Source organism: Petaurus breviceps, unplaced genomic scaffold, assembly GCF_028583685.1.
Source record: "Petaurus breviceps papuanus isolate PSGF00001 unplaced genomic scaffold, PetGlider_PUasm1.0 90919, whole genome shotgun sequence".
Classification (NCBI taxonomy): Eukaryota; Metazoa; Chordata; class Mammalia; order Diprotodontia; family Petauridae; genus Petaurus; species Petaurus breviceps.
In genome coordinates, this window is record NW_027187378.1 from 8,955,067 (window position 1) to 9,022,071 (window position 67,005).

The 67,005-nt window shown below is 38.7% G+C and overlaps 2 protein-coding genes and 1 long non-coding RNA gene across 3 annotated transcripts in view; 2 read left to right on the forward strand and 1 right to left on the reverse strand.

Annotated features, from left to right (window-relative positions):
• Positions 1–15,876, reverse strand: part of LOC138151762 (uncharacterized) — a 78,887-nt gene extending 63,011 nt beyond the window's left edge. The window contains exons 1-2 of the long non-coding RNA XR_011165909.1: positions 15,707–15,876; positions 11,621–11,695 (exon numbers count right to left, since the gene is read on the reverse strand). This is a non-coding gene — a long non-coding RNA (uncharacterized lncRNA). The remainder of the gene's footprint in view (positions 1–11,620; positions 11,696–15,706) is intronic.
• A 14,121-nt stretch (positions 15,877–29,997) lies between these two features.
• Positions 29,998–42,651, forward strand: SNRPB2 (small nuclear ribonucleoprotein polypeptide B2). Its single transcript, XM_069075453.1, has 7 exons — positions 29,998–30,145; positions 31,838–31,926; positions 32,959–33,131; positions 38,495–38,635; positions 39,737–39,787; positions 41,549–41,637; positions 42,270–42,651. The coding sequence occupies exons 2-7, from the start codon at positions 31,863–31,865 to the stop codon at positions 42,427–42,429; spliced, it is 678 nt and encodes a 225-aa protein (XP_068931554.1). The 5' UTR covers positions 29,998–30,145; positions 31,838–31,862; the 3' UTR covers positions 42,430–42,651.
• An 11,142-nt stretch (positions 42,652–53,793) lies between these two features.
• On the forward strand, positions 53,794–58,724 carry OTOR (otoraplin). Its single transcript, XM_069075361.1, has 4 exons — positions 53,794–53,920; positions 54,278–54,417; positions 56,326–56,436; positions 58,701–58,724. Exons 1-4 carry the CDS (start codon positions 53,794–53,796, stop codon positions 58,722–58,724), a joined length of 402 nt encoding a protein of 133 aa, XP_068931462.1.
• Positions 58,725–67,005: the final 8,281 nt, after the last annotated feature.

A 67,005-nucleotide genomic window follows, 5' to 3' on the forward strand; every position in this document is an offset into this window, starting at 1 on the left:
TTTCCATTCAACATCTCAAGTACAGTTTATTTCTTTCTTTTCTATTTATTCTCCTAATTCTTTTCTTTAGAGCTTTTAAATTTCATTTTAAAAATATTCTACTTCATTTTTTCATATGTATTCTTGTGGTCCTTGTAGAAAAATCAATTTTTTCATCTATTTGTTTGCAGTTATCACAGACTTACTTTTTTTTGGGGGTATCTCTAGATTTCCAATAATTTTTTCTTACTAGTCATTATTTTCTTTGCTTTACTCATCTCTCCAACTTTAGCTTCTGAATTTCTCCTAACTTCAGCTTTGTACTAATACTAGGTTGAATCTATTGTTGAATTATAGAGTGGAGTGGTTGACCCTGCTCGATCATATCCTGTGTTGCCTGGGTTCTTGTGCTGACCTTCAGTTTCTGGTGCTAGAACCCCTTGGATCTTTGAGGTTCTGTCCTGGATCTTCCAGGTTCTTTGTAGTATGGTAGGACAGAGCACTACAGAACTCAGAACCCTTGGCCTGGGCTATCCTAGTATGAGTACTACTGTCTCATTACTTACTAGTTGCCTTCTACTGTCCCACTACCCACCCCCTGGAGTTTCTATGGTTTCTGGCCACCCTAGGACTTTCTCAGGGCACTATTCTGTTCATGCTTCCTGTAGACACAGAACCTTAAAGATTATATTTGTCCCTAGCCCATCTCTGGCTCTATTGGTATACTACTTTTTCCTTATGTTGACTTTGCCAATGGCCTCCTTCTGCCTTCCTCTCAGGTTTCTGACTGATTTTTCCTATAATTCTGATGTGTAAGGAGCCATTTACTATAGTTTCTCATTGGATATCTTAATCGTTATTCAGTTTGGTGTTAATTTCAGGTTTTTGTTAGGATTAGGTATGTGCGAAATACACGGTATCCCTCCTTTTGAGGGAGTCAACTTGGCCACAAATTCTTTATTCTCTCAACGAGTTTTCCCATTTTGGGACTCAGGTATCCTAGGAAACATAATCTTTTGCCTACATCAGTTATACCTATTACATCCTCTTTCTATAGTGTAAGCTCTGAGAGGGTAGAGTCAATGTCTTAATTAATTTTGTGTCCTTCAGAATCCAGCATGCTTTGTAATAGTAGAATAGTTGATTGTTGAATGAATGAATTCTTAATATCTCTGTATTTTTGTGTTTATTGTATTGCTTTCCAACCCTTAGAGCTTAGCTTTGGGGCTGTTGAAAAGATAAGGATGTGTATTCTCTCATCTCCTTGTAATCTTACCTGCTTTTTTGGTTTTACCATTCTCCTCCTTCCCCTCTCTCCTCTCATTTCCTCAAGTTCCTTTCATCTCCTAAAACATGGAGAAACTTCTCTTCCATGGAGAAACACCTTTACTATATTATAGTTTCAGAACATAGTTTAATATTAATGATCATCCAGTGACTTTTCAGGTAACTGTCCCCAAGGTATCTGGCAAGATAAACTAAAGCTCATCATGAACACTTCACATAAACTTGAGGCAGCTAGGTGACACAGTGAACAAAGTTCTGGACTCAGAGTCAAGAAGACCTGAGCTCAAATCTAGCCTCAGACACTTATTAGCTGTGTGATGCTGGCTAAATCATTTAATCTCTGTCTGCTTCAGTTTCCTAATCTGTAAAATGGAGATAAAAATAACACCTATTTCCCAGGGTTGTTGTGAGCATCAAATGAGATAATAATTATAAAGTGTTTTGTAAACCTTAATTGCTATATAAATGCTAGTTATTATTATTGAAGCTGTCCAACAGAAATTGGAGTTATTCCCCTAAAACACATAATTAGTCTGTGTCTCAGAGAACCACAGAAAATAGAAATGGGAAACACTTGTCCCATCACATCTGGCTCACTTCTTCACAGTAAGTTTTAAAAAATTGTTTTGTAGCTGCTCAGGACTTTTTTTTTATCTTATTAGAAAAAAAAGGGGGGGAAATAGGGCTCATGAAAAGCTTCAGTATGTCAAAGAGTTCTGATTTTTATTAGAATGAGCTAAATGTTTCTCCCTCCCCTCTCTCTGCCAGTGAAGATCACAGTCTCGACATGCCTTAGCAGATGGTCTTCATCACTGGCTTCAACCAAAAAAATCATCTTTCCTGGTGGCTACCCTTCTGGTCCCTTTCCAAATTTAGCCAGGCTTGTCCTCAAATGATGGGCACACAGTATGTTGCTGGCCTTTATTAGGAGTTTTTCTAGTTTGGTAGGACCTGCCAAAACTTGCACTCCACTGTCATATCCTTCTTATTGCCATGCTACAGGAAGCATTAGAAGAGGACTTAATTAATGGACGGCAACAACAACAACTATTACTACTACTGCTGCTACATAGCTTACACAGAACTTCATGGTTACGCAGTGTTTTTTCTTGTACATTAATTCATTTGATTTTCACAACAAAGATAAGAAGCAATCAGTACAAACATTATTATTCCCATTTTACAGATGAGGAAAACAAAACTCAGTGAGGTTACCCTGAGTTCACATGGCTAATACCATTAATATCCTTTTTTTTTGCCCTGAATTCTGACTTCAGAGCTTTACAATCTGTCTTTAGCCTGTCTTTTTATACATTTTATATTATTCCCATTCACACATTTCAAGTTCCAGACAAAAGGCTACTTCCCCAAAATCAGAAGCTCATTTCCCACCTCGGTGTTTTTGCATGACTTCTAGAATTTAAGAGATCCTCCTTCATTTTCTCCAAGACTCAGCTCAGGTTCCATTTCCTACATGATGTCTTTTGATTCTGCTAGTTACTAGTGCTCTCTCTTTCCACACATTATCTTGCATTTTCTTACCTATATACATGTCACACTCATCTAGTGCAATTTAGGGTCCTAAACTGTTATTTAAAAAAAAAAAAAACTTTGTCTTTGTATCTCCAGCTCCTTTTAGTGTCTTGTGCACACTAGATCCTTAATAAATAATAAAGTAGCACCCTGCACATCATGAGCCTGTAGGCAGCTATGTGGTACAGTGCACAGATTTGGAGTCAGGAAGATCTAAGTCCAAAGCCTGCCTCAGATACTTGTTAGCTCTCTGCCCCTGGGCAAAACAACTCATTTACCTGACCCTCAGTTCTATCATGACTAAAATGAGAATAATGATAGCACCTACCTCACAGGGTTTTGTGAAGATCAAAGAGATAACATATGTAAAATGCCTTACAGACCTTAAAGGGCTATATAAATGCTAGCTCTTATTAAATGCCTATTTCATGGAACTACTGAACTGAACTGAATGCTGCAAATATAGATGTCTGAAAAGCTCGACAGTACGTAAATTATTCCAGGGCTAGGATATCTCCTTTTGGAAGTACCAGGTGATTGGGGTTTTCATCCCTTTTAATAGATTATCTTGCCATCAATGACATTTTATTCCTCCAATGTTCATTTGCATGAAAATGCATTCAAATTCATGGTTTCATTCCTAGTTACTGTACCTCACTCCCACCCCTGAGAAATCAGTTTCAACAAGTATAAGCAGCCAAGAAATGTCTCAGGCAGCCTTCTTTTGTGTCTGACTATTTCATTAGGGCAGAGCTAGCTGACTGCATGCACTGTTAATCGAGCAGTACAGGCATTGACTTTGGCATCCCTGAGAGCTCCACCGATTTTAGCCTATCTGCCTTTCACACCATTCAGCTTATACCACAGGGCACTGTCCTAGAGGACCCTGCAGCACTCTTCTCCCTCTTTCATTTCCATTTCATTACTACAGTATTTTGCAGCTGAAGATTTCTCATTATGGGTAGCATTTAACTTTTTCTGTGCTTTCTCTCTCCTTTAGATATCATACTTCTTCAAAGCATGCCTCCTACCTTTTTATGACTTCCCCAATGCCCAGGACAAGGGTCTGTGGACAGTGGGTACTTAATAAATAAAGCAGAAGGATCGTCATGGTCTCCATTCTCTTTCCACTTTTCATCAGTCTGGCCATCTGTAACTCCTCTGCTCTTTTATTTTTCTCTCTCTGTTTGAGCAGTCAGCGTGGTGCAGTTTATTGAAATTGACAAGCATCCCATTGAGAGAGAGGGAGAGGGAGATTGCTTTAAATTTTTTATTTTAAAATCCTCTTTGCTGCCAGTAAGAGTAAGTAGGACAAGTGCAGCACATACCATATATGAGATGCTTAGTCTTATATGTGTACCCTAAACAAAGTAGGTGAAGACAGGGCTGGCAGCCAGAAAAGAGTGAAGAGGACAGTTTCTCCTGGCAATTGCCAGTCCTTTAGAGAAGTGCAAGGTACTGAAACCACCGACACAGGTGAGGGAAGTAGCAAGATAATGAAAGCTAGTGAAGGAGGAGAATAGAAGGTGCTTCCATATCCCCTTACTTCTCCCTGGTACCTCAGTACCATTCTCTTATGGGGACTCAGAACTCACATACTGTGTCGCTCACTACACCATCTGGATGATGGAAGTTAGATAATGAGATCTCTTCCCTGAGGAATAGTTCTCTGACTACAAGAAATTATGTCTTTCCAACCTTCTAATGAACTTTTTATAGATTTTTTTTTATAATATATATGCCCACATGAGTTATCTAAATCTGTAGATGCAGGAAGGAGGTAGCATTGACATGGCTAGCTTCTCCATAGAGAAAGAGAGCAAAGGACCATGTGATGTGGGGGATGCAGCAGGCAGGCACCAGGGGCTGGGCACTCTTTTCTCCAGTCTCCAAAAGGGATAACAAGATAGAATTATATCTCTTCCCATTCCCTCTCAAATATTGCTGTTCTAAGATAGAAGTGGTAAACACACAGCCTCTGGACTGCATGCAGCTCACAATATTCCCAAATGCAGCCTGAACCAGATTAAAATGTAATTGGGAAATATTTAACAAAATAAATAAAAATATAATAAAACAGATAATATTACATTTAAAAACTAAGTCAATATGTGGCCTGCAGGAATCCTTATGCACAGTTTAGTGGCCTGTGTTTCTATTTCAGTTTGTTTTCTTTTGTTTTGCTTTTTTGGAGGGGGGAAGGCAGGACAATTGGGGTTAAGTGACTTGCCCAAGGTCACAGGGCCGGTAAGTGTTAAGTGTCTAACGGATTTGAACTCAGGTCCTCCTGACTCCAGGGCCAGTGCTCTAATTCACTGGGCCACCTAGCTGCCCCCCTTCCCTTTTTTTGTTTTGTTTTGTTTTGTTTTGTTTTGTTTTGCTTTCTATTTCAGTTTGGTACCAGTGGTCTAAGGAATGTTGGGTTCTAAATGAAAGCTGCTTTCCTAATCACTCTTAAGAGGAAAGGAAGCCATTAGCTTATACTCCAAGCTTAGCTCCTTCCCATACTGGTTACACAAAAGACCATCACAAATAATAAATATAAAATAAACCCATTTAGCCAAGGAAAACAGCAAACAAAAATCTAAGAAGATACACAGATTAGAACATACCAAAGAAATCACAGGAGAAATGAGTTTTTTAGCTAGGAGCAAGAAAAGGTCTCTCAGTTCAAATCAGGAGAAAACCTCAGCCAGAGGCAGTGCATTTTCATCAGACTTTAGAATTTCAGTGGAGTCTAGGGACATGGTGGGGTCAAGTTTTCATGCATGTCATCTATGGACCTCTTGCTACCAGCTCCCTGGAACATCTTCTGTCCATATGCCTCTCCCAAGAATGTCTCTGTAACCTACCCACTAAGTCCTTTACACAAGTCCTCTATCACACTCAGTATTCTCTCCACACTAAGGAGTCACATCTCCTTTTACATAAAGAGCAGTATTAATGCCCCAGATTTTGGTGAAAGCTGAGTTAACCTACTGAATCATAGAATTTTAGAGCTAGGGGACCCTAACTGTCATCTGGTCCAACCTCCTCATTTTATAGATGAGAAAATTAAGATTCAGGGTAATTAAATGATTTATCCAAAATCTTATAGGTAGTAAAATAGAAGAGGGAAGATTTGAACCAAGTCAGTCAGCAAACATTTATTAATCAATTAAGATGTGCCCCTCACTGTGCTAAGCACTGGAAATAAAAAAATACAGAAAAGAAAGAAAGATAGTCCCTGCCATCAAGGAGGTCATATTCTAATTGGGAAAGAAAACACATAAAGGGAAGCTGAAAGGGGGAGGAGGGAATGAATAGGTTTCTAGCCCAGTGGCATAAGAGAAAAGAATGGAGCGCTCAGTCAGAGGAGCTGTCAGGATCTAGGTGTTCTGACTCCAGATCTAGAACACTCCCTTCTATACCACTCTAGACAGTAGTTTATAATCTAAATCTTTACTTTACAGAGACAGAAAATGGGACCCAGAAAATTTGTTCTATTATCATCAATGTGACTTTGGGCAAGTCACAACCTCTCTGGGCTTCAGTTGTTTCATCAAGCAAATGAAGAATTTGGGTTGGATCACCTCCAAGGTCCCTTCCAACTCTAAAGCTTATGTTCTCCTTAAGTGACTTGAATATTGTCACACAGCTGGTTAATGACTGCATTTTGTTTGTCAGACAAGAAGTTAAATGATTTTATTTTCCTTCAAATTTATCACCCATTAAAGTCCTACTGTGATGCCTCATTACAGTTTGGAGGTGACCCTGGTTTCCAAAGGCTATGCCAGGAGATCATAAACATTGGCAGGTCATCCCAAATTGGAAAGACTTTGAATATAGCCTCTCCCCTCCCCTCCACCCCACTGCTCCCCCATCCCCATTAACTGTGCTTCTATTGCCTAATGACCATCCTAGTTAAGTATGGAGAAGTGTATTGCCAGAAATCTAGACTAGATATCTAGACCAGAAATCATGTCATGGATTTTTGTAGCCCTGCATCATAAATACCATCTATTAAGGTTTGGAGAGGCCATGATCTCTGCTGGTAGAAAGAATACCTATGCTGAAATCATGGGTCTTTTGAATTAAAAATGTGTGTATACATATCAGCTAAAAGCAATGTCCTGAATGTTTACAAGGTGAAGGATGTAAACAAGAACTTATAAGCTATGATGAAAATTTAAAAAAAATTTTTAACTGACAAAACAGTTGATTTATGCAGATGCAGGATCAGAGATTTAGAGTTTGAAGAGGCTTAAAGTCCACTGAACTCAAGTCTTCCAGGCCCAGTGCTCTATCCACTGTGCCATCTAGCTGCTTCTAAATGAGATATTGTATGTACAGTGCTTTGCAAACCTTAGAGGCAGAGAAGGCAGAGATCATAGGATTATGGAGCTAGAAGGTACCTTTCAGGTCATCAGGTGCAGACAATTAGTCAAAGAGAAGTGACTTGCACAGGAGCATATAGTTATCAAATGTCAGATACAGGATTTGAACCCAGGTCTCCCTGACTCCAAGCCCTTAGCTTTCTCCACTATGCTACCTCTCCATGGTGGGATGGGGGAATCAGAGTAATTAAGAAGGCTTCATGGAGGTGGTAGGTACTGAGCTTAGGCATGAAAGCTTTTCAGGATTGTGTAAATTTAGAAGACGGAGAAGGGGATTCAGGCAAGGCAGTGAGAACACAATATGAACAAATGTCTGATAGCTAACAATTAACTACACAGCTGCCAAAAGGAAGAATGCACACAAGGCCATCACCTTTTTCCAAATGTGCTGGAGCTTGCTGCCCATTTCAAAGAGTTAGTGCCTCTCTTTTAACTTCAAATTGTCCTCTTCTATCTTGCTACAGCTATGGTTTCTTCCATTTAAACTAAGACAGGCAAGCGGATATTTTCTGGAATTACTGAAAGGTTTAAAAACATGATTTGTATGGTTTAGTGAACCATTTAGAGTAGAAGAATGAATTCTATTTGAACTATACTCATCATAGATTTGGAAACAAAGAAGGTAACTCTTTTTGCTCTTCCTCAGAACCCAGATAAAAGGGATGTCACCAAAATTATGGATCCTAAAGAAACATAAGATGACAGCATTTCTCTTAGGGGTTTTTCTTCTGGCTAAATCATCATCCTGTATCTCAGGGGTCTCCAGACAGGAAGCTGGCATTTATTTATAAGTAGAGGAGATTTCATGGCCTTTGCTGGCAGGCAGGTCTTCCATGTTCCTTTCTCAGGCAGACTTTTCAATGGAGAGGGTAATAAAGAAAGGGACCTAGGCCTTCTTTGTTCTCTGCAGTCACTTTACTCACTGTCAATGTCCCCATTCCAAGTGAACTCAGGTCTTCAAAGAAAAGAAAAACAACTTCTCCCCAAAAGCTTGGGGATCTTTATTGTAAAAAACTCTTTTAAAGTTTCTAGTGTGTGCTGATCTCTGTGCAAGGCACTGAAAATGTATAATTTTCAATAAAACAGGATCTCTGCCCTTATGTACCTTATAAACTAGTGAGGGCTAAGACACATGCACTAATAGCTAAAATACACAATAATTTATGAAACATGCACTAGAGAGGTGCATCACAATGTATCGTGTGGGTCTGATGAAGGAAATATCATGGCCAAGGGAATGTGCTGGGAGTAGATTCAGGCAATGCCTCACAGAGAAGGGGGCATTTGAGTTAAGTTTTAAACGCTCTGAATGGGTAGGATGGGTAGAAGAGATGGACAGGAATTCAACACGAGGGGGAAGATACTCTATGTGAAAAGAGCAATGTGAACAATGGCAGTATAAAATGAAAGGATTGGGTAGAAGGTTCTTAAAGTTTCTGTGGGCTCCAGTGCTAGATACTTCTGTGCTTTGACTTTCTCCTCAAAGCTACTTGCGCTTACTTCATACATTCTTCTCTGGTTGGACGATATGACTTTTAAGGTCTCTTCCAACTCTAAATCTTTGATTCTATGAACTTCTCTGAGCCTCAGTTTACTCATCTACAAAATCGGAGTAGGAACAGGTTGATCTTCTGGGTCCTTTGTAGCCCTAAAATCCAGTATTCTAAACTTCTTCCAAAGTTTCCACTGAAGTGACAAGGCAAATTATAAGTCACACTGATGTCTTCCATGTGCTCAAAACACAATTTCATTTTGAATTTTGCTCATTCAGCATCTAGGACAAAATTGGATAGCTATGCAATTTAAATCTGAAAGCAGTCTACAATCAGAGGGTACCTTTCCAACAACAATAAGGGACCAGCCATCTTACTTAGTTTCCTACCACCAACTGGAATAAACTTAATGAATCTATTCCAAATGTTTTTGCCAAGGCAAGCTTTGGAAAGCTACAGTGATTGAAGTAACCCACATTCACCTTGAACAAACAGAACAGGAAGTACTAGTCTCATTTACATAATTGCCCTGGATCCCAAGACAGAGATGAATTCAGGGTTGTCCTGTCCAAACAAAATCTGCAATTCAAACTATGGCCTTCTGAATTTTTCCTTTCAAATTCCTTTTGATAAGGAACCAAGTTAAACTCTCCTGTCTCCCGTTGTCAAATCCTGTCTGAAAAAGGCTTTATACAAACCCAGGCATTCTTCTAAACGATTATTCTAACCATCTCAAACTTTTAAGTAGGAGAAGTAATCTTCTCTGTTTTATTGGCTTCAGAAATTTCCTCACTGAAGGAATTTGAAATGTCTGCCTAACATTAATCTTTCTTTCAGCCGGGCCCTAAAATATTTTCCATTTAAAGTAAACACAGAGAAGTCATTTTATTTGCTTTTCAATTGATTATTAGATAAATGCCTCTCAAGGAGAAGATTCCACAAGTTGCTTATAAACTGGTCACTTTCACTTAGTCTCTAAACATTCCCAGGGCACCTCAGGTTGTGTCCCATCATGCCCTTAAAGAAGGCTACAGTCTTATTACTATAGCCTTTGTAAATCTTCCCATTGTACAAATAAAGAATACTCAGAGGTTGTTTCAGTTAAGAGATCAACAAAAGGGCTCATGAAAGATCAGAAAACATATGCCAGTGAACAGTAAGAATATTAGCCTTCCTTCCTCCCTCCTTCTCTAAAGAAAGACCCAAGAACCCAGTAAAAACAGTTGAAATAAAAAAAAATTTTAGGGCAGAGTTCAATCTCAGGCAAATATGGAGCTTCTACTGAAACCAAGAGCTCTCTTCCAGGATTTTTTTTATCTCTAGTAGTATATGCCATGAAAATGAAATCCCAGGATTTCAGGAAGGCATTTGATATAAAGCAACAACATGGCAATGTGGATAAGGTGATAGTACAGTTGAATGGATTCAGAACTCATTCAAGTTCTAAGACAAGGAGTTAATAGATTGATGTTAACTTGAAGTGTCTTACATAGGACAGTGTAGGTGGCCCTGTGATGTTCATTTTTAAAAAATCAGGTATGTAAATGAATAAAAATATGTGAATGACATAAAGCTAGGAGAGATATCTAACCCTGACATCATCATGTTCCAAACAATTCTAACACATTCAGAATGAATAAATTTAATAGATATACACATAAAGTACTTCTCTTGGAATCAAAAAAGTAATCTTTACAAGCACAATCCTGTGTGATGAGGTATGTGACTAAAAATCTGTATATGTGAAAAAGCTCTGATAGTTTCAGTGGACTGCAAGCTCAATTTGTACAATGTAATATAGCAATCAAAAAAGGTAATGTAATCTTAGATCGCAATAGGAAAGACACATAGACTACAACATAGGAAAGAATCACATCACTGTGCCCTGCCTTTGTCAAACCATAACTGGAATACTATGTTCAGTTCTGTGTACCACATTTTAGGAAGGACATTGAATAATTAGTATATGTGCAGAGGAAAACAATTGTGATGATAAAGGAACTGGAGTTCATGTTAAAGCAGAATCAACTGGGGAGGAAAATGAGAATATTTATGTAAAGTGCTGTCTTTTAGTATTTGGATAATTTTATTTGTAGAAAGGGCCAGAAATATGGCAATTCTGAAGACTAGAGAGAAATTAAACAAAAGTGCTTACAAAAGATGGATGGACAAAGTATCTTGTTTCCCAGCAGCTAATTTACATATTATTATAAGAATATTAAATTGATACTTGGGAAATCATGATGAGTAGAATTTTTTATTTTTATTTTATTTTATTTACTACGGTGTAATAGTATATTACCTATTTGTGGTAGGTTTGCTTTAAATGTGAATTTTGGTTTCTCATCCTAAGGTAATAGTGAGTAACTTTACATAAGGAGATTTTGCTTTGATGCAAGAGAGACTGAAGAAGCTAAAGAAGGAAAGGAAGAAAACAGAAGCAGGGAAGAGAGAGAGAAACAGCAGGGATTATCCTTTCCTCCTTGAAGACAGGTGAGCTCAGGAAAGTATAGCTAAGCAAAGATCTCAAAACTGAGACCACCTTCTGCTACTTGAAGGGAGCTGAGCCTAGCCAAGTCCAGCTAAGCTTTTAGAAAAGTAGCTGAACAGCAAAATGAGATTTGATTGAAAGACCTAGAGCATGCATTGTCCCCTTAATCTGCCAGTTAGCAAAAGATAAGCTTTTTATCTGTTTCTGGGGGCTGAATTGTTTAATTGAAAAGCACTGCTAATGTTAAGAAGAGGAGAGGATTTGGGGAGAAAGATAATGAGTTCAATTTTGGACATGTTGAGTTTAAGATGTCTATGGGATATCCATTTGAAATGTCCAAATGGAAGTTGGAGATGTGGAGCTTAGAAATGATAATTAAGTGCATGGGAGCTGATGGTGTTACCAGCAAAACAATATAGAGGAAGAAGAGGGCACAGGATAGAGCTTTGGAATATACTCACAGTTAGTGGGTGCTACCTGGATGAAGCTACAGCAAAGGAGACTGAGAAAGAGTGTCCATACATGGAAGAAGAAAACTAGGAGAGAGCAGTATTTAGGATCAATGAGACTTAAAGTCAAGTCAACACACATTAATTATTGTATTGATTAATAAAAATACAAACAATAGGAAAGTTAGTCCTTGAACTCAAAGAGCTTACATTCTAACAGGGGAGGACAACACATAAGAGCTGAAAAGCAGAGGGTTGGGGAAGAAAGCAGAGAGGGGGAGAATGGTGGGAAAAGTTCAGAGGGTCAAAAGGAGCCTGGAGAAGAATAGAGATGTGGCTGGCTTTGGAATTTTACTTAAAATGAAGGTTCTAGAAGGAACTAATCAATCAGAGGAAGAGGCCATTGGGCCAGAGTGAACTTCAATGGTAGAAAAGTCTACCATGGAGTGGAAAAGAAAGTCAGGAGTGTCAGAAGTGGAGATCAGAGAGGAAAGAAGAGAAGAGATTCATTGACAAGTGTCAGAGGACACAGAGAGATCAAGAAAAATATGGATTATGAAAAGGCCATTAGATTGGCAAGTAAAGAGATCACTGATAATTTTGGGGAAAACTGTTGCAGTTGAATAATGAAATTGCAAACCAAACTTCAGAGTGATAAAATTAAAAAAGGGAGGAAATAAGGTAGAAACACCAATTGTTGACAGCCTTCTCAAGGTGTTTAAAATAGCCATGAAGGGAAGGAGATATAAGAGACTAAAGAGTTAGTAAGACCACATGGATCAAGTGAGAGATGTGGTGGGATGAAGGAGAAATGGGAATGCTTGTACATAGTAGGGGAGCAACCAATAGACAAGGAGAGACTGAAGGTTAGTGACAGTAGAGATTACACGGGGGCATTTTTCTGGAAGAGACAGGATGGAATGGGATAACTTGTAAATGTAGAAAGGTCTGTCTTGGCAAGAAGGGCTAGCTATTCATGTGAGACAGAAATGAAGGAAGACATATTGGAGAAAGGCATCTAAGTCATGTGAAATGAGAAAGAGGGTAGAAGAGGGAATTCTTAGAGAATAACTTCAACTTTTTGAATGCAATATGAGAAAAAGTGCTCAACTGAGGGGATGGGGAACAGGAGCCACAGGAGGTTTGAAGAGGACTAGCTTGAAAAGCTACAGTGAGTAAGATGGTGAATAGATTAAGAAGATAGTAAAAGATTGCCTCACTACATTGAAGGTTCAATTGTGATTTTCTCCAGCTTCATTCATGTACATGTATATAGCAGTACATGAATAGGAGTGAAAGTAGTGGATGCTGGGAGTAATCCAGAGCTGAGACTTGGCACAAGGTAAGATCTTCAACAGGTGGGGCAAGGGATTCAAGAGGACAGTGTGAAGTTGAACTGAATTACCAAGGTCAAGATGGGAAAGGAAGGAGAGGGAAGCCAGTGCAGAGGCCAGAAGCTGGGAATGAACCGAAGGGTTCAGGGAGAACAAAGAAGGCTACAGTGAGGAAAAAGAACAGGGTTAGGGGCTGTAAGGCAGAGTAAGAGGAGAAACTACAACAGATTGTGATCAGATAAGGGAATTTTAGCATTCACAAACATGGAAGTGGTAAATTCTAGGAAATGGCAGGATCAAAGGTGTGAATATCTCTGTGGGTAGTTATGATCACAGAGATCTGACCACTTCTGTGAGGGGGAATATAGAAGGAGGTTGTGGGAAGTGTGCCAGCTGAAGAACTGGGAAGGTAGGGTATTTGAGGTAATATTGATATGTATGTTCAATTATGAGGTTATAAGGGCAGGACTTGAAGAGGAAAGATTGGGATCCATGGAAGGAGAGTATCCTGGAGCTCTACAGATAACCACTCCCAGAACCTGGATTGAATGATAAATATGGGCTGAATGAATCTCAAAGAAGGAAAGATTACTGGGTGCCTAGAGGGCAAAGGGAGACTCTGGAAGTGGATTCCTGTAGACAGGTCCAAAACAGAGCTCATCTTCTTTTCCCCCAAACCCTCCCCTACTCCGAACTTCCCGGTTACTATAGAGGGTACCACTCTTCTCCCCCTCATCACGATTCAGAATTTGGTATAATCCTCAACCCCTTACTTGCACTCACCCCACATATTCAATGTATTGTCAAGTATTATTACTTCTACCCTTTCAGCATTTCTTGCATACTTCCCCTTCTATCTACTCATATAGACATCACCCTGGTATAGGCCATTATGCTTTGACTTTTACAATAGCATTCTGGTTAGTTGGTCTCCCTGTCTCTTGTCTCTCCCTACTGTAACCCCATCCTCCACTCAGCTGCCCAAGTAGTTTTTCTAAAGCACAGGGCTATTCATATCACCCTCCCCCATAGCCTCTGCTCAGTAACACCAGTGGCTCCCTATTACCTCCAGGATAAAATAGAAAATATTCTATTTGGAATTTAAAGTTCTTCACAACCTGGCCCCCTCCTACTTTTTTAGTCAACGTACACAAGAGTCTTCTTTACATACTCTACAATTCAGTTTCTCTGGTCTACTTGTTGGTCCTCACAATAAATGCAAAATAGTTTGAGCCGGGGCTTTGACAACCAGGGGGAATCAGGAAGGACCTCTTGAAGTAAGTAGCATTTGAGTTGTACCTTGAAGGGAGCCAGGAGCTCTATGAAATAGAAGGTTAGGAAGGAAACTACTCCAGGTATGGAATGCCAGTGCAAAGACATGAAGGTCAGAGATGGAATATTTTGTATGGAGAACAGCAGCAGACCAGGTTGTAAATGTAAAGTACATCAAGGAGAGCAATATATAATCAACCTGGAAAGATAGGTTTGAGCCAGATTATGAAGGGTTTTAATGTTAAACAGAGACTAGATTTTATCCTAAAGGCAATGGAGAGCCAATTACTTTTTGTGGAGTAGCATGGCATGCTCAGACTTGTGTTTTAGGAATATCAATTTGGTAGGTATGTGACAGATGGACTGAAGAAGGCAGAGGCTGGTGCAGAAAGACCAGTTATAATGGACCAGAAGAGAGATGAGGAAGGCCTGGACTGGGATGATTATGGTAGGGATATAGAAAAAGAGGACAGATTAGAGAGATGTTAAGGATGTGGAATCAATAGCAGTGGGTAACTGACTGAATATAGTGGAAAGATGAATAAGATTGAAGAGTTATATATGATATTTAGGTTGTGGCAACCTATGGGTGACTAGAGAATTGTGGTATCTCAACAAAATAGGAAAATTAGGAGGAAGGATGGTTTTATGAGGAAAGATTATGATTTCTGCTTTAGAAATGTTGCATTTAAGATGCCATGGCACAATAGGTAGAAAATGTGCAGGAGATAGTTTGAGGTGTGGGATTGGAGTTCAGGAGATATAAAGACTGGATATGCATATCAGGGAGTTATCTGTTAAGAGAAGATAGCTGAATCCATGGGAATTGATGAGATCACCGAGAGTGTACAGAGAGGAAAGAGGAGAAAGCCCATAACAGAGTGCTCAGGTATACTTGAGTAAATGGGGTGAGATATATGTGATTATCCTTCAAAAGGGACTGGAAAAGTTAGGTCTAACAAATAGGGAAAAAAAAAAAAAACATGACAAAGCAGTTATAGAAACCCAGGGAGGAAAGAATATCCAGAAGGATGAAATGGTCAATGGTGTCAAACACTTCAGAGAAGTAAAAAAAGGATGAGGACTAAGAATATACCATTGTATTGAGCAAGTGACTGTTGGTTCACTTAAAGCAGTTTCAGTCAAGTGACATGGATGGAAGTCAGATGCTAAGGAGTTGAAAAGTGAAAGGGAGGTGAAAAATTGGAGGCAAGAAGCATAGCTAGTTTTTTCAAGGAGTTTGACTATTAAAAGGAGAAGAAATATAAGAAAATACTATAAGGAGATTGAAAGGCATTTGAAGATTTTTTTCTAGGACAGGGGAGATTAGGTCATATTTGAGGGCAATAAAGAAAGAACCAGTGGATAAAGAAAGAGTGGACATTAGGGGAGGGGGGAAATGAAGAGGTTAACATATCAGATAAGACAAGGAGGGAAGGGATTCAGGAAACAAATAGAGGGGCTGGCATTGGCAAAGAGAATGGTAACTTACCTTCCAAGGCGAGGAAAGTAGGAGAGGATGGCAGGTGGTGTTGAGTTGATTCAAAGTGTGGAACTGAGAAGAAAGAGCTCAGGATCAATGGCATAATTTTTTTTACAGTGAAGTATGAAGTGAGGTCTTTTGTTAAGGGAGAAAGTATTAGTTTAAGTGGTGAGAGAAAAAGAGAGAGTGAAAGAAGAGAGAAAAAGAGGGTAATGTAGAAAACAGAAGGAAAGGGGGTAGAGAGGAAAGGAAAGGGCTTTGGAACAACTGTTATAATGAATGTTATATAGTTATTTGGGAAAGACAAAAGGATTGGTAAGTAAAAGTGAGGACCCAATTGAGACTGAATAATAAACCTGTAGTGCACCTAGCCAGTATATTTTCTTAATAGCCAGTGTAATTTTCTTAAGCAGTCAGCAGGATAGAAAGGCAGATGGTGGAAGGGAATAATCCAGGGTTGGTGTTTGAAAAGGATAAGTGTTTAGGATAAGGGGACCAAGGAATCCAGGGTAGAAGGCAGTGTAAGGTTGGACTGGCTAACTAAAGGATCAGGGTTTTAAAAGAAGGAAAATGAGACGGGGGTGATAGTCTGGGAAAGGAGGGAAGGGTAGAGTAATTGTGGGTTGCAGTAAGGATAAATTGTTTTAGGGAAGATACCTGACTGTTAGAATTATTGTTAAATTTTCAGTGTGAGAATTTACACCTTGAAAATTGGCAAATGCTACAAATCTGGGTTTGATTTATTGTCTTATTGATCTCTTCCAGACTAAAGTTATGGGGAAAATGTTAATAATGCAAATTAAACTTAAAAGTGTTTCACATATACATTATTTTCCCAGAAAACTGATACCAGTTGAATGTTGATATGGCAGGAAGAACTAGAAGGATAGGAGATTGTGATCAGATAATCAGACTTCAGAGTTATAGATGATAGAAGCAGAATTTTTGTGGGTGATGGTGAGTTAAATCTCTATGTATGACTGAGGTGGCTTGAAGATCATGAGTTGAGGGAACTGATGAACTGGAAACCAAAGACATTTGAGGGGACATCAACACATAAATAGAAGTTCCCAAATATAATAGCAGGTGTTAGAGTGGAAAATTGTGAGAAAAAGGTGGTTGGAATGATAATAATAATAAATACTATTATTATTATAGCTAGCATTTATATAGAGCCTACAGTGTGCTAGATACTTTATAAATATCAACTCATTTGATCTTCACGACAACCCTGGAAGGTAGGCTCTATTACTGTCCCCATTTTACAGTTGAATAAACTGAAACAAACAGAGGTTAAATGACTTGTCCAAGGTCACACAGCAAGTAAATGTACAAGGTTAGATTTGAACACATGTCTTCTTGACTTAAGGTCTAGAGTTCTTTCTACCATCCCACTTAGTTGCTTCTAACTATGAGCAAGTCACAGCCTCTCTGAACCTCAAAGGAGATAACATAGGATGTCCAAAAATCTAAGTGTATTTTTAAGCTATTAAAGCTTAAACATGTACTAAAACTTTGGGTACATAAATATATAATATTTATTATGTATAACATAATATGTATTTATTATGTATAACAAATAGTATTATGTATACCACATATATTATATCATATATACCCTATATGTGTATATTTATAGACATAGAACATATATACACATTTATTGTATATATTATATGATATATGTATTTATTGTATATATTATATGATATATATATATACATATTGTATATATTTGTGTGTATATCTATACACACAGAGACACAGTGTCCCCAAAGTCTTAGTGCATGTTTAAAATTTTAATAACTTAAAACTGCACTAAGATTTTTGGATGTGTGTGCATGTAAATGTATATATAGAAATACATACATATATAGACCGATATGTAGCATTTTGCAAACTTTAAAAAGCTATTTAAATGTTAATTATTGTTATGACCTCTTGTTGAGGATGAGAACTTCTCCCTTTCTGAAATGCTGCAATTCCATGAAATTCTGTAATTTTAGGTATCATGAATCTGAAGAAGGATGATAAGCTATTGCCTGTGAAGGATTGTTCTCTGCTTAAATAGGGTTCCAACACTTTGGAAGTGTAAGAGGTCTTGAACTGTTTTCAATTTCTGTTTGCATCTGTTTTCATATAACAAAAACAATCATCATTTGGTCACTAACACTGAGTCACAAGGCACTCTAAACCTAGGCTTTGAACAATAGGCACACACTACTGTCTGGTCTGACCATATTCTAAGTCTTTCCATTTCAGCTTAGTATGCCAGTCTGTGGTCAGCTAGTGTCCCCTTCAAGAGACCAGGATCACCCCTATCCATGGTGGAGCTTATCATGCCTATTAGATTCCCATCTTGCTTCTAAGTTTCTCTTTTGACAAAGTTTCTCACAGTATTCTTGTGATAGAGAAATATGGACTATTAGATGATGGTGGTTAAATGGATTTGCAATTGGCTAGAATGAACCCAAAGGATAGTTATTAATTAGTCAATATCTGGGGAAGAAAATGTTAACGGAGTGCCTCAAAGAGCTGCCTCGGGCATTTTGATGTTCAATATGAGATTAATTTTTTAGATGAAAGCATAGAAGACTCATCAAATTTGCAGGTGACTCAAAGCTAGAAGGGCTAGGGAACAGAATTAGTGACACAGTCCAAAAAGATTTCAGTAAACTAGAATAATAAATAGGTCAGATCAAATAACACAAAGTATAATAGGGCCAGAGATGTGCTGCTAAATGTTTAACAATCAGTTCTCCAGAGGAGAAAAATGATGTATGACACACTTTTAAGTTTAATTTGCATTATTAATATTTTCTCCATTACTTTCTTAGTCTAGACAATCAAAAAAGTAATAAATCAAGCCCTGGTTAGTAGCATTTGCTAATTGCCAAGGTTTTAAGTGCTCACACTGAAAATTTAACAATTAACTTGACCCAACAAGTTAGAACTGGCCTAAACTGACTCCAGTAATCTCTTGAAAAAGATGTAAAGTTCTGCATGGGTTTAAAAAAAATGTATTTCACAAGTTGTTGTCTGTTCTTGAAGAGGACAAAAATGATGTCACTATGTTGGAATCAAGTTACATTGTGTCTGACTGGAGCTGATCAGACCAAAACAAGCTCAGAATGCTCTACCACAGATCAGGCACAAAGAGGTCACATGAAAGTCTGGGGTGGATTCTCTAAATCTGTGCATCTCACTTTTCTTTTGAGCTATTTCAATTCTGTTTTGCTCATGGAGCACAGCACCTTCTTTGATGAAGACATGCCACAATGGGCAGTCCTGTGCCAGTGTTTCCCATGTTACACCATCAATTCCAAAGTTTTTCAGAGAAACCTCGAGTGTCCTTGTATTGCTTCTTCTGATCACTAGGTGAGCGCTTGCCCTGTGTGAATTCTCTGTAAAATAATCTTTTAGGCAAGCATACGTTGGCATTTGAACAATGCAGCCAGTCCATTGGAGTTGCGCTCGCTGCAGCAGAGTTTGAATGTTTGTCAGTTTAGTTTGAGAAAGGACCTTGGTTTCTGGTATCTTATCCTTCCTGGTGATCTTCAGAATCTTCTTAAGACAATTCAAATGGAAGTGATTCAGTTTCCTGGCATGGCACTGGTAGACTGTCCAGGTTTCACAAGCATACAACAATGAGGTCAGCACAATGGTTCTGTAGACCTTCAGCCTGGTGGGCATTCTGATACTTCTCTCCCACACTTTCCTTTGGAGCTTCCCAAACACTGAGCTAGCTATAGCAATAGGGGCTTCAATCTCATAGTCTAAGCATACATGACTGGCAAGTGTGCTACCAAGGTAAGTGAACTTATCCACAGCATTTAAAACTTCTCCATTTGCTGTAATCAATGGTTCCACATATGGATGGTGTGGTGCTGGCTGGTGGAGCACCTGTATTTTCTTGGTGTTAATTGTTAGGCCAAAATTAGCACAAGCAGCAGAGAATCAATTCATACTTTGTTGCATTTTAGCTTTAGAGGCTGCATTGAGCGCACAATCATCTATGAACAAAGAAAAATCATACACCAACTCCCCCTCCACTTTAGTCTTGGCTTGCAGCCTTTCCAAGTTAAATAATTTGCCATCACTGTGGAAATTGAACTTGATGCTATGTTCTTCCCCACTGAAGGTGTCTGACAACATTGCTGAAAACATCATGCTAAAAAGCATGGGAGTAAGTACTGAGTCTTGTTTCACTCCATTGGTGACTGGGAAAGCGTGAGAGCATTGTCCATTATCTAGAACTCGGGCAAACATGCCATCATGAAATTGATATACAATGCTGATGAACTTCTCTAGGAAATCACATTTTGACATAATTTCCCAAAAGCCCTCATTACTGACAGTATCAAAGGCCTCGGTCAGATTGACAAACATTGTGTACATACTTCTGCTCTGCTCCTGGCATTTCTTCAGGAGTTGTTGGGCAGTAAACACCACATTGAATGCCCCTTAGCCCTTTCTGAAGCCACACTGGCTCTCAGGTAGATGCCCATCTTCAAGGTGAAGGATCAGCCTATAGAGCAAGAATCTTGCCAGTAATGACAGAGAAAGAGAGAGAGAGAGAGAGAGAGAGAGAGAGAGAGAGAGAGAGAGAGAGAGAGAGATCCCTGTGATTGTCACAGGACAATCTATTTCCTTTTACTTTTATAGAGATGGACAGTGGAGGCAACCTTGAACTCCTGGGGGAATAATCTCGTCTTGCCATATAACCTGGAAAATTTCACTCAGCTTTTGTATGAGCAATGGACCCCACCCCCCCCCCCCCCTTATAAATCTCAGCTTGAATAGACTCAGGACCAGGCACATTCAAGGAGCCTGATGGCATTCAAAACCTCTTCTTCAGTTGAGAATTTGACTAGAGATGGATTAATTTCAATCTTAGATAAATGGTCAATGGTTTCAGCATTGATTGATGACAGTATGTTGAGAATACTATGGAAGTGTTTAGCCCATCTCTCCCATGTCCTTACTAATCAATGTGGCTCTATCAGTACTGAGTAGAGGGAGATTCATCACAAGTCTTTGGCCCATAAATAGCCTTCAGTGCTTTGCATTGTTAGTATCAGAGTAAAACTGAATTTCATCTGCCTTCTTACTGAGCCAAGAACCAAGAATCCTGCATCTCTCTAAGCTCTGTTTATACTTTACTTTTTTTTTTTTTATTGTACTTTACTTTTAGTGGATTTAAAAGCTGCTGTGGAGTCCTTGTTTTTTATTTAGCAGTTTCTGAATTTCCCCATCATTTTCGTCAAACCAGTCTTGATGGTTGCAAGTGTTCTGACCCAGATGAGTAAATGTAGTTCTGTACACCAAATCTCTGAAAACTGCCGACTCCTTTTCTGCTCCACTGTTGCCAACCATGTGTTGGCACAGCTTTCCCTCCAAGTTAGCAACAAAATGTTCTTGCTCAGAGAAGCACTCTAATCTGTTGACATGATTTCTTCTGTTTTTCTTTTTTGTTTTTGTTGAATGCAAATATTTAGGTTGGAGAAGATAACTATGATTTGTCTAGCACTTTGTGCTACATATTTCCTTTGTCCCTCTCACATCCTGTTCTGTCTCTTCTCCTTACAATGACATAGTCTATTAAATGCCAATGCTTGCTGCGAGGGTTCATTCATGAAGCTTTAATGAATTTAGGCAAATGGAAGACAGTGGTGGTGATGAGAAGGTCATGACATGTACAAGTCTTCAGTAGTAAGTGACCATTGCTATTCCTCTGAAGGACTCCCTGCTATGTCTGGTAGTCTGTGCCTGTTCTAGCATTAAAGTCACCTAGAATTATAAGCTTGTCCTCTTTTGGCACATTAATGATAAGGGTCTCCAGATCTCCATAAAAATTTTCTTTGGCTTCATCAGTGTTTGTCATAGTGGGAGTATAGGCACTGATAATGGTGGTGTGGCACTTTCCTGCAAGTGGCAATCTCATTGTCATGAGCCTGTTATTCACTCCTTTTGGTAGATATATAAGTTTGTTGACTAGATTAGTTTTGACTACAAAATCTATACCAGCTTCACAGTGCTTCTTTTTACTTTGGCCTCTCAAGAAAAAGATGTATTGACCTGTGACTTTGGTAAGCTGGCCTTCATTTGCCAGCCTTGTTTTACTCAGGGATGCTATTGGGATGTGAGAGCTGTTGAGTTCTCTAGAAACAAGAGCTATTTGTCTTTCAGGTATACTAGATGTTGTGTTGTCCTTAAGTGTGAGCACATTCCATGTACTAGTGGTGAGTTGAATCATCTTTGTAGAAGTTTTTGTGCATTTTTTTTGTGTATTTCAACCTCAAGGTGAGATCCCCATATACTGCAGTAAACAGGCCAAGGTTGGGTAAGCAGACAATTTTTAGGGCACCTTCTCTAGCCCCTTCCTCACACCAGGAGGTGAGAAGTGTGGTCCTTAAAAGGCCTCTTGGATACCCAGGGGACTTCTATTGAGTAGACAACTCTATGGCTTGTATTGCCTATGTGCAGGGTTGTGACTATAACTTCCAGTGTATCCACACCTGCTGCATCACTTGCCTTTTGCTATAATACTCTGAGAGAGGCAAAAATGGCAAATTGGGTATGGGTGATGTCTTTTGTTTCATGCATAAATAGAATTAAAGTGAGGCAGAATTGCATGAAGTCATCAATCTTACTCTCTCTTCCAGAGTTGTAACAGTCCAGTGTCAGGACAGAGTCAAGGCAACTGGTGATGGCTCATGATACAATGGATGACCTTGGTGTCTTCAATGTCTGACCAAGCTCTAAGCACTCCACAGTACCTGCTTCAGCTGCCTTCATGGCTGTTGGAACAAATTGCTCTCATCCACCCTTTCCTCCAGGGGAAGTCTTCGCATACTTGGGATTGACAGCCTTCTAACTCACCAGCAAGTTTGAGACTTCCCAGTTATCCCCAACCTGGTTTAGCCAGTCTGCCAAAACAGTTTACCAGGTTGTGGTTGCTGCACATGCTACACCTTCCTGGAGCTATAGGTGAGAGTTACATGGATCAAGTAGGCAACAAAGGTAGAAAGAAACCTTGAAAAGGGTTCAGCAGCCCTCACACCAGAGGCACTAATCTTCCTTGAAGGCACCCTACACCCCAATTTCACAAGTACAGCATGAAAGAGAAATAGCGAGGGCCACTTCTTGGGAATGATGTAAAGTGAATTCTTGCTTGAGAATACGTTAGAATATGTAGCTTTTGAGAGTCTTTCTAACTCTTAGATTTCATGTGATTTTGTGGGCTTCCATAGGATCATAGGGTCATAGATTTAGCATAGACAGAAACTTATGGTTCATTTTACTCCTCTCATTTTACATATGGGGAAACTGAGGGCCAATGTCACATAGGCAATACAACCAAAAGTTGTATTTTAACCAACATCTTCTGATTCAGTACCTTTTCTCCTATACTGTACTGTTAAGGTCTGGCCAACTATATAATTTTTTAGATTATCCAGCTTTTGAGGTCTTTTGCCCTGTGCCCTTCAAATTCCATTTTTGGCAATATTCTTACCTTTTAAATTTTACTAATCTGATCACCCACATCTAAACTTATTTACAATCTATTTATTTTAGGAACATTTAATTTTTTGGAGATTATTTAGAATAGTACAATGCTCAAAACATAAAAAGCAATCCATTAGGGAGTCAGAGTATTGACCTTTATAACAATGATCAGATACCATAATAGGTCATCAGAAAAATCACTTTGTTATTTGCCAATTCACATCAGCCCCAGGGCTCAAGGTCTGTAAGAACCTGTAGTGAGTTCACCCAGGAAGAGCAAAGACTGCTCTAGCCATCAATTTTCTCTATGATATTTTGCCTCCCTAGATCCTCTCGAGAGATTAGCATCTTATTTTTCTGAGTCTCCTGAGGGGATGGTATTTCTATGATGTTACTTTGGTGGATTTCAGTAGCAGACAAGCAATACAATACAGAACACTTAATCTAAACCACATGACAGTATTGAACAATCCCAATTTCAGTTCTTTTCACACCTTTCGCACTGCTTTAGATAAGCAATCAGTTTCCCCAAACCAGACAATATTGCTGCCTACCTTAATGGAACACATAGATTATTCCAGTCTGTCTTAGACTATAGCTTTCCGGAAGAGGTGTATCCTCCTGGTGTATGTGAAGGTTGGGCCAGGATTGTATATATATTTCATGCATCAGAGGCAAAATCTGTTTTTACTTTTTTTTTTTTTCTCCTAAGCATTGAACCACAAAGAGAGAAACAGATAGATTTTAGTGAAATGGATGGGAACAATTGCCGCATTTTTGCTTTCAAAGTTTTTTCTAGGTTGTATTGAGTCTTTAACCAATGTAATTCCAAGAATTCATGAAAAGATAAAACTTTGTTTTACATGGTGATTTGGTGCCCAACAATCATGCTTTGATTTGTTTAATGTTTGTTGTAAAAAATAATTTCACTGTACATAAATTTCTTATTGTAATCGCTACTTGGGGGGAAGGAGGCATAAACAAACTGCATGTTGTACATTTTGCTGCTTTATGTTATATAAATAAACCAAAATATTTATCCACCTCTGCTTTATGATGCATTCCCCTTTTAAACATTACCCTTCCTCCAAACTACCACAGCGAGATATTGGAAATATTTAATAAGGCCAATAAAGCAAGTGCAGATAAGCCAGAAAATGTATGTGGATCCGGGAGTCACAAAGATCTTTATCAGTTCTCCTCCTTATAATTCAAGTTCCATAGCAGAGTTTCATTCCCAACCGTTTGTAGTAATATTTCTGTCACTCCTAAAAGAAGCAAGCTTTATCATGATCAACTATATGAAGCTTGGCTAGAATATAATAATGCTGCCTCTGGGTTTGGCCCAATAAAAAAACAAACAAACAACCTGTCAAAGGAAGGTAAATCATAACTTCTTAACTGAAATCAAAGAAACTAAGATTTGGAAAAGACTTCGGAGGTCACTCATAAGACTATGAACAAGATTCTTCTCCTATAACTCATCCAGCAAATGGTTATTCACCATTTCCCTCAGGGTAGGGGTAAGGATAGCTTTTATAGGATAAATTTGGTTAATACTATTTAGAAAATGCTAGCAACTGCAACCAGAACAATACTTACTCTAAACCTATTTCCCCTCTTGGGTCACTGCCTTGTCATGGCAGAGGGGCTTGCACAACTCAATGAAACTATGAGCTATACCATGCAGGGTTACCTAAGATGAACAGGTCATAGTGGAGGGTTAAGACAAAAGATGAACCAAGGGAGAAGGAAATGGCAAACCACTCCAAGTATCTTTGCCAAGAAAACCCCATTGACAATAGTGGAGGACAGAAAGGCATGGCATGCTCTGGTCCACAGGTTCATGAAGAGTCAGATGCAACTAAATGATTAAGTAACCACAAAACTCATTTACTGTGCTACTGTTTTGGGTGGCCTTGGGATCCCTTTCATTTTTCAAGGTGGAATTGACATATGAAATGCAACCTGTGAAAGCAAGATTAGGTGATGGACAAGGGCCCAATATGGGCCTAGATCTATTTATTACTTGTTATATAGTAAAACCACCAATGCAACCCTCACTGGAGGAGATTCTTTAAGTAGGAGAAATACTTGAAATAAGTATAGTGTATCATTTTTTTCTGCTTATATGTTGAGTTAATAGATTCCTTTGCAGAAGATTAGAACTGTGTAGCATTGGACCTAGGCATAGGGACTAGCCCTGTGATTTTACTGATATATGCTACTGCAATCATCTAGACCAGTGGAATATGACAGCATCCCAAGCTGACTAAAGATGACCTTTTAGAATTAAACTGGCACACAGTAGGTGTTCAGTTCATCCTACTTACTGACTCACTTTTTTTCCCCACCAGATAGGAACTAAATTGGATATAGTAGGTGTTAAGTTCATTCTACTTACTGACTCACTTTTTTTTTTCACCAGATAGGACACAGGTTCTAGTTCTTTCTGCCCTGTGAAAATCATAAGTAGGTACAAACAGCTGAATCTGATTAAATCGAGAAGTTTACATGGGATATATAAACCTAAAGACACATTGAAAATAATTTGATTGATGGTAGTTTAAAGCATGCTTCCGTTTAAAGGACAGACATCAGAGATAGGAATGTCTCCAAATTCCATTTATTCCAACCCATATCTAAACAAGAATCCCTTCTGCAAAATAACCAATGAAGGATCACCCAGCTGCTGCTTGAAGACCTCCAGAGAAGGTGAACTCATGACTTCCTGAGGTAAGAAGCCTATTTCACTTTTGTATAGCTTTAATTAGGAAATTTTTCCTTACATCAAGCCTTCATCTGCCTTGCCTCTTCCACCCACTGTTTCTAATTCTGCTCTCTGATGCCAAACTGGGAAAGTCTAATCTGTCTGTCTTCCACATGACATCCTTTCAAATACTTAAAGATTGCTATCATATCTGCTCAATGTTTTCTCTTCTTTGAACCTAACATTCCTAGTTTCTTGAACTCATGTTCACATGACATGATTTCAAGGATCTTTACCATTCTCTGTTTCCCCTCTGGATGTTCTCCAGCTTATCAATGTCCTTCCTAAAATGTGGCACCCATAACTGGACCCATGTGTGGTTTGACCAGGTCAGAGTAGAATAGGATGATCATTTCCCCAGTCCTAGACACGATGCCTCTCTTAATGTAGCTTAAGATGATATTATCTTACACCACATTGCTGACTCATCTTGAGTTTGCCATCTACTAAAATTCCCAGATTTTTTTCAGGTGAACTGCTATGTAGCCAGGCTTTCTCTGTTTTACACTTGTGAAGCTGACTCTTTGAACCCAAATGTAAGACCTTATTCTTCACCAATGTGAGAAGATTTGGCAGCAGCACTAGCATCAAGCTACTTCCCTTCTATGGGACTCAGTTTTTTCATCTGTATAATAAGGGAGTTGTACGCTATCATCTAAATCTTGAGATCCTATGAACATTAATGAATCCAATTAGAAATGTAACAAGGGTTTATATCTGTGCATCACTTAATGAAATGAGAACTTCACTCATAAAGTTGAGAAGATGTGCACTCCTTCTGGAAAGAACCAAAGAGCTGGGGAATGTAGGGGAGGAAGAACAAGACTGTAACAGCAAAAGGGATGTGTTATCGCTAGAAGTAAACATTGAGAGTTCTAGGGTAGAGAGATAAGAAAAGGAAGAAAATGGCATTCAGTCATTGGCCTTAACTCCATTTCTTTATTCTATAAGCTGTCAGGATCTAAACAGAGCCCAAATTGGAGGTACGGAGGAATCATTGGTTTAGTCCAAAGTACAGAGGAGATTCATTGGGGAGGTTTGTAAAATACTTTGCAAAATTTCAAAACTGGATCTAAATGCTAGTTATTATTCCCCCATTAGAATATGTGCTCCTTGAGGGCAGGGATCATGTTGTTTGCCCTTCTTTATATCCCCAGGTTTTAGGAATTTGGTAATTACTTAATCAATACTCCTTGATTGACTGGCTTGTGTAAATGCACCAGGCTTGAGCCCCATTACACTATTCTCCTATGTTCAAATAATTACGGTTCTTTGTTGAAATATATGACAAGTTCCAGGAGGGATTTGGTTTCCTACTGGGCTCACAGTTCTCATAGGTTAAAAAGATTTGGAAGGAGGGAGATTTTAGAGATCATCTAGCCCTCCCCATTTATTTTACCAATAAAGATCTGAGACCCTGCTAGATTCAGTGATTTGCCCAAAGTAAAAAAATAGCAGAGCCGGGATTAGAACTCAGATCCTCTGATTCCAGACAGAGCATTCCTGCTGCCCCACCTATTAGACTAACAGGGGAAATCAGGAAGAGGAAAAGCTGGAGAATAGAAAGTGGTTCTCCGAGAGTCATAGAAAGCTTGGCAATTTTCCAAAGTTCCCTCTAGTGCTGGATGGCATGTATTTGAGATTTCCTAGTGGGTGTTTATTTTGGGGAAGAGGTTCAGGGGCTAGCAGTGAGTGCCCCAGAATCAGACTTGTGGCCCAGAAATCCCAAATCCTAGGTTTACAATAGATTAAGGTCAATCCAAGAAATATTACTGACTTGCTGGCTTATGTTGGCCCTCCTCACCCCTCTCTATATTAATTCTTGTCTAGGTGACCATAAATGTGAGTGGAAAGGATCTCCCAGATCACATAGAATAATAATAGTTATTTTTATAGTATATTTATAATATATTATATTATATATTTTTAATAGTTATATTTTTATAGAGAGCTTCAAGTTTTATAAAACATTTTTCATGTATTCTTTCATTTGATCCTTAAAGCCACCCTATGATGTAGGTGCTATTATTATCCCCACTGAGCTGGAGAAAGGTTAAACAAATCACACAGGGCTGGAACTCAGGACTTCTCAACTTCAAGACCAAGATTTTACCCAACACTTTCTCCCAGGTGGGAAAGTGTCTGAGGCAGGACTGAAACTCAGGTCTTCCTGATGCCAAGTCTAGTATCTTACCCACTGAACTACCTAGCTGCTTATATCAATGTTCTTCCCAAACTGTGAATGAAGCCTATACTTCAAGTCCCAACTAAAATCCAGTCTCTCACCTCCTCTTAATTCAAGTGCCTCTCTCTATCATTTCCTATTTATCCTCTATGTAGCTTGCTTCGTATATATTTGTTTACATGTTGTCTCTTCTATTAGATTGTAAGCTCTTTAAGGACAAGAAATGTCTTTTGCCTCTTTCTGTATCCTTAGTGTTTAGCACAGTGCTTGGCACACAGTAGGCACTTAATAAAAGTTTATTTCTTGGTAATACTGAATACAGAAAACACAGGAAATGCAAAGTACTGAAAACATTCATAAATAATTCAGAAAACATATAAAAGACTCAGGTTAGCCTAAAAATACCATAGAAAACAACAAAAAGGCATCACAATAACCCAGAAACAATTCAGATAATTAGTCTCTCTCCCATAGGTCCTACTTCTTCACAGGACCCCAAAGTCCTCCAGACTCAGGGGTACCCAATGGCTGGGACTCCTGTAGGAAGGAAAGAACAGAGACTTATGCATTCAGTTTGATGATGCTATTTGCAGGACTTGGACTCCCCAGAAGGGAAATACATGGGAAATAATATGTAAGGAAATAAATGTGGCTCCAAACCAGGGGCCAGGTATATACTCCTAATGCCATCTGGTTATTAAAGGGAATCGGAGGAATTTAGACAGATTGTGTATCAGACTCGCAGAATTTCAACTTTGAAAAGTACTTGAATAAGATACAGGGACCTCATCAGCTGTGATAGTCTAGAATCTAGACCAACTCACAGCCCAAAGAGAATCCTCACTATCAACTCTCAAACACTGTGGTCATCCTGTCCATTTGAAGACCTCTCTCAGGAGGAAACCACTCCTCCTCCTCCCGCAGCCTTTGGGCGATTAATAACAGCTTATTCACTGCCTTTACAGTTAAATGAAAGGTAGCAGTCAGGCCATCAATCAGTAAGCTTTAAGTGCCTACCCTGAGCCAGGCACTGTGCAAAGCCCTGAGGCTGCTAAAGAAGGTAAAAGTTGACCTTTGCTTTCAAGAAGCTTACATTCTGATGGGGCAGACAACAAGTAAACAACTAGGTTTAGGGGCAGAATAAGCATTTATTAAGTGCTTACTATATGCCAGGCACGTTGCTATCTTCTGGGGATACAAATGGAGGCAAATACCAGGCTCCTGCCTTCAAAAAGCTCAGTCTAACGGGGACAATCTTAGAGGGAAGACACTAGGAGCGGAGGGAGGTGCTTTGGGGTAGAGATGGGCTTGAGCAGTGCCTTGAAGGATGGGGAGAATTTGAATACCTACAAAGGACGGAGGGAGAGGAGAGAGTAACAACACTGACAGAGTCTGGCTTATAGGTCAAAGAGCCTGCTATTTTCTCTAAGTAGGTTTTTTTCAGTCTTGTCAGACTCTCTGTGACCCCAATTGGGGTTCTCTTGGCAGAGACACTGAAGTGGATTGCCATTTCCCTCTCCAGCACATTTTACTGATGAAGAAACTGAGGCAAACAGGGTTAAGTGACTTGCCCAGGGTCTCACGGCTAGTGCCTAAGGCCCAGACTATGAACTCAGGGAAATGAGCCTTCCTGACTCCGGGCCAGGCACTTTATACACTGCGCCCCCCAGGTGCCCCATTTTCTCTCCAATTTCCCATTCTTCTCTGCCCGCCCTCCCAACACTCTTCATCCCAAGCCGTTCAGTGGCTCCAACAGGACTCGCCTACCATCCCACTCCGACAGTGAGCGCCTGCGCAGCACGAGGCTGTCGCTCACCGGGGAATCGACACACTTGGCGCTCGACCTCTCACGAGCCCGGCGCCAGTGCTCGGCTCTCGATTAAGTTGCCTGTCTCTCCATGTACTCTATTTCCGGCGGTTCTCATTTTTCTTCCGGTGTTTCGGCGCGGAGTGAGCATTGGGAGAGGCAACCGAAGCCTTTTAGGTAGGACCTGGGGCTGCGTGACGGAGACGCCACTTTTTTCTATCCTTCTGTCCGTACTGCGGGGGACTGCCGTTGCTTCCCTGGGGGAGGACCCCGGGACTGTCCTCTTCCCCTCCCTCCTGGCCCGGCGTGGGGTCCGAGGAGGGGAAATCCCGTGGGCTGGGGGTGGGGGGGCGCCGTCTTGGGGCTGGCTGGGCCGAGGCTGCCTTCGAGGCGGAGGCCCCCAGGTCTCGTGAACCCATCCGGGGGCCTCTTCACTCAGTTTAGTCAGGTAGCCTGTAAGCATTAAGCACCGCCTATGTGCCGGGCTCTGTACTAACCAAGCCCTGGGGATTCAAAAAAGAGGCTGAAGACTGTTCCTGTCCCGCGTCCAATGGGGGATTCGACGAGCAAACACTTCTATGCAAACAAGCTATAGACGGGACAAATAGGAAATAATCTACGGATGGGAGGCACCAATAAACATCTATTGGGCCCCTACTGTGTGCTAGGAAATGTGCTAAATACAGGGGGTACAAAAAGAGGCAGAAGATAAGCGCTATTGCTCTCAAGAGCTTACAATCTAATCTGGTGGGGGAGAAGAACTTGTAAACAAATATATACAAAGCAAGCTATGTGCAGGATAGGTTGTTAATAACAGAGAAGACGTTAGAATCAATAATAATGCTAATAGCTAATATTTATATAGTGCTTACTGTGTGCTGGGCTGGGGATAAAAACTCTGGGGACACAGAAGACAGCCCCTAGCCTCCAGGAGCTTACAGTCTAATAGAAGAAACAATTGCAAACAAATATGTACACTGCAGGCTATATATATATGAGAGGGTAGGGGAGACGAAGAGGGAAGGAGTTCAGGACAACTAGAGCATATGCTGCTTAAACCCAGAGGTTTACCAACTTCTTGGTTAGGTCCCCAGCTGGAGTCACCTGGGGACCAAGGACCTGAGCTGTGAGAACTAGAGAAGGGTGTCTTGTGGAAGCCATTTAATGAGTGCTCACTGACTTGGTACCCAGGCATGTGTATTTGTAGAGGGGGGGAGGGGGGAAAATCCTTTGGCTGGGGAGAGGGGGGATCAAAAAAAAAAGTCATAACTGTATATGATCTTTGCACTTCAGAAGCTGAGTTTTAAATTCACAGGTTCTGGACACGAGAGGAAATGACCCTACTTTACTTGAGTATCTGTCCTCTTAGAGGTAGAGACTTCTGCTTTTAGCTTCAGTCTATAAGGTGTCCCTAAAGAACTTTGGAATTGTTCGTGGAACATGGGAGATGCTGGCAGAGGACTGCTAAACACGGCACGTTGGCATCAAAGGTTTTGGGCTACACGAGCAAAGCAGAATGGAAGTAGCTCAAAAGAAATGGAAGATGTGCAAATTTAGAGAATACATCCCACATATCCTATTTGTGTAACCTGTGGTAGAGCATTCCAAACTTCTCTTGGGCTCATCAGCCACAGTAACAGTAACATAATGATGTCATTTTGGCCCTCCAGAATGATGGACAGCAACCAACCAACCCAAATACCTAGCATAGTTTCCTCCTTTATAATAGGAGCTTAGTAAGTGCTGGTTGATTCATTGATTTAGCAAACCAACCAAAGTAAAATGCATTAGAAAGAAACATATTCAAATGCTTCACCACTTTAAACAGGTGATAAGAGAATTTTAAAAATGAAATTTTTTTCTTTCTAGGCTTCTCTGAAATTTAGTCCAAAACATGGATATCAGACCAAATCATACAATATATATCAACAATATGAATGATAAAATCAAAAAAGAAGGTAAGTTTTTGTGTATCTGTTTGGCTCCTAGCTTTAGGTTATATATCATGTGTTGGTTGGTTGATAGTGAAATTGACTACAAAATATAAACTCTGCTTTGAATAAATTTTTATTCCTTCATATGTACCAAGTGAAATGACCTCATTTCAAAAAGTATTTTCTGTCTTAAAATTTATGTTAACCAAGTTTACTTGTACTCTTTATGCTTTTTTTCTTGTTACTCTTTAATGTAATGAATGAATATTTTGGTATGAGTAAAATTAGCCATGTTCTCTCAAACTTTTCCCATATAATCATATATTTTAAATAGCACTGATCTTGTATGCAGACAACAAACACTACAAAAGGTTTCTTTAAACTATCTTTCCCCTCTTTCACACCAATTGTTTATCCTGTGCTTGAAGTATTAGTTTAGGTCATTTGTCTATTTTATATTACTTTCATTTATGAATGTATGGTTGCCCCTCTCACCTATCCAGTGAACCATTGTAAGTAACAAAGATTATAAAAGAAAAGAGGGAAACTTAACAGTTCAGCAAAAGCAAAGAACACTTAAGTTATACATGACAATATATAGATTATTCTACACTCATAGAACCCCACCTCTACAAAGAGAAGCGAGAGGTACATCAAATCGAATTTTAATGATTTGAAACTAACTACAGATTGAATTTCAAGGACAGCTTGCCTCCTGCTGTTGCTATTTGAAGCTTATAAGTGGAGAGACTGAATTTATTCTATCTTGCAAAATCTTTATACTGTCTAGTCAATTATAATGGCTCTTTTCTCAGTGGGAGAGTCTTAATTGGCAGTGTAGCCAAAAAATGAGCAAAAACTCAAAAGCAAAATTAAACATTTGTAGCTTAAATTCTTCCTTTCCCTGGAATAGAGAATGGGGTAGCACCAGGAATATGTAATATTTTTATTTTTTTCATTTATAGTTAATCTGTTATATATATATATAATTAATTTATAGTTACAGCATACTTTTTTCATTTATAGTTAACTTGTTTCTTTTCTGATTTTGTGTAGAACTGAAGAGATCATTGTATGCACTCTTTTCTCAGTTTGGCCATGTAGTGGATATTGTGGCATTAAAGACTATGAAGATGAGAGGGCAAGCTTTTGTTATATTTAAAGAACTTGGCTCATCCACAAATGCTTTGAGACAGTTACAAGGCTTTCCGTTTTATGGTAAACCAATGGTAAGTTTTTTCAGCTAGTCTCTTACTTTTTATTTTTTCATTTTCTCTATTCAGAAGCAGCATAAGGTACTAGATAAAAGTGCTAGATCTGTATTCAGGTAGACCTGGGAATGAATGCAACCTCCACACACACATGTAATAGCTGTATGATTAGGCAAGTCACTTTTCTTTGTTGCTTCAGTTCCTCATCTTCAGAATGAGAGTGTGGGACTAAATGGCTGGCCTCTAGTTTCAGCTCTAGATAAATCAACTATCCTGTGATATTAAAATTATTATAGATTTATGTATATTTGAGATTGAAACTTTTATGCTTGAGACATGGTTTTGGATGCTAGTTTGTGAATCAATTTTCCCTGAAGAAAATGATACTAATAGATATTGTTTTTCTTAAATGAGTTCAGTTAAGTAAATAGAGGAAATAATCGAGCTTTTCAGGTTGCTTTAAAACAGAGGTTAATATGTTATATAAAGCAATTTTACAACTAGATAAATTATTCCTTCTCAAAGAGAATGAGATAATGCCCCAAGTCTCCTTTTCTAATAGAATTGTGTGAGAGTCTTCTCACTGGGCTCTTGTATCCCTCAGTCAGAGTCATCTTAGTATAGTTTTAGATAGTCACCTGCTAATGATTTCCCTGTAGGTGAGAGAATTCGAGGATCATAAGATTTTTAATTAAAGATCACCTATTCCAGGTGATTTTTTATTTTTTGCCTTTTTTTTTTGGAGGGCAATTGGGGTTAAGTGACTTGCTCAAGGTCACACGGCTATTTAAGTGTTAAGTGTCTGAGGCCGGATTTGAACTGAGGTCCTCCTGATTCCAGGGCCGGTGCTCTATTCACTGCGCCACCTAGCCACCCTTATTCCAGGGATTCTTAACCTTTTTTGTTTCATGTATGCCTTTGGCTGTTTGGTGAAGCCTCTTAGCTCCTTTTTAAATGCACAAAGTAAAATGTAGAATTGCAAAAGAAACCAGTTGTATTAAATTAAAATTATCAAAATATTTTTAAAACATGTTTTTGGACCTCAGTTTAAGAACCTCATATCTAAACAAATCTGCTTGTTTGGCAGAGGAGGAGATATCCCTGGAAATGGGAGGTAACTTGCCAGAACTGTAGGTAGGACTGTCATCAAAGGCAATCCTGGCCTTGTGCTTAAGAACCCTAGGATCAGGGATGGTAATAGTTTAGCTTGAGGAAGTAAGTGTCTTTAGCTTGAGTAAGATCTGTCAACAAGCAATTATTAAGTTCTACTGTGTGCCAAGCTCTGCTAAACCCTGGGAATACAAAGAAAAAGCAACATAAGTTTCTTGTTCTCCAGCAGCTGATGTTCTAATGAAGAACACACAGTGGTGCATTGTTTGGTGAGCATGAGCTATGTACAGAGTAGAATCAAGATAATCTTTGAGGAGAAGCACTAGCAGCTTGGGGACAGAGAAAGGCCTGTAAGAAGTAGTTCGTAAGCTGAATGTTGAAGGAATTGTGTGTTCTGAGAAGTGGAGGTTAAAAATGAAAAGGAAGAGCTATTGCAGAGGCACAAAGAAAGAAGAGGGAGCCTCATGGCTGGTGGGGAACAATAGGGAGACCAAAATGACTGGACCATAGAGTGCATGGAAGGCAGTTATTATTAAATAGGAGGAAATCAGAGGATCTTATATAGGGAGGAGCCCCTGGAGTTTGAGTAGGGGAGGAGATGACAAAGGCCAGATCTACAGCCTTGGAAAAGATAGAAAGAGGCAGGAAGACTGAGGAGGAGGCTATTGCATCATCTGGGCAAGACGGGATGAGACCCAGGAAGAACTTGATATCTGTGGGATAAAAAGAAGGGAATTGGTCAGAGAAATGAAGATGAGGGAGATGCTTAGATTAGGCAACAGATGGGGTATGTGGACAAGTAAGAGCAAGCAGGGTATACTGACTGGTGGCAGAGGGTCAGAGTTCACATACTAGTTTTACTTACTAGATGCCGGGTAATGTTGGGCAAGTCACTGAACCTCTTCATTATTCTCCATTTTTTCTAGTCTATAAAAATGACAGAGTTGAATTTAGATGACCTGTGACCCTGATCAGCCCAGCTCTAAATCTTTTCTATGACTGACAGAATGGATAATGATTCTGATTCATTCCTACCAAAACCATCCCATTTGTGGGTTTTCTGGAATTTGAATGAACCAAGTACATTGTTTATGCTACTTATTAATATAAATGTCAGATATCAAAACTGTTTGTTCACTACAGGCCATGGGAAGCTTCTCCTGGCCATCTCTGCTTGACCAGATCTCCTTTTTAAAAATTTTCCCAGAGCTCCTTAGGTCTTTGCTTTCTCTCCTTCATACCTTATTATTCAACCTGCATTATGCTTATCCCAGAATCTCAGAATGAGGAGGGATCTCAGTCCAGAGTCCAAAATGAGCTTGTACAGAAATTTCTTCCACAGCATACCCAGCAGGCATCTAGATTTGTTTTCTCTTTGGTCAGGGGTGCACCACTGCCTTCTGAAGCAGCCCATTCTGTTATTTGAAATCTCTCATTGTTAAACTATTTGTGTCCTACCACTTAGCAACTTCTGCCCATTATTCCTAACTCTGCCTTCTAATGCTAGGGAAAATAAGTATACTCTCTTCTATATTGCATCCTTTACATTCTTGAAGACAGCTATCCTGTCTCTTTTGGTACACCCTTCCATTATCCCTACCTCTACGTCACTTCTCTGGGCTAAATATCTCCAGGTTCTTCAGCTGAACCTCTTAAAGCATTTTATGTGTGTCACTTATCCCAGTCACCTGCCACCACTCTTGCCTTTTGTAGAATAGGAGACATGGGTTCTAAGCATTTTCTGACCCTAACTAGCTTCATTGGATAAGTCTCTAGGCCTCATTTTATTAATTTGTAAAATGAAGGTGGAGCTAAATGATTTGACATTCCTTCCAGCTCTAATATTTTATGATTCTCATTGTCAATCAACAGTTTTATGTGAGTAACAACAGTAGGCCAATCTGTCTGTGTTACATTCTTCTAATATAAACATTCAGATAAGATAATAGTTCCTAGAATACTTAATCACACTCTGTGGAGGGCAGCTGGGTGATACAGTGGAGAGAGCAGCAGGCTTGGAGTTAGGAAGTTCTGAGTTCAAATGAGACCTCAGACAAGCTGTGTCCCTGGACAAGTAAGTCATTTAACCTCTGTTTGACTCAGTTTCCTTATCTGTAAAATAGGAATAATACTAGTACCTACCTCACAGGGTTGTTGTGAGGACCAAATAAGATTATATTTGTAAAGTGCTTATTAGTACAGTGCCTGGCACATAGAATGCACTATATATACATGTTAGCTGCTGTGTTATTATTGTTAGATACTTGGGGAGGATGAAGGATAAATACATAGAAAACTCTCACATTAAAAATGACATTTGGGGATACAGATTTAGACTGTAGCCTAAGAGAATCTCTCATAATAAAGTTTAGTGACAATCTTTCTCAGACTTTTCCTAATTCCTTCTTAACCAATCCATAGGTTGTCCCCCCCAAGGATATTACACTGGTATGAAAAAAAGAAAATCTATATTATTTGAGGCATCATATTTCCCTTCTACTCCATTTCTAATGCTGTGCATTGCCTTTACTTTAAATTTTTCATCAGCTTCTCTTGGACCAGGACAGAATTCTTGGCTTTTAAACAGGCAGGTAGTAATTTATAGGCAAGAAAGAGCTATTAACTAGAAATTGTTTCACTTTGAAATGGAATAACATCAGTTTGTAAATAAATAAGTAGGTAGCAGCTTGGGGGCAGTTAGATGACAGTTGATATCTTTGTGAGTTCAAATGCAGTCTCAGGCACTTACTAGCTGTGTAACCATGGGCAATTCACTTAAACACCCTGTTTGCCTCAGTTTTCTCATCTGTAAAATGAGCTAGAGAAGGAAATGGCAAAGCACTCTAGTATCTTTGCCAAGAAAACCCCAAAATTGGGCCACAGATTGTTGAGCGTGACAGAAACAATGCAACAAGTAGGCACTTGTATTCTCTGTGCATCTAAATAAGTTGATTAATCTTGTTAAATGTCCATAGTCAACAAACATTAGGTGCTTACTGGGGAAACAAAAAAAGGCACAAAACAATCCTTGCTCTCAAGGAGCATCCATACTAATAGGGAAAACTGTACCAATACATAGGTACATAAAAGATACATTCAGAATAAATAAAGGTAACCCAAAAAGGGGAAGACTTTAGCAGCCAGTAGTGCAAGGAAAAACTTCTTGCTGGTGGCATTTGAGTTAAGTCCTGAAAGAAGCCAGGAATCCTAAGAGGAGAGGTGGCAGCATTCTAGAGCCATGGGGATAGCCAGTTTAAATGACACGTGGCATGTCACTTTCCAGGAACTTTAGGTCAGTACAGCTGGAACATAGAGTGGAGGGAAGTACTGGTTTAAGAAGTCTTGGAAAGGAGGAAGAGGCCAGAATATGAAGGACTTTAATGACAGAAAGAGGAATTTATATTTCACACTGGGAGTAATAGGGTACCACTGAAGCTCTTTGAATGAAGGAGTGATAATTAAACCTATGCTTTATAAAAATCATCTTACCACTGAGTAGAAAACAGATTGGAGAGTGGGGACACTTAAGCCGGGAAGCTGAGGAGAAGAATTAGAAGACTGGAGTAGTCCCTGTGAGATATGAATTAGGATTGTGGCTGTGTGTGTGTGTAGAATAGGGGAGTTGTATAAGAGGTGCTATGAGGATAGAAACAAGATTTAGCAATGGATTTGTTAGGTGGGGTAAGTTCTAGTGAGGAATTGGAAATGATTGTGAGCCCAGGGGACTTTGAGAAGGTTGGTGGTTGCTCTCTAGTATTGAGGAAGTAGAGAGAGTTTGGGGAAAAGATAATGAATTTTATTTTAGTAAAGTATACTTAAATTCATAAAGATATCTCAAAGCAAACAGAACTTGCTTATGTGAACTAAATGGCCTAAGGCAAAAATATATATTTCTAATCTTTTGTGATTTTCTGTGTTCTGTTGTCTAAACTGACGATTAAGACCTATTTATGCATAGAGGGAAGTTGTACAGATAATCCAAGATTGTCTTATTGGTATTTAACACATACTTGTAGATTGATTATGCTATAGTTTTAAGTATATTTGTACTATAACCTCATTTGATACAAGTCTAAAATATACCTTTTAAATGGTGAACAACAGTGACACTTCTGTCTGGCGAGAAAATATTTTCTAATTGTTATATAGATTTCTTAGAAATGTTGTGTCTAAGTGAGTAGCAATACTTTATTTTAGTAAAGAAGTATTTTAGTAATGAAATATTTATGACATTTAGAATAACAGACTCATTCTTTTAAAAATTAAAACAGAGAATTCAATATGCAAAAACAGACTCTGATGTAATCTCTAAAATGCGTGGTACTTTTGCTGATAAGGAAAAGAAAAAAGAGAAGAAAAAGGCTAAATCTTTGGAGCTAACTGCCAATGCTGCAAATAAAAAGCCTGGTCAGGTAAGCTGAGAAAAATGCATTAAAAACTTTGTAAGAATAATCATCTTTCATGTAAAGATTTCAGGGTTGGTTTTTTTCCTTCTTAGCACTTTTGCCTCAGAGGATTTATATATTATTGTGTGTTTGAAGAGTCATTTTTTTAAATTTATTGTTAATATTGAAATGTTGGGATTTTGAAAATCCAATAAAATTTGTGTCATAGCAGGTACAAGACTCAGAAATAGCTATGCTAATCAACTGCATAGATATTGACCATGAAAATGTGTCAGCCAAATTACTTACATAACATTTCATTTCATTGGTTTTAAATATATATTGCCAGTTCACAAGCTGAATGGCTGAAGTCTCAAGCTCTTATGATTCCCATTATGTTATGATGTATATAAGTAAATCATTGACATTTTTAATACTAGAATGACCAGGCACATAAATTCACATAAACATATATTATAATTTTACTTAGAAACAAAGGTTTTTCAGCCTCTATTTTTGCCTTCTAGATTAAAAAAAAAAGTGCACTGTGTTAAGCAGCTTTGTCTTTTGAGGCATTCTTAAATTCTGGTCTTTATACTGTTAAGAAGAAATAATTCGTTTAAGGCTCTTTTCTGTGAATGTTTTGAGTAACTTTAGTGAGAAATTTAATGTGGGTTATACAGCAAAACTTAAGATTATCACTCTGAAAACAACTATTGAATGTTTTAGAAACAAATTTCATTGGGTACAATTTTCTTTTCCCTTGGTCACATGCAGGTGGCTGTTTCTAGAAGTCTCTATCTTTTCTTTTATGTCAAGGTTGTTCTAATAGAAGATAAAATTGAAACTTTTGGTTGGAAAATTTAAAACTTTACAAGCCTCATTTTATGTAATATTTGTAAAGGTCAGGACTGGGCTTTTCAAAATTGGGATCATACTTTTATGTTCATTAAAAAAAGAAATTATCCTTATGTGTTTTAGATCTGGAATCAAAAGTTATATTCTTAATGGAAGGCAAAATATAATAGCTTCCTGAAGCTATTGTAGTACTTCAGTAATTACAAATCTGAACTCCTGCTGGTTGTAATGATGAGAAATTGTAACCTTGTTTTATGTTTCTCTTGTTAGGCCACACCAAATTCAGCTAACACCCAAGGAAATTCAACCCCAAATCCTCAGGTAACCTTTCTTTATAGAATCCTTAAGAAAAAGTATTGGGGTGGCTAGGTGGCACAGTGAATAGAACACTGGCTCTGAAGTAAGAAGGACCTGAGTTCAAATCTGGACTCAGACACTTGATACACTTACTAGCCGTGTGACCTTGGGCAAGTCACTTAACCCCAATTGCCCTGCATTCTCTCCTCCAAAAAAGAAAAAAAAAGAAAAAGTATTGTCCAAAGATAAATTATATGAAAATAGAAGATATTATATTAAGAGTGGCGAAGTTTTTCGGACATAGCAAGTTACCCCAAAAGAAAGACATTTCTAAAAGGAAATAGAGTACTTTTCCTTTCAAAGGGGAAGAAAACAAGGTGTAGAGTTACTCTCTTATTTCACAGGTCTAGTTAATGTCAGAGTCAGGAGTGTTAGATTGTAAGCACCTTTAGCGCATAAGTCATGTCTTGGGATCCTAAGTCTGTGGTCCAGAGCAGTGGTATCAAACTCAAATAGAAATGGAGGCCACTAAACTGTGCATAATATCTCTGTGGGCAGTATGTTGACTTAGAAAATTACATATTAACATTACTTGTATTCTATTGTATATTTTATTAAATAAAATTTAAATTAAAATGTAATTTAAATTTAGATTAAAATGTCATCTGGTTCCACTGCATTCCGACACATTTGATCTAGAGCTAGAAGGGACTTAAATGGTTTTTTTTTTTAGTACATTCTCTTCATTTTACATGTAAGAGAACTGAGACCCGCTGAGGATAGATGGGTAGTAAGCATCAGAAGTGGGATTTGAATCCAGCTCCTATGTTTGAGCCTTATTCATCTTTGAGATGCATGGGGGGTATGGGAAAAATACTGTAACCTAGTGGAAAGTACACTAGACTTACAGTCTAAAGACCTGGTTTCAAGTCTTGGTTCACCACTAACTTAGAAGTTTTGTGATATTTGATAAATGACAATTTCATTTTTATTATCTGTAAAATGAGGATAGTATCTGCCCTACCTACCTCACAGAGATGTGAAGAATCAATTGAGATGATGTACGGAAAGTGTTATCTAAATGTGTGAAGTTGTCATCTTTTTTATCTCCTGTGGTTCTTTGCATGCAGTAGGCACTCATATTTGTTGAATGATGAAAACTGAATCTGAGACTACCAGCTTCTCCAAATAAGTGATCCCTAATAATTTTCTTTAATAAGTGTATATAGGGGACATGATAGTTATATTCATTTGAAGAGCTGTAATGTGGAAATGTGATGAGTCTTGTTATGCTTGGCTCCAGGGAACAGATTTTCCTAAAGCACAAAGTTTGACTATATCATTACCCACACCCACACCCCGTAAGCTCCAGTGGCTCCCAGTCACCTTCAAGATCAAATACAAAATCCTGTTTGGTATTCAGAGCCCTTTATAACCTCCCCCTCCTTTCTGTCTCCCTCACCTTTATCATCTTCTCTGCCATGTACTCGTTAGTCCTGTAACACTAGCCTCCTGGTTCTTCCACACACAAAAAAAAATTTCATCCTTTTTATTAATGAGGAAATTTTTGGGAATCAGAAAGGTTTCTGTACAACCAAATCTGCTGCCCTTCCTACTGGTAAAAATGTGAATTTCTGAACTGTTTATATAATGTATATTTTCTTTTATTAACTCTAATGTCACTTATAGTCTATTGGATTCTTTGAAGTTGTTGATTTAAGATAACAAAGAAGATTACAACTAGTTCCTTTCCTTGTAACCTAAATTTATTTTGCATTTTTGTAGGTGCCTGACTACCCACCGAATTATATTTTATTCCTAAATAACTTGCCAGAGGAGACTAATGAAATGATGTTATCTATGCTGTTTAATCAGTAAGTTTGTTTTGTTGTTTGTTTTTTTTTTTAAATAAATGAGTCTTTGCTTCTGATGAAAGCCCCATGATAGAACAAATTATAATTTCATGATTTTAATTTATCTGTTCATTACAGAATAACAATTTTTTGCCAGTTTGCTGATTTGGTCTAGGATTGTCACTTGAACTTAATACATGTGTGTAAAACATGAGACAAAGCTTTGATAAAACTTAGTATACATGTGTGTATCTATATTTATATGTATACAGACATATATATGTACAGATAGATAGTTTTTTGTTTGTTTGTTTTTGCTTTCTTTGGAGGGCAATTGGGGTTAAGTGACTTGCCCAAGGTCTTATGGCTAGTTTTTGTGTTAAGTGTCTGAGGCTGGATTTGAACTCAGGTCCTCCTGACTCTAGGACCGGTGTTCTATTCACTGCCACCTAACCACTCCTAAGATAGATAGTTTTTTACAATCCTGATTTTGTGATTAATTTTTTGCTTGGAGTAGTGTGTTTTAAGGGCAGATAGATACACAGAGCCCTTTATCATTGTGTGTGTGGGGAGGGAGTTGTTTGCAATCAATTTCTTTCATAATTAACATCAGATATATTACCTATCCTCTCCCCCCCTTTTTTTAATTAAAGGTTTCCTGGTTTCAAAGAAGTACGGTTGGTACCTGGGAGACACGACATTGCTTTTGTGGAGTTTGAAAATGATGGGCAGGCTGGTGCTGCCAGAGATGCCTTACAAGGATTTAAGATCACACCATCCCATGCCATGAAGATTACATATGCCAAGAAATAGCTTTATGGACATTCTTTCAGTGACTTGGTTTTATTTATAGCTTCTGTTCTTCGTTTTTCAAAAGATACAGTTCAGAAATTTCAAAGAGCTTTTTGATGACAATAGTGAAAGTAGTAAAACATTTTGTGTAAACTTTTTTTTTAACTCAAATTCTCCAGCGTTCCCTAGGGTACTGCAACATGTGAGAAACATTTTGTACAATTAAAACTTACTTGTATTCAATATGTAATGTTATGGCTTTTCTTTTTTTTGGCCCATTTCCCTCTTTATCTGTTCTATATTGTAACTTTCTATGGCCACATCTTGTGTTTTCCTAATCACATTTTTTATAGTGGTAGAAAATGATCATCTGAGAGAGTAAAAGAGAAAGAATAATTAGAAAGTAACTATTTCTTACCTTTTGGGAGGATAGATGAAAAGAGGGTGATGACTTCGAGGTTCTTGAACTCTAAATACTAAGGGATTTCAGTGTCATCTGATGATAGTCTTTAGATGAGGTTATTCCTAAATAATATGAGTATAGATTATTTTCAGACTTTATTTAAACTTTAAAAAATAATACCTTTTGTTTTTCAGTTACTTCCAGTTCTTACCCCACTCTAGCACCTAGGAATCTTACTATTTTTAAGTCTGATATTAAAATGCCTCTGCGAAAGAAAATAAAAATTTCCTTTTAAGCTTAATCAAGTATGTTTTCCACCACATTGGGCTTCAGGTACCCTCTGTGATGACTCACGATTCCACAGGGCTTGTGTTGCCCTGCTTGGGTACTCTACCCTTACCACTTTCCAGCCACACACAGCTGCCTGATTCCCTGTGAACATTCTACCCAGGACCAAATTCCTGTGGACAATGATAACTTACCCAAATTCATTCCTCAGTCATTAACCTACTCCCAACTGGTCATACCTACCCCTTCCTAGTGATTATGAACCTGCAGAGGACCACTGTTCAAATCCTGTTCCGCTCACTGTTTGCTCTCATTCCCATCACTTCCCCCCCTCTCCCCTCCTTTCTGGAGTGTGCTCTGTAGTAACAAGCTAGATTTCATCTTCATCTTTTTTTCTTACTCTCTCCATCTTGCACTCCTTGAGACCTGGGTCCCTGTGAATGACACAGCTTCCCTGGCTGACCTTTACAGCACTGATTGCACTTAGACTCACACCCCAACTTCCTAGTCTCATCAGGGGATTTTGATTACTCCTTGGCCACTTCAGGCTCTCCTACCAGCAGTACCTAGTAGTCTCCCCTACCTTCACATTCAATCCATATTTATCACCCAGTCAATATTCTGGTAGCTGTTATCTACTGACCTACAAGATACTTTCCGCCATCAATGAGTTCAGTTTCTGGATCAGTTTTTCCTCCTCAACTCCTCCCCTCCTACTAGGTGACTTCACCACATGTTGATATTCTCCACCCCCCCACCCTTGCCCAAACACCTCACCTTTCCAGTTCCTCAGTTTACTCATTTCCCATGACTTATTCCAACCAGCCCTTGATCCTGCCAACACCCACAAGCATTGCACATTCATGTTCATGAACTCTAAAATTCCTCTTATCTGATCATATTCTCATTTCATTCCACCTTTTCTGCTTTACAACTCCAAACTCTGTTCTTGATCTTTAGCCATGGTGTCCAAATGCCTCCAACCCTTAATTCTTTCCCAGTGCCCTAGGTACACTCTCCTTCCTTTCCCATCTTAACCCCTTGGTGAACTGCTTTAGCTCTGTACTCTTCTCTCAAGTCCCTTGCCCCTTTATCCCATCAATGAACTTATTCTTTCAAATCCCAGTCCTGGATTGCTCTCACATTCTGCTAAACTAAGCTGGAGAAAGTCATGAAATCATATTAACTGAGTCTACTACAAGTAGATCTCAACGGGGCTTTCAGTGTAGGAAAGCAACCCTTTTAAATTTCTCTAGACCACTATTCCACTTCCACAGTGGTGTCTCCAAACTTCTGAAACCTCCCAGAGTTCCCTCTCACTTTCTCAACTGAGAACCATTCATTATATTTGACAAAACAGTTGAGTCCATTTGCAGAGAACTCCCACTTCTCTCCACTTCCTTATCTCACATAAATTAGATGCCTTCTCTCACTGTTTCTTTCACATGCAATGCCACATGTTTCTTTCACATTTGCCAAAGCAAACCGCTTTATATGCACAAGTGCTCTCATTCCATCCTACCTTCTCCAGCAGATTTTATCATCCCTACTCTCTGCTATCATCCCTATATCTACTAAGAGTTTTCATCTTTTCTTATTTACTGGCCGCTTTCCTACGATCTGCAAACATGCCAATTTCTCCCTCAAAAAATATTTTCTTGATTCATCCACCCCTATCTGTTGTGCTATATCTCTCCTTTTGTGTCTAAACTCCTTGATATGTTACTTGACATTAGATATTTCCACTTCCTCTTGCTTTACAGATTGGCTTCCACCCTCATTTAACTGATACTGCTCTGATCTCTTAATTGTCAAATCTGATAGCTTTTCCTCAAACCTCATTCTTCTTGGCTGCTCTGTAGTCTTTGACAGTCTATCAACATCTTGATAATTTCTTCTTTGACACTGATCTATCTTGGTTCTCCTTCGTGTTTGCTGAATCTTCATCCAGATCACACCCACTAATGGGAACACCCAAGGCTCTTTCCTGGGGAATGTTATACTTCTACTATTTTACTTGGAGCTCTTAGCCCCCTTGGATTTAATTATCTTCTCTGTGCAGATGACTCTCAGATTTACTTGTCTAGCCCTAGCAGTTCTCCTGACCCCTAGTCTTTCATCTCCAACTATCTTAAAGATGTTTCAAATTGAATCTTGCATAGAAATCCTAAACTCATCATGTCCAGAACTAAACTCAATATCTTCTCCCCATCTCAACCCTCCCTTCTTAATTTCCCTATTCCTCTTGAAAGTACTTATATTTTCCTAGACACACAGGCTCAAAACCTAGGTGTCATCCTGGGTTCATCACTCTTACATTCCACATTCAATCTGTTGCCAAATCCAGATAATTTTACCTTCTGAGCTCCTCTCATCTATAACACCTTTCCTCTGACACTACCACCACCAGCCTGGTCCAAGTTCTCGTCATCTCACTCCTAGACTATTGCCATTGCCTTTTGGTTGGTCTCCCTCCTCCTTTTCATCTCCTAGCTTCCATGGCTTCCTTTTAAGTCTCAGCTGAAGTCCCATCATCTGCAAGAAGCCTTTCCCAATTCTTAATTTTGATGCCTTCCCACTGAGACTACCTTCATTTTTTCCAGTTAATATCTTGTTTGTACATGGTTATTTGTATGTTGTCTCTCCCCTTAGACTGTGAGTTCATTGAGATTTATGTAGCATTTTAAGGTTTGCAAAGCAATTCATAAATATTATCTCATTTTGTCCTCCTTCCACCCCACCCCCCAAATACCCAAAATACTGGGAGCTAGGGACTGTTATAATCCTCATTTTACAGATGAAGAAACATGTGAAAAATACCAAGGTTGTAGACACATTTTTTTGTTTGCTCAGGGTCACACAGCCTGAGTATATCTGAGGCTAGAATTTAATTTAGTTCTTCCTGACTAGAGGCCCAGCACTTTATGCACTGGCTCACCAAGCTATGTCTTAATACAATATTAAACATTTATTTTTGTAATTCTTTTGATTATTTTCTTTCCTATAATAGGGAATTTTATTTTTCTAAATTTAGAGGAAAATACTATTCAAATGGAAACCTTTGCTTTACCACTAGTGTGTTGTGAGTCACAGAGGATTGCCAATTCCCATGAGTCCTAATAGTCTTCTGGGGGAAGTTCATTAACATGGACAGGAAGTGACTAGGCAAGAGGAAAAAAACTTGGATATGCATTCAGCCAACCCATCTTCTAAGAAAAACTTTTAAGATTAGGCCATTGCTATGTTTTGGTCATAAGATATTTTTTTCCAGGAGTAAGGTTAATGGCTGGAGTTTAAGGGCAAGGAGGCATGAAATTGGAAGTTTCTGTAAGTCTCACTATTTTTCTATTTTTTAAATCTTGGCTTTCAGGTTTTTTAAGCTGTTTATTCTGGGATCTTAATAGATTATATAGTCAAGTTTCTTGCCCACATTCTACCACAGAACATCACATGTGAAGAATACCAAGGTTGTGGACACAATTTTTTGTTGAATTTGGTCCTAGAGACTGTGACAGACAGCATTTGACTGATTCCAGAAGAGTAGGAGAAAATTTTTGTGCTTAGAGTTGGAGGCTATGAGAAAAATTCTGGAAGCTTGTAATCGGAATGTAAATTTAAAGATCTTCCCTGCCCCTAGGCTAAAGTGCACCTGGAGCCTGGGGTGGGAGGCTTGTTTTTCAATAGATACTTTTTGATTGTCCAGTGGGTCCAAAAGGTTGTTACATTCTCTGAGCCAGGAGAAGGCTATATAAGCCCTGATGTGAGGCTTTGTTTTGGGGCTCACTTTGAGAAGTGTTCTGTGATTCGATATGGATTATGGGAAGCCGTTGTCCAGAGCCCCCCGGCTTTGAAACCCAGATGTTGATTGGGTATGGATATAATGGTTGGACAGTTTGAAATATGTCTACTTGATCTGTTTCTGTCTTGATTAATTCTGCCTGTATACTTTGAAGTTCGGGGTGCTGACCTTTTTCCCCTGAACAAGGTAAACGATATATGTCTGACTGATTAAAGTAAGCTTGTTAACCCATTTTGAGTTGCTTTCCTTTAACAAAGCAGATCTAAGAATCTGTGGTGGCAGACACCCTGAGGACGCTTGGGGTGCTTGCTGTTACAAAGCTTCAGAGGAAGGGGTGAGAAAGTCAATCTATAAGGCAAGCACTATAATAAAGATGTTTCTTCAGACCTCTGCATCTGGTGGGGACACATCTCATTTGTCAGATTTCCTTCCATATCTGTGGGTAGGGGGTACCATACCTTCTAGTTATCTTCTATAACCCAAACCAATATAATAAGTGAAACAAAACTTTATAAAAGAATCTCTGTCTAGTCTACTAATGCTCAAACTCTGTATTCTGCTCTTTTCTTGGGTTGCCGGGGGAGCAGGGGCATGTGGGTAACCATATCTACAACAAAATCAACATATTTTAATTTTACTATTGGCCTTCAAACTTAAAAACTTTTTTTGTTAACTAAAATATCCTTAGATATAGTTTTGCTTAGTAATTTCACTGCCCATTCATCACCTACTTACTATTATCATTTCTAAAAGTGCCTCTCAAAACAACAATCTTATATTTGCCCTCTTATAGACTTGCCTGTAAATGTTAGGCTGAGTAGGGCAATTCATACTTTCATTCCTTTCCTAGCTCTGCTTCTGACTCTCTAAAATCTCCATGCCTGAGTTGCCTTCTCATCCTGGAGCATTCCTCTGCCTCTACAACCTTATCCCATTTGTGAGTTCCTACAGACTCCATTTTGAGGAAAACCCCTGGCCAGCCATTCTTTATTACTCTCCTGACTCTGGACATTGACACCATTTCTCCCTCCCCTATTAGAACATATAACCCTTGGGGCAGAGTCAAAGCACAAACTTGGCATGGGCTCTGGCTTCAACCATCTCCAATACCTGTAAAAAAATGACTAAACAAATTTTAAAGCTACAGAACCCACAAAGAGACAGAAACAAATCTCCCACTGAAGGCAGCCTGGCAAGCCAACAGGAAAGGTCTATCACAGTACACTGGGAGCTGAGTGCAGTCCCCAGTGAGCTGCAGTTCCAGCCCCAGGGTGGCCCCGACCAGCGCCCAGACCGGCCTGAGCAGACTTCAGGAGAGTGAATCACCAGCAGCTGTGGTGGTTTCTAGACTCCTCAACCCATAAATGCCAAAGAGAAAATAAAAGGTCAGTGGGGAACCCTGTTGTAAGAGTGAAAGAACATTGTGGTCTGGCCCCTGACCCCGGGGCAAGAAGTGGTGGGAGGTGAAGCAGTGCTGTGTGGCTGCTTTCAGAGCTCCTGGCCTACAGATCATAGGGGAACCAAATGACCATTCAGAGGGTAATTGCTCTTGCTTTGACCTGCCTGGATCTGGACTGCAGTCTTGGGTGGTAGTGTTGGGGTGTGTGTCCAGTGAACCAGAGCTTGTGGGGGCTGTAGAGAGGCCACCCAACTAATAGCTCCAGCAGCTGTGAAAACCCTAGCAATTTGGGACAAAGCTCTCTCCATTTTGTAAGCAGAGTTCTACCTTTGCAAAGCGCTCAAAAGTCAAGTAATTGGCAAGACAAGGAAGCGCAATCAGACCATACAATCCTTTTTTGGGGGACAAAAAGGATCAAAGCATGCAACTGGTGGAGGAGGACAATGAAGTCAGAACTCTTGCATCAAAAGCTTCCAAGAAAAATATTATTTGGTCACTGGACATGGAGGAGCTTAAGAAGGATTTTGAAAATTAAGTAAGAGAAGTGGAGGAAAAACTGGGAAGAGAAACGAGAATGATGCAAGAAAATCATGAAAAGCAAGTCAACAGCCTGTTAAAGGAGACCCAAAAAAATTCTGAAGAAAATAACACCTTAAAAAGTAGACTAACCCAAATGGTAAAAGAGGTCCAAAAAGCCAATGAGGAGAAGAATGTCTTAAAAAGCCAAATTTGCCAGATGGAAAAGGAATTTCAAAAGCTCACTGAAGAGAATAGTTTCTTCAGAATTAGATTGGAGCAAATGGAAGCTAATGACTTTTTGAGAAATCAAGATACTATAAAACAGATCCAAACAAATGAAAAAATAGGCAATTTGAAATATCTCATGGGAAAAACCACTGACATGGAAAATAGATCCAAGAGAGATAATTTAAAAATTATTGGACTACCTAAAAACCATGATCAAAAAAAGAACCTAGAAATCATCCTTCAAAAAATTCCCAAGGAATATTGCCCTGATATTTTAGAACCAGAGGGCAAAATAGAAATTGAAAGAATTCACCAATCACCTCTTGAAAAAGATCCCTAAAAGAAAACTAGGAATATCATAGCCAAATTCCAGAGTTCCCAGGTCAAGGAGAAAATATTATAAGCAACCAGGAAGGAACAGTTTTACTATTGTTGAAACACAATCAGGATAACACAAGATCTGGCAGCTTCTACATAAGGGATCGAAGGGATCACCTACCCAGCAAAACTGAGTACAGTGTTTCAGGGGAAAATAAGGTCTATCAATGAAAAAGAGGACTTTCAGGCATTCTTGATGAAAATACCAGAGCTGAACAGAAAATTTGACTTTCAAATACAAGAAGCAAGAGAAGCTTGAGAAGGTAAACAGGAAAAAGAAATCATAAGGAACTTCTTAAACTTTAACTATTTATATTCCTTCATGGAAAAATGATAATTGTAACTCATGAGACTTTTCTCAATATGAGGATAGTTGAAGTGAATATAAATATATATATGTATACATACATATATGTGTGTATAGGAGGGTGTATGTGTACATAAATATATATGTGAGTGTGTGCATAAATGTGTACATGTATACATAGACAAAGGGCACAGGATGGGTTGAATGTGAAGGGATAATATCTTAAAAATAAAATTAAGAGGTGAGAGAGGAATGTATTGGGAGAAGGAGAAAGGGAGAGATAGAATAGGGTAAATTATCTCATATAAAAGAGGCAAGAGAAAACTGTTACAATGGAGGGGAAGAGCAGGAAGGTGAAAGGGAATGGGTGAACCTTACTCTCATTGAATTTGGCTTAAGGAGGGAATAACATACACACTCAGTTGGGTGTCTTACCCTACAGGAAAGAAGGGGGGAAGGGGTTAAAGTGGGGTGTGATAGAAAGGAGGGCAGATTGGGGGAGAGGGTAGTTAGAAGCAAACACTTTTGAAAAGGGACAAGGTTAAAGTAGAAAAAAGAAAAAGTGGGGGAGTGGGATAGGATCAAGGGAAATATAGTTAGTCTTCCACAATATAACTACTATGGAAATGTTTTGTGTAACTACACATGTACAACCTATGTTGAATTGCTTGTCTTTTCAGTGGGTGTGGGTGAGGAGGGAAGAAGGGAAAGACTCTGGAACTCAAAGTTTCAAAAAACAAATGTTAGTGCATGTTACATGCAAGTTGGGAAATAAGATATACAGGCACTGAGGTATAGAAATCCATATTGCCCTACTAGAATGTTATAGGAGGTATGGTAGAGGGTATAAGAGAGAATATATTGGGGGAAGGGGTATTCAGTAAGCTGGCTATTTTTGGGGTGGGGGTAGGAGAGAGACAGGGAGAAAAATTTGTAACTCAAAATCTTGTGGAAATGAGTGTTGAAAACTAAAAATAAATAAATAAAATTTTAAAAAGAACACCCCTCTCCCCCCAAAAGAATATATAACTCTTGAGGGCAAGAATTGTCTTGCTTTAATTGTGTGCCTAGTGCTACAGTACCTGCCACACAGTTAAACACTCAGAAAATGCTTGTTGACTAGGTTTCATAATGATTTAGATCTTTGGGGACAACCAGTTGATAGAAATGGAAGTCAACATTTCTCCTTCACAAAGTATGGATAATGACTTCTGGTATATTACTGTATGAAATGGAATGTGTAAAATGTACATTGAGTTGTGTGGTAGCAAGGTGGTGGTGTGGATAGAGTAAGAGGCCTGGATTCAAATCTTCCCTTAGACACTTAAAGCCGTATGATCCTAGGTAACTCACTTGATCTCTTTTTGCCTCAGTAACCTCATCTGTTAAATGGGAATAATAATAGCACCTGTCTCTTAGGATTCTTGTGAAGGTCAAATGAGATAATAATTGTAAAGCCCTCAACCCAGTGTCTGGTGCACAATAATTACTATGTAAAAAGTAGCTATCATAGCTTTTATTTGTCCAGATACATTAAAGTTTGATTTATACTTTTATCACTACTTGTAGTTTATAGAGTTGCAAAATATCACTCTACACCACTGCTTTGTACAACTCCTCTGTCTAGGGAAGAGTTTGAAAATATAAATATTTAAAATGCCCTAGGATGTGGGCCCTCAGTGTGTGTGTGTGTGTGTGTGTGTGTGTGTGTGTGTGTGTGTGTGTGTACGTTCCCTCATTTGAAACTTTGTCACTAGTTTGGAATGGAAGGATGGACAATAATGGGAAATCCAGGCTTCCGGGAGAAGGATAAAGTAGATAGTAAAAGGGAGAGGGTCATGACTTGAGCCATGTTCCTTCCTTATATCATGGGTATTTGGAATGTTAGCTAGTTCCAGGACCTCAACCCCCATAGTATATTTCAAGCTGGCATTTCCAATGCCTCTAGAAATGAGGGTGAGGCCAGAGACTGGGATATAGGGATATATCAGGTTAGGTTCCTTGATGGACTCGTGCATTACAATTGCCCACCTGGAAACCCTTGTCTTAGCTGGTGACTTGTCACGTCATAGTGTGGCGGAAAAAGCACAGACTTTATAGTAAAAACATCTGAGTGTGAAGGCTCTTGCACTTTTGTGGCCACGGGTAAGTCACCTTCTCTGGACCTCAGTTTCTGCCTTTGTAAAACTGGTGAAAGCAACCGATCAACAGTATGAAGCACCTATTTTATTTATGCCAGGCTTTGTGCTAGGTGTCCATTGTACAAGAACAGAAAATAAATCCCTACTTACATTCTAACAGGGGAGAGAAGTACATACATAGTAGGTACTTAATAAATGTTTATTAATTGATTGACATAGATAGCATAAATATAAAATGAGCAAATATAAAGTAGATCTGTATAAGGTATTTGGGGAGGGAGGGCTCTAGTAGTTGGGAGGAATCAGGAATGGTTTGTGTTTGAGCTACCTCTTGAAGAAAGAGAGGGATTTTGAGGTAGAGGCAAGGTTGGAATTGCATGGAGGATCAAAGGATTGGAAATGGGTTATGGAGTGTCCTGTGGGAGGAACAGTAAGAAAAGCCCTGTTTTTCTGGATTACAGTGCGGGAGGGGAAATAATGTCCATTGAACCTCAAAAGATAGGTCAGGCTTTATAGGGATTTAAAAGCTAAATACAGAGGTTTGTATTTGATTTTAAAGGCAATGGAAAAAAAAGAGACCAGAGAGGACTGAGTAGAGGAGTCCCATGGTCGGATTTGAACTTAAGGAAATTATTTTGGCAGCATTATGTAGGATGGACTGGAGGGGTGAGAGACTTGAGGCAGGCACACCAATTGGGGACTGTTGCAATAAGCTAGAAAAGATGTGACGAGGTTCTGAGCTGTGTCAGTAAAGATAAGTGACAGATGTGGGCGATGTGAAGGTAGAAATGACAAGATTGGATACCTGCTGTGGGAATAACATAATACTGAGGTTATGAACCTGACAAAGAATGGTGGTGACAAAAACAGGGAAGTTTGAAAGAAGGGGTGGTTTAAAGATGAGTTCTGTTTTGGACATTTTGAGTTGGAGAGTCTCCAGGACATCCAGTTTGAAGTACATTTTTACTTATTTTAGAGAGTTATAAACCTTTTCTGTTCCCCCCTTAATGTCCGTGCCTTTCTCTGAGATTATTTCCAATTTATCCTGTATATATTTTTGTAAATAGTTGCTTACATTTTGTCTCACCCATTAGACAGTGAGCTCCTTGAGAGCAATGACTATTTTTTTTCTTTTGACCTTTCTTTGTGTGCTAGCACAATGCCTGGCATATAGTAGGTGATTAATAAATGCTTGTTGATTTGACTTGACCTTAATTTGTTCAGTCATTTCAGTCGTGTCCAATTCTTTATAACTTTATTTGGGAGTTTTCTTGGCAAAGTTACTGGAGTGGTTTGTCATTTCCTTTTGCTCATTTTACAGATGAAGAACTGAGGTAAACAGGGTTTAAGTGACTTACCTAGGGTCACATAGCTAGTAAGTGTCTCAGACAGGATTTGAACTCATGAAGATGAGTCTTCCTGATTCCAAACCCAGTGTTTTAGATCTATTGCACTGCCTAGCTGCTCAATATAAATGAGTTAATAATAATTATAAGGCTAAATGTTTTTGTGTGACACATAACTGTCCTCTAATTTTATTTTAAGCAAAACAAATCCAGGTGTGTATTTCCAATAAATTCATCCAAATATAAGTAGCAAGTCTTCATTCATGAGTTGTAAAGAATTTAGAGCAAAATTGCTACTTTAATGCATGTTAAAAAAAAAATAAAACATTTAAATAATACTCTAACTTTCCATGCCATTTAAAGCTTTTTAAAAAACATATCAATGTAAGGAAGGGGTAGAGGATATTATGCTTTGTAAATAAGTCCACAGAGTATAGTATAAGCTGAAGAAGTAGTGGAATGTTAGCCTCACATCCCATTGGTTGAGATTATTTATCCAGATGTTGGGATTTTGCATAAAAGAAAGGAGTTTCTGAAGCTGGTCCACATTTGATGGTGAGAGGTACTAGCAATGACAATGGAAAGGATCATGAAGAGGATATTTTTTCTCTTTCTTTTGAGTCTTCTAGCAACTTGTGTTGTACATGGAATTTTTATGGATAAACTTGCTACCAGGAAGCTCTGTGCTGATGAAGAGTGTGTCTGTAAGGATTATTTTGTGTTTTTCAAATTATTGCACTCTATAATTGAATGTGGATATATTTGCATAAAACCTATTTGTATTTTCTAATGAAAAATGTCCAATGTATGCTTGATTAGCATTTTTTCTGATCTTTTAAGTAGTTTCTCTCTTTTAGGGAATATATTTTGGTAAGTTTTCTGCCAAGTGAAGCTTTTTTCTCCCTTTTAGTTATTTGTGATTTAAGTAGGATGTATAATGCAAATTTTGACCTATATATGATATTTGTCAACTTAAGTTCAATAATATTTTTAATACTACTTTGTATTTATTATAATATAATTTATGCAATAAATGTATCCATGTCTTTTTTTTCCCCCAGATACGATTTCCCTTGCTAAAGCTCAAGATGATTATAATGCCCCTGACTGTAGGTTCATTAACATTAAAAAGGGGCAGCAGATCTATGTTTATTCAAAACTAGTGAAGGAAAATGAAGCTGGAGAATTTTGGGCTGGAAGTGTAAGATGAGATTTTATTATACACAATCATGGATTTGTAAGGTTGTTACTGTTTGTCTATTTTTGATGAATTTGTCTAATTTTGATGAATTAAAAACTACTCATTGTTATTTTACGTTATACTAATAAAAGGGTAAATGTCAATGTAGAGTGCTATCAAAAAGAAAATTTCACAGAACATAAAATCTTTTTTTGTTTTCAGCTATTCTGTATAAAAAGCATAGATAAATACAGAACCAAACTCAGTGTGGTTCAATACAGAACTAGGGACAGAGTGGATAAGGTAACATCTGTGTAGGGCAGAACATTGAGGGAGTGATGTAAAGAGTTACATTTCTTACAGTTTTTATACTGTATGCATTTTTAATACTAGGTCATTCTGACCCCTCTCATTTGTAGGTATTTATTTTATGATAAATCAAGTTGCATGTTTTAACAGTGAATGCTCTCGGTCTGATGGATGGTAACCCCCAGGGAGTGACTTTTCAAACCTTTTCTGGCACACACAAATGTCTTTTCCCAGCTCAGGGTCTAGATGATATTTTGTTAGGGAATAATAAACTAAAACAAATATATAAGTATGAGGATTAATCACGAATATGGGAAATTAATCCTCCCCTCTTGCTTTTGACTTTATTTCACAAAGGTTGAGAAGTTTTCTAGGCAAGTGTCTCAGGATTGGTCCAGTCACTGGGGCCAACTCTTTCATTGTATTTAGTTTCTATCCTAGCATATCTTCAGCATCAACTTTGAATGACAGATTCAATTCACTTTGAAGGATCCCAAAGACCATAATAATAAGAACTGGAATTTATCTAGCAATAAAAAGTTTGCAAGGCACTTTGCATCCATTATCTTCTCTGAACCATACAACCTTGTGAGATAGTTACCATCAGTATTTTTACAGGCATTTTACAGGAGAGGAAACTAAAACTCAGAGAGGTTGTGTCTTGCCCAGCATCAAACAACTAGTAAGTGACAGAATGGGAATTGACACAAGTATTTCCTGACCCAGAAGACAGCATGCTTTCTGTTATTCCATTATTGTTCTCAGTTTGACCTACGAGGGAACAAGAATAACGTTGTGCAATATAACCAAATAAATAGTCATCTAGCCTCTTTCTTTGATACCTCCAGTGAGGGGAACTATCTTCTAGGACAGCCCACTCTACTTTGGAGTAGCTCTAATAGTCGAAAGTTTTCCCCTAAAATCCTGAATTTTTCTTTTTGAACTTGAACCCACTGGTTCTAGCTTTGCTCTTGAGCAGAACACAAGACCAATCCCTCTTGCAGAGGACAGCCCTTCAGACATCTTAAAACATCTCTCATGTTCCCCAAAGGAGAACCCTCTCCAGGTTAACCATCTTCGATGGGCTTGCTGCCCACTACACCACACCATCCATTACTTGTTGAAGATTTTTTAAGAGTAGAAAATTTTTGTGAAGATTCTCCAAAGAGGCTGCATTCAGACAAAAGTGAAAACTAATGTTTTGAACCAAGCCTTTGGACACACTTGTGCTTTTCTCTCAAGCCAAACACTTACTGTAGTCTACTTTAGCATCACATTCCAAAATATTGATTTACTTTGAAGCACCTAGGATCTAAGAGCCCTTTAAATGGAAAAAAGACAAGTTAATTAATGTTAAAAGGAAAAGTCCTGTAGTTTTAGCCAATAGATCTTGCTAATCATTCTAATTGTGTGACTTTTATAGACACAGGGCTACATGCTGCTAAAATTCATGCATGCTACTTTGGGGAAATCTATCATTAGCCTTAGGGCTCTAGATAAACTCCAATTACTCTCTTCGGCTTTGCCCACACTGCATCTACCCATAAGGGAATGAATTGATTGAAATGTGGATACAAACAGAACTAGTGTGTCTAATAGTTAACTGTCCTCCATATTCAGGTATATGGTGAGCATTATGAGGAAGAAATGGGAATTGTAGGGTATTTTCCCAGCAATTTGGTCAAAGAGCAGCATGTCTACCAAGAGGCAACCAAAGAAATTCCTACAACAGTAAGTAACTTTCAAAACACATGTAATTCTATTAAAATATGATCGTAGTAATGACACAGGTAGCCTTAGATTCATAGCATTATCTCTTCTTAATATCGTTTTGTAAAAATTGTATATACTTTACCACATATATATGTATATGTTCAAAGATACACTCATTTTCCTATATATGCAATGTATATATGTGCATACATGTACACACATGTACCTATGTACACACATGTATTGGTCTGGACCGGTGATTTAATCCATGCAAAAGAGAACTTGGCATAGTGTTTGGGGGGCTGGACCTGGGGTCAGGGAGACTTCGGTCCAAATCTTTCCTCTGATGCATTTGCTCTACAAGCATAGACAAGTTACTGAATTCCTCTGAGGCTTCAATTTCCTCATCTTCATAGTGGGGGATAATAATACCTGTAGTGCTGACCTTGCAAAGTTGTGAGACTCAAATGAGACGTGTGTAAAATGCTTTGCAAACTTGGAAGTGCTCCATACAAGTTACAACAATAGTAACGATAATGGTGATAATTGACAATAACAATTATGATCATAAGTATGGGGAACTCCCAGTGTGAGATCTCCTTTGTTGATACAGATTGATAGCTTATAACCTTAGAGGATGGGGGGAGGGTACTGAGAGAGTCCTTTTCTTGTGTTCACACAGTTGGAGTGGGTCCAAGATAGGACTTGAACCCAGGATTCTTTTCTTTAATATTCACCTTATTTCCACTAAAACATGGTACCTGTCTCCAGGTACTATAGTATTTTAATGTTGAAGACTTTTTTTTTAATGCTTATTTCTAATTTATTCATATTGCATATAGACATGGTAAAGGTATGATGTTGTTAGAAGTTCCATTGCCACCTAACAATACCATACTTTTAAGACATATGTATTAGTACATGTGTATATGTATTGTACATATTGATTAGAAAAAGATTTAGTATGGTATAGCGGCTATGAGGACTGGCCTTAAAGCTAGGGAAACCTGGAATAACCATGGGTAAAGCTCTTAAAACTTTACTACCTCCAGGAAACTCTTGAGGACTCAAATGGTATGATAGTTGCATGAACACTGAATTTGAGTCAGAACACCTGAAGCCAGTTCCCACCTCTGCCACTTCTTAACTCTGTCTCCCAGCACAATTCATAGCACTTCTCTGGGACTCAGTTCCCTCATCTGTAAAATGAGGGAGTTGTACTAAATGGACTCCAAGGTCTTATGAAGATGTGGAGAGGTTGCCAGTCTGCTTCTGTGGAGAGTTTCCATGTCTAGAATTCCCTGCACTCATAAAATCACAGGTCTAGCCAAAAAAGAGTAGCTTTCTGATTCCATGAAAAAAACCACAAAGAGCATTACATAAACCATGTGTTCTGAAACAGGTCCAGTAGTTGGATTTGTTTATTTATGTGGATAGTGAAGGAAAAAGAAGTGATTAACTCACATACTGTATTTGAGAAAATTAAAGTATTTTGAAACCATCTGTGAGTGCCTTATTTTGAAGCAGACAGACTCTGCTTTATGTATGAAATTAAAGCTGTATCCCTTCCAGGGTCCCAGAGCCCAATAACCCAGTGGCAGGAATAAAAAATCCTTTTCATTAACTCAGCAAGGTTGTTGTTTGGACATGGGGAAAGTCATTCTGCTGGCAGAGACTGGAAATGGGCTTCCCAGGAGGGAGCCTGCTGCTTGCTGGGCAGAGTAACTTAAGACTATTTTCTAATAATTCCAAGATTGCCTCTCACCTGTTGTTTACTTTCTGTATTAAGCTGAGAGACAGGGAGAGATCTGTGAAATAGATAAGAAGGGAGGAAACAAGCATTTATTTAGTGCTTACTATGTGCAAGCACTGTGCCTAACTGCTTTATAAATATTATTTCCTTAGATCTTCACAACGACCCTGGGAGGTAGGTGCTCTTTTTACAGGTGAGAAAACTGAGGCAGAGGTTAAGTGACTTGACTAAGGTCATATAGCTAGGAAGTGTCTGAGGTTAGTTTTGAACTCAGGTCTTCTTGGCTCCTGGTCCAGTGTTCTATCTATTGTATCACCTAATACTTATTAGCAAGCTTAAAATTTGTTTGAAAACTTTTATTATTGAATGTGAGAGAGACCTATGATGCTTTAGATTTGGTATCAGGGGAACAGGGTTCAAATACTGACATGATTCCTTTTGGTTTAACAAACTTCTAAAGAGTTTATTTTTTTAAAAAATTTACTTTATTTTTTTTAGCTGAGTTGAAGTCTTACTATTTCTTTTTCAGGACATTGACTTCTTCTGTGAATAAAACTTTACAGACATTGACATTTGTGATGAAAACCTTGGATATTAAAGATGCACCCATAGCCTCCTCAAACTAAACCAGATCCCCACAGCCAACCCAAAGAATCTTCACTTTCTTATAGATTAGTGAGAGCAGTTATAAATTTATAGTTATTGCTAAGCCCAGATCATTCTTCCTGGATCTGTCCCCAATTCCTGTCAACTCCTGTGCTTGGATGGATCTGAATTTTTTTTTTCTGTTTGTAAAATAATATTCTTTGCTCAGCTCTTTCACAGGCCATGTGGGAGGATGAATGAGACATTACCTACATGGGGCTTTAAGCTCTCAGATGGAAGACATATTATAGCTACTCTCTATTTTAAGGTGCTGAGGGATTGAAATCAATGAGAATGATTAACAGTTGTTCTTTGGACTAGAAACTATTTCTACAAATTAATTTTGTTTGAATAGCCCTGTCTTTTAAACTGCTGTGTTTTCCCTCCCGAGTTTTAAATCCTTTAAAAAAAAAAAGTGAGACCTTTAGGTATTTTATAGTTGTATTTTATGACTGGATGTTTAAATTTGGGGGGAGTGCTCTATAGAAGAAGTCACAGCACACAGCTTCAAACCTAACTTATTAGTCTTATTTCACATAGCTGAGAGCCTTTCATGTATTCTCTTCAAGCCAGCCTGGACGACTAGATATTTTGCGTCTCCTCTGCCTTCCCCCATTTCTTCCAGCAAGACCATGCTCAGATACCTGCCTCTTCCAAGAAACCTCTTCATTTGTCCTCTCATCACCCCATCTCTTGTGAAGTATTTTCTCTCCCTTCAAAAATTCCCTACAGTATTTTGTCTCTTCTTTTTATTATACTTATTTGGATATGTGACATACAGCTCCTCCCCCTTTAGACTATAAGCTCTTTGAGCGCAGGAACTGTGTTTCTTTTTCCTTTGTCTCCACAGCATCTAACCCAGTGCTTCTTAGAGCATTGATTGGGCTTAACATGCTCTGTTACCATCTCTGCCTATTGAATTTAATTGAATTATTGAATGCATACCTTGCACGTTCAACTTATCGTCAAAAGCTTTTCCATTTTTTTAACCTTATGTATAGCCTTTTATTCTAAAGTAATTTTATCTGCATGAAATTTCCCTTTCATGTACAAATACCTTTAGTCATAAAATGATGTATCAGAAATCCTCAGTGGTGCTATTAGAGGACACATATCTTTCCATACTGAATTTTTTAAAGTTGTTTTCATTGACTTGTAGCACAAATATAACTTAAAAAAATACGGTTTTGATTTAATTATTTACATGTAATTAAAAATACCTGTGCTCCTTTTCAAAAATCTATAGTTTCTGTACTTTGGAAGCAGTTTTTTATAAACCTTTGGACATGAAAAAGTTAATAAAGGTTTTAACATAATAATATATATAGTCCCTTGTGGTTTTCAAAGGATCTTTTCCACAACAACCCTGTGAGGAGTGTGGTGCAAGTATTATATGCCAATTTCACAGATGAGAAAATAAAGTCTCTGATTATAGATCAGAGAGTTAGTATGTCTCAGAAGCTGGATTTGAAGCCAGGTCTCTAGGCTTCAAGTTCAGCACTCTTTCCTCTCAGAGTGCTATGTAGCTTTACTAAAGTTTAATCTTAATTTAGTTATATTTTTTGCTTGTCTATGTTCTACATGTAAGAGAGAATATTTGGTTCATGCTGCTATGTATCCTAGGTAGTAAAGCACTGTTACAATTTTTCCAATGTCTAAAGCGTGCCTAGGTAGCTGAGATGATTTTTAGTGGTGCCCTCAGAGGCTATCAAAGCCCTAAGTATAAAGGGCAAAGCCTTAGAAGTTTGTTTTTAATATTCTCTGTCTCCCCCTTCTGTTTTAATTTTTGGTACCCTTTTCTCTCAACCCCTTAAATACCCAGTATCTTTATGTGGCTCCCTAAATGCCTAAACTCTGCTTTCTCTCCATGCTCCCCCACCTCCCGACCTTCCCTGGTCTTGTTGTTTCTTGAAACTGTCTCATATTTCAAAATTAGCCTTTCTTCCTTTCCCCCATTCAATTCCCAATCAAAATTCTCATTTCCTCTGTGTGGCTATCACCTGTTATTAAATTCTTATTAAAGCAATCAGCTTTCTAGTGTGAATGACTAGTAAGTTTAACCCCCTCAGCATATTTGCACTTTAAAAGAGGAAATTGTTATCCAGAGAATCTCTAATGAGAGGAATGGGAGTGGCAGAAATTATTTCTAAGCAGAAAATGTTTCTTAGTTATTAACACAACTTCCTACTCTTCTGTTCCTCTGTCTCCCTGCCCCCAAACCCTAAAATTTGTCTGGGAAGAAGCTGAGTATGATGAACACAGAGGAGTCAGCAGCTTGTCTACCCACTTCAGAAATGATGTCCACTTTTAGTCTAAAGGAGTCTTGTACCACAATGAACAGTCAGTCAATAAGCATTTAAAAAAGACTAATTTATGTTCCAGGCTACAAAGCTACAACAGAAAGGTATATGCACCATCCCTGCTCTGGAAGACTTCACATTCTAATGGGATAGACAATATGCAAACAACTATGTATATGCAAAATATATATTGAATAGATGGATGGTAATTTCAGAGGGAAGGCACCAGCAGGGAGGAATAGGGAGGAACAGGAAAGCCTAGAATTCCAAGTTAACTTTAGTCCTGATCTCTGCATCCTCTTTCCAAGACTGTGTGTGCATTATTATATATCAGGAGGCTTTGACAGGCCTTGACTAAAACACTGGGTTTTTCAGTTCCTGTGTCTGAACTCTGTTGCCTTGGCAACAGCACAGCACAATGCCTAGAGAATACCACCTATTGAAACAAAGGTAAAGATTTCAGTCCCACTTTGTAGGTTACCCAAGTGTTGTATCTTGCAGGTCTTATGATCATTCTGAATGACAGAAACTTGATTAAATGCCATTAGAGAGAAAAAGTCCTACCATTATGTCTTATGTCATGTGAGACAGCTAGTCCAATTCAATTCAACCACAAGCACTTACTATATGTCCAGGATTATTCTAAATGCTGTCTAAGGCTATAGAAGGTTGAGATCGTCCCCTCTGGTCAAGGAAATTATGGTCTTACCTGGAAGACAAGACTTAAACACATGAACAGCATAAAACTTTCAGCACCAAAATCGATGTTAAAAAGATAATTTGTGGTATGGGAGAAGGGGGAGATCAGTCAGGTTTATGTGGTCAAGGAAATCCTCCAAATGGGACTTGAACTTGGCCTTACCAGATGGTAGGTTTGTGATAGGCAGAAAAGATGGGAGAAGGCATTGAAGAAAGAGGAATAGCATGAGTAATGGGTGAAGGCAAGAATGAGTGAATGATACATGGCTCATGGTAGTCTGGGAAGTCAACCGTCCAAACATCATGGCGTTTCCCAATCATTTTGAATTGGAATCACAGAATTTCAGGGTTAGAAAGGAATTTAATAGTCTTTGAGTCTATCTGATACCTAAAAAGAATCCCCACCATATTACAACTTGAAAGTGATCATCTAGCTTTTGTTTGACCACTCCTAGAAAGGGGAAACCCATTACCTCCTGATGCAGCCCATTCCACTTTTAGATAGCTCTAATTGTTAGGAAATTTTGTCTTACATTAAGTTTAAATTTGTTTTTGTTTTTTTGCAACTTCCATGGAGTTCTGCTCTCTGGGGTTAAGTAGAGCAAACCTAATCTCTCTTCCTCATGACAACCTTTCACTTATCTGAAGACATCTATTATCCCCCTGCCCTCAGTTTGCCCTGTAGTCTTCTTTTCTCCCAGCCTTTTAGCCAGCATGTGGCATGTGATTGAGGCTCTTCTCCTTTCTGATAGCACTCTACCGGATATTCTCCACCTTATCCAAGTCTTTCCCCAAATGAAGTACCCAAAAGACAACACTATTCTGCAGGTGTTGTTTGATCAGGGCAGAGTACAATGGGACTATCCCCTCCATATCTCTAAAAACTATACTTAGCATTTTTGGCTTCCAAATCATACTGTTGACTCATATTGAGTTTGAATTCCATCAAAGTATCCAGATTTTTTTCAATCTTCTAACTATGCATTCTTTAAAAATCCATGTGTAAGACTTCATATTTATTCCTATTAAAATTTATCTTATTACATCTAGCCCAATGTTTTCTCTTGTAAAAAATCTTTGAAATTCTGCCTCTGACATCCAATATGCTTCCTATCCCTCCCAGTTTACATTTCTCTGATGAACAAGAGACATGCTATCTGTTCCTTTAAGTCATTGATAAAAATGTCCTATAGCACATGAAAAAACACAGAATCTGAGATTCCACTGGACATCTGCTTCCAAGATGACAGCAGATCATCAATGACTACTTTTTGGGTCCCGCTATTCAACCAATTCTGAATATATTCTCGTTGTACCATGTTCTGGTTCTCATCTCTCCAATGTCTCCACAAGAAGAGTGTGACATATTTTCTCAAATACTTGACAAAATCTAGTTAAACTCTGAAGCATTCTCTTGTTTTGCTACTTGAGTAACAGCCAAAAAGGGATTAAGGTCAGTCTGGTATGATTTGTTTTCTAGATATTCACTAACTATCTTTTTAATAATATGAATAATATGTTATAGAATCTTGCCAGGAATCCAAGGCAGCCTACAGGCCTGTAGCTTGCTGGTTTCCTTTTTTTTTCTTTTTTTTAGATTGGAGCAGCACTCACCCATCTGCAATTTTATCATTCTTTTAGGGGTGTTGGGAGACTCAAATGAGATAACAGATGTAACACACCTTAAGGAGCTACATACATGCCAGTTATTATTACTATTGTCATTGCCATTGTCATCATTATCGTCATCACACCACCACTACCACCACCATCATCATCATCATCATCATCATTCTTAGCTTACAGTTACCAGGCATCCACTCTGGTGATGACTTCATTCCCTGAGCCTCCAACTGCCCTCCTTCTGAGCTCAAGGTTTATAGAGTTTATAGAGCAATAGGGGTATGCTAATAAATGTTTAACAACCAGGCTCTTTGAGAAAAAAATGTATTCTCACTGAATTTTTTTTTTAAAGCTTAGCATCTGGGGCCATCTGCAGTCATCCTGATGTATACTGGACCCAGATGACTCTGGAGGAGAAAGTGAGGCTGGTGACTTTGCACAGCCCTCCCTCCCTCACTTAAATCCAGTTCACTTGTTTGTCATGGCATCACTTCCACGATGTAATTGTCCTCTTCAAGAATGAAGAGCTAACAACAACCCTTTTAAAGCTTGATCATTTTTGATTTTAACATTTTACCGTGTTTCCCCGATAATAAGACACTGTCTTATTATTTTTTTTGGACAGAAAAACCCCAGAGGGCTTATTTTCAGGGGAGGGCTTATTTTAATGAACATTGACAGCAATTTTAATAAACAGGTAAATGTGAACAAAAAAATGTACCTTTATTCAATAAGCAAATCACTGGGGAAGAACAGGATGACATGCTCACTGCTGCAGCTCTGATTGGATGCAGCTTGGAGCGCGGTGTGCGTTTCGGGGGGGGGGACGGTGCATACAGAGGGTACCGTAATGTAGCGTGTAGCGCAGGGGATCACCTTCACTACAGTAGCAATCTCAATAGGGTTTATTTTCGGGGGAGGGCTTATTTTAGAGGAATCTTACACAGTAAGGGGAGGGCTTATTTTTGGGATAGGTCTTATTATCGGGGAAACACGGTATTAAGTTTAGAAAATCAACAAAAAATAAATCAAGCCCTGGTTTATGATGTTTGCTGATTGCTGAGGTGTAATTGCTATTCCTGCTATTCCAGTGCTGAGCCCTCCATACCCACAAGTGTTTCCCTTGTTCTCTGACTTGTCTTGGACATTACCGACGGAACCTCTGCAATCATGTTGACCAGCCCTTAAGATACCAAAGGAAAAGTACACCTGGATTTGAATTCCTCAAGGACAACCAGAAGTTCTCAAATGTCTCCTCAGCCATTTTTGCTGTGTCTTTTCTGTTTCAAAGGTCATTCTCCTTGCGAGAAAGAACAGAAACAAAATAAGGACTGAGCAGCCATCTTCTTGGTTTTCAGTTACCATTATCTCATCTGCTTAGAGCAATGGTCCTAGTCTCAACTTTGACCCTCCTCTTTCCTCCAGTTGTAGCAGCAAGCACCCCAGCGTCCCCAGGGTTTGCTGCCACCACAGGTTCTTGGATCTGCTTTGTTAAAGGAAAGCAACTCAAAATGGGTTAACAAGCTTACTTTAATCAGTCAAATATGTATCGTTTACCTAGTTCAGGGGAAAAAGGTCAGCACCCCGAACTTCAGAGTATACAGACAGAATTATCAAGACAGAAACAGATCAAGTAGATAGATTTCCAAACTGTCCAACCATTACATCCATACCAAACAACATCTGGGGTTTTCAAAGCCGGAGGGGGTGAGGTGGGGGTGGAGCTCTCAACAACCAACAGCTTCCCAGAGTCTCATATGATCAAATCATAGAACACTTCTCAAAGTGAGCCCCCAAAACAAAGCTACACATCAGGGCTTATATAGCCTTCTCCTGGCTCAGAGAATGTAACAACCTTATTGACTCACTGGCCAATCAAGAAGTATCTACTGAAAAACAAGCCTCCCACCCCAGGCTCCAGGTGCACTTTAGCCTAGGGGCAGGGAAGATCTTAAAAATTTACATTCCCATTACACCAGTATAGCTTAAAAAAAAACAACACCTTTTAGTCTTAGATTTCCTTGACAATTTCATTCAATTCATTGAGTGGATGAATAAAAAAAATTATCAAATGCTTATTACATGTGAAAAGCTGTGCTAAGTGCTGGGTATATAAATTGAAAAGCAATACAGTTCTTGTTCTCAAGGAGTTCATATTCTAATGATGGAAACAACACATATAAGAGATAAACAGCTGAAAGTCAGATGGAAAGGTTCCATGATCTTTAGAGTACAGAGGCAAAACAGATGGCAATGAATATTATTTTAATGTCATTTTTTGCTCATAAAATCACATCTGTCTCTGATGTTGAACCACTTGACATTGCCAAGGACATGGGTGGAAGGAACTTTCTTTTCTGGGTCCTCAGTGACTGAGCCTGAGAAGCAGTTTCCAGGTCACATCTCCACAGAGATGGGATGATGGCAATAGGGCATGGGCTGGAATGTGGACTAGTAGTCTGGGAGGCGCTGCCACACCCAAGACTTGGGTTTCTGGTCTTGGTCTATCTCTTAAGGAAGGTAATGGTAGAGGTTTAACTCTCCTAGCATGTGCTACATCATGTCCCTCCTTCCAGGGGCCTTGCTGCTTCATTGAGGCTGGCTTCCTGCCCCAGAAGTTACACATCATAGAAATGTCTGTCCCTTTCTCTACAGGAGTTGCTTCCCTGGATGATGACTTTGAAGGCTGGGCTGGAAGTATTATGAGTTTTATCACTCCTGACACTATTCTTATGATAGCATGACAAGCCTTTTTTAGAAGAACCCTGTTTAAATATCAAACAATTTCATAAAGCTCTTCCCCACCCCCAACATGATAGTTATAGGATTGTTGGTAGCTACTGATTGGAAAAATATATGACGATAAAGTGAAAATGCATGGTGACTATATGGACTCACAAATCCATTGAAATAACAAGTTGGAATATCCTAGTATGGAGACAATCATATAATTGAAATGAAGACTATGTTTTAGCCTATTCTGTACCAATCTATCCTTCTTGCAGTTTTGCTGGACATCCTATGGAGGTTCTAGAATACAAAAAAGTGATAGCATCGATATTTGGGCAGAGCCAAAACAGGAAATAATCATACCTGGGGCAAGCAAAATGAAGTATGCTCTCAATCGAGGGAGTGGGTTGTGATAGAGAAGCAGAGAATCCAAGCATAATGTATCTGCTAAGGATACTACTTTAAGTATGCAGTATCAGAGGATGAAGGGGAGGGTGGGGAGCCATCTTGTAGCTTCCTATTTTAACTAATTATTTTCACTAATTAGGTACTAAGTTCCATTGCTTTTAATCCGTTGGAGGATTACGGTTGCTTTTAGGTCCTTCTAAACTCAGGTGACTTCAACATTTGGTTCCCTGAGGAAAATCCCTAATTGCCCTATCATAGCACTAACTCTGCATTTGGGGGTAGGTTCTCAACCAATTCCACAAATCCCTGTGATGACAGAGGGCGGGAATAGTCAGGAGACAGAATCTTAAGTTTACCATTGCAGCAACTTGGGACTCAGTAGCTTTCTTTCTTTCTTTCTTTCTTTCTTTCTTTCTTTCTTTCTTTCTT

Excerpts from the sequence above, each read along its gene's own strand:
- SNRPB2 (XM_069075453.1), top strand. The coding sequence starts at position 31,863 with ATGGATATCAGACCAAATCATACAATATATATCAACAATATGAATGAT. Across the intron at positions 31,927-32,958 it reads TGATAAAATCAAAAAAGAAG|AACTGAAGAGATCATTGTAT; the intron begins GTAAGTTTTTGT and ends GATTTTGTGTAG. Across the intron at positions 39,788-41,548 it reads ATTCAACCCCAAATCCTCAG|GTGCCTGACTACCCACCGAA; the intron begins GTAACCTTTCTT and ends GCATTTTTGTAG.
- OTOR (XM_069075361.1), top strand. The coding sequence starts at position 53,794 with ATGGAAAGGATCATGAAGAGGATATTTTTTCTCTTTCTTTTGAGTCTT. Across the intron at positions 53,921-54,277 it reads TGCTGATGAAGAGTGTGTCT|ATACGATTTCCCTTGCTAAA; the intron begins GTAAGGATTATT and ends TTTTTCCCCCAG. Across the intron at positions 54,418-56,325 it reads GAGAATTTTGGGCTGGAAGT|GTATATGGTGAGCATTATGA; the intron begins GTAAGATGAGAT and ends CTCCATATTCAG.